The 72,089-nt window shown below is 38.9% G+C and overlaps 1 protein-coding gene and 2 long non-coding RNA genes across 4 annotated transcripts; 1 reads left to right on the top strand and 2 right to left on the bottom strand.

The window, feature by feature from the left end:
• Positions 1-9,654: 9,654 nt before the first annotated feature.
• On the bottom strand, positions 9,655-17,846 carry LOC131140977 (uncharacterized). Its single transcript, XR_009132484.1, has 3 exons — positions 17,705-17,846; positions 17,292-17,439; positions 9,655-12,221 (listed from the first exon to the last, which is right to left on the bottom strand). It is a non-coding gene; the product is annotated as an uncharacterized LOC131140977 (long non-coding RNA).
• An 8,316-nt stretch (positions 17,847-26,162) lies between these two features.
• On the bottom strand, positions 26,163-47,188 carry LOC131140988 (uncharacterized). Of its 2 annotated transcripts, none has more exons than XR_009132486.1 (3): positions 47,038-47,188; positions 37,436-37,616; positions 26,163-26,587 (listed from the first exon to the last, which is right to left on the bottom strand). It is a non-coding gene; the product is annotated as an uncharacterized LOC131140988 (long non-coding RNA). The 2 variants fall into 2 exon arrangements; XR_009132487.1 differs by lacking the exon at positions 26,163-26,587 and adding an exon at positions 37,044-37,178.
• Positions 47,189-52,864: 5,676 nt separating this feature from the next.
• pou4f2 (POU class 4 homeobox 2) lies at positions 52,865-57,481 on the top strand. The gene is made up of 2 exons (XM_058091012.1): positions 52,865-53,517; positions 53,776-57,481. Exons 1-2 carry the CDS (start codon positions 53,260-53,262, stop codon positions 54,721-54,723), a joined length of 1,206 nt encoding a protein of 401 aa, XP_057946995.1. The 5' UTR covers positions 52,865-53,259; the 3' UTR covers positions 54,724-57,481.
• The last annotated feature ends 14,608 nt before the right edge of the window (positions 57,482-72,089 follow it).

Genomic DNA, 72,089 nt, shown 5'->3' with positions numbered 1-72,089 from the left:
CTATGCTTTGTGGATTAGTATCAACTATTATCCTTACATTGTTTTTTTTACTCTTCTTACTCTTTTTTTTACTCTAGAGTTTGTATATTTTGAATGTACAGTGCCAATACAGTATAATACAATACTTAATACAGTAGAATCTCGACTTACGAAAAACTCATTTCACGAAAAATTCAGAGAAAATATCCATCCAATTTCACGAAAAAAACATTCCAAATATGATCGCCCATTATTTTTGTGCTGTGAATTTCGAGGGAAAATAAACCACTAAGTGAAGACAATAAAAAAAAGTAGAAAAATTAAGTTATGTTTATGTTATGCTTTGTGGATTAGTATCAAATATTATCCTTACGTATATTATGTTCTTTTACTCTTTTTTTTAGAGTTTGTATATTTTGAATGTACAGTGCCAATCAAAATGAGTCACGGACACCTCCCCAATTAAGGACAGACTTAATACAGTAGAACCTCGACTTACAAAAACCTCATTTCACGAAAAATTCAGAGAAAATTTCCGTCCAATTTCACGAAAAAAACATTCCAAATATACCAAATAATATTCCAAATAAACCACTAAGTGAAGACAATAAAAAAAGTAGAAAAGCTATGTAAACTTACGTATGATTTTTTATGTATGAGTAAAATGTGTTTTTTCATTCATATTAATTTTTCATTGATTATTTTCTCACTGTTTTTAAACATTTGTGTACATGTTAATGATTATGTTGTCATTAACGAGCATATTTACACTTTAGAGTATTGGACAGTTGGGCTGGAACAATGGGAAAAATTACGCCATCATTACGAAATTACGAATCCTTCTACTTTTGAAAACTTTTTAACCATTTCCTGTATAATAAATAAAGGTTTTATGATGGCAACAGATTCATTTTATTTCCATTATGTCTCAATTTCAGTGGTGATTGCTGTCATCTCTTACAATGCTAACAATGTTTACACACATGTAACTGTTTGCAAATTTTAAATACAAAAATATCACGCATCCTCCCTTTGGGGGATTCTCCAATGTGTCTGATTAGGATGGAGGCCCGCTCGCCACGCCGCCTTTGGCATTTCTTTTCAACTTGGGCAGCGTCCTGCGGTCGCGCTTGGATCCACAACAGAAAGCCATCTGCCCACTGTGATCACGCGCATAAGTGTCTTAATTAAGCCTCATTGGCTTTGTCTTGCCTTAACACTTTGGTATGGGGGCCAAAAAACACGTAGCCAAAAGGAGGGGTCCGACATCTAGGGGCATTTTTAACTGAAAACTGATACAAATTATGTGTTGGGACCACTGGATTCTGGACCCTTTGGGTGGAATGGTGAAGGTTTTTGGAAAAACAACATTCATTCATTCATTTTCTATCGCTTATCTTAACGAGGGTCTCCAGGTTTGCTGGAGCCTATCCCAGCTGTCTTTGGGCGAGGTACACCCTGGACTGGTGGCCAGCCAATCACAGGGCACATATAGACAAACAACCATTCACACTCACATTCATACCTATGGACAATTTGGAGTGGCTAATTAACCTAGCATGTTTTTGGAATGTGGGAGGAAACCGGAGTACCCGGAGAAAACCCATGCATGCACGGGGAGAACATGCAAACTCCACAGAGACATGGCAGAGGGTGGAATCGAGGCCTGTGGCCTGCGCGCTAACCACTCGACCACCGTGCAGCCTGGAAAAACAACATATTTTTAGCATTAAAGCGCTACAAAATTCTGCCGTTTTTTCAAGACTTGTGAAATTTTCATGAGGTTTTTTTTTTTGTTAAATGATATTTCTTTACAAAAATAGCCACAAACTGCAAATGGCCCTGGGGACAGTCTTTGGAGACCCCTGGCTTAAATATTATGACTTGACCTGTGACAAAAACTTGACATCTACATGTTTTTTCTACACAAAAATTCATTCATTCACTCACGAGGATCGCGGGGGGTGCTGGAGCCTATCCCAGCTGTCTTGTACAACCTGGACTGGTGGCCAGCCAATCACAGGGCACATATAGACAAACAACCATTCACACTCACATTCATACCTATGGACAATTTGGAGTCGCTAATTAACCTAGCATGGTTTTTGGAATGTGGGAGGAAAACCCACGCATGCATGGGGAGAACATGCAAACGCATACAGAGCTGGTCGAGGGTCGGGTCTCCTAGCTCTGTGGCCTGCACGCTAACCACTCTACCAATGTGCAGCCTGGAAAAAACACATATTTTTAGCATTAAAGTGCGACAAAATTTTGCAGTTTTTTTCAAGACCTGTGAAATTCTCATGTAAAATTATATTTTTAACAAAATAGCCACAGACCGCAAATGGCCCTGGGGGCACTCTTTGGAGAACCTCGGCTTAAATATTATGACTTGACCTGTGACAAAAACTTCACATCTACATGACAAAAACTTAATGCTTGACATGTTTTTCCTACACAAATATCATAATGTCATTTTATTAAATGTTTCTTTGCAATACTAAACATATATATAGTAACAACACTAATTACTAACCACTACTATCTTACAATGACTGCTGTATGATTGATACTCGAAGGCCAAGTAGTGCCATTTCCTGCCTGATAATCATTCCAATCCCAGGGTGTTGTGTCAATCCCGGGGCTGGCTGGGCTCCAGCGAGCGGCGCATGGATCAGAGGATTATGTAAACTGGAGAGGGGGGGGCAGGAGTTATTCAAAGGTGTGATTTGACAATGTACGTGTCAAAGCTTCACCATGGCCCCGGCCTGCGCTACAAGCAATAGAGGCGGGCGGAGAGAGAGAGCAAACTGATATTTTTGTTGTGTTTACTTCTCTAGCTTGCGCTTGTCTATGCTTCCACTGCTGAGGGAAGACAAGGAATGGATAGAGACAGAAAAAAGAAGGATTTTCTTCAAGGAGTATTGGAATAAAAATAGAGCAGTGCCTTACTTTTTTGGAGGAAAAACATTGTTAAGGCACCAAGTCATTCCTTAGGCAACATACAATATTATGTTATGGTAATGGTAATGTTTTTATTTCATTTGAACATGCATCAGATTACAATTGAATACATCCCATGATCAATTCACAGTTCCACATGTCCAAAAGGAGTAGGAAGAAGCAAAGCTTATTAAATCCTACCCCTCCATCTGGTACTTTTACAATCAGTAACTGTTACATTTGTTCACTTCCTGCTTTCCATAATACAGTTTAAGGTTTTTTTTTTTTTATTTTTTTTTATTTTTTAATTTAGTAATTTTTTGTCCCGTACCAAAGTATGAGGTGATATGACCATACAATGGTTGCTAAAAGAAACATTGTCTAATATGTTTTATGATGAGACAGTTTGATCCTGGAGTGGATTACTTTTATTTCTATTGATTCACAATTGGACTAAATTGGCATATGGGACAGTGATTGGGAATCATTTATACAAAAACATAGTTGACTTTCTTTTTGAAGAGAACATACGTCATTAGGACTATTTTATGGGGGTTTCAGTCCCCCTAAAATGTTCTTAAGCCCCCCTAAATAATTTGATATTTTTTTATAAATTCATTCATTTCCTACTGCTTATCCTCACGAGGGTCGCGGGGGGTGTTGGAGCCTATTCCAGCTGTCTTCGGGCAAGAGACGGGGTACACCCCGGACTGGTCGCCAGCCAATCACAGGGCGATAAAAAAAAATTTTTTGTATTTGATTTTTTTTATTACAAAAAAAATCTCTGAGGCTGCACGGCGGTTGAGTGGTTAGCGCGCAGACCTCACAGCTAGAAGACCGAGCGTCAAGTTTTTGTCACAGGTCAAAAACGTAATATTTAAGCCAGGGGTCTCCAAAGACTGCCCCAAGGGCCATTTGCGGTCTGTGGCTATTTTGTTAAAAATATAAATTTACATGAGAATTTCACAAGTCTTGAAAAAAACGGCAGAATTTTGTAGCACTTTAATGCTAAAAATATGTTGTGAACAATCAGTCAAAATCATCGAAACTTTCCGGTTGAAATATAGCTGGGATTGAATAATTAAAAATATAGAATTTGTAATCCCTATGCAAAAATGAAACCACAGAAAAAGAATTACAATCAACAAGCAACTGCTCATTGCCATGCGGTTATACTACCTGTACTACATGTACTGTATATAGCGCATACTAAAGCAGCTCGTTTGAAGTTATTATATAATGAGCATAGAGCATAAGGGCATAGATCGGCGCCCCCTGTGAGCGTGGTGGCATCCATTCCATTTCCTTTGAAAAGAAAAGGCAAACAAACAAAAAAAAAAAGCAAAGGTAAGCGTATGCGGCAGGCTATTTTCATCGCCGCTTAGCTGTCAGGCTAAATCCGCCTCACCAGCTGGTCATTTTTATCAGTTGCCAACGCTGCCAACTGGTGATAAACTTTGGCGCTAGCTTTAAATTTCATCTCCCTGTAGTCCGAACCAGCAGACAGAATTTGCAATGAAATGCCCAAGGGCCAAATTGTTTTGTTCACCCCCGCTCATACACAGAAGTAACAAATAAACGCTAAAAAAAAATAAAAAAAATCATGCTGCAGTTTTTTCGTCTTTTTTATTGAATTTATCCGTCTGTCTTGGGGGAGTGGTAATGGCAAGGCAGCACTTGTTAGAGAGAGAGAGAGAGAGAGAGGTAATATCAGGGTATAAATAAATCCTCTGTATCACAGATGTGGGAAGGTGGTGGCAATGCGGGGGGGGGGGGGGGGGGAGCATAAAGAGAGCCATCCATCAGTCTCCCAGGGGAGCGGGACAAATTAAAGCCCATAAAAGGGCCTCATTACTGGGGGCAGCTCTCCTGTCTCAGCCTCCCCTCATCCTTCCACATCACCTCTCTCTCTCTCTCTCTCTCTCTCTCTCTCTCTCTCTCTTTCTTTACGTCCATTTCTCTCCATCACACACACACTAAACATCCTACTATCAGGAGGAAATGATCCACATAAAACAAGCCCAGGAATCCAAAGGTGGCGCTAATACGTCCTGATGACAATGTCCACAGGCGCACACTGATTCATTCCACATTAGCGCACACACACACACTCACACACACACTTATATACAGTATGTGCTTTGCATATTGGAGTTTAATTGATTGTTATAGCAGGCCATGAAAACCGCTTTACGACTGTTTTTCCTTCAGTTTTAACCTTGGGCTCAGTTGGACCAAAAGCCTTTTAGTCATTTCCACTCTTGCAAAGACACAAAACACCGCAGCTTTTGCACAACAACAATGCGCAACAGAGGTTATGCATTGAAGTGAAATGCACACACACACACACACACACACACACACACACACACACACACACAGTTGAGTTGCAAATGTGAAATTGTAAGTAGTTCATATGTAAAAAAAATAATAATAATAATTTTTGTGTTGTGGCACCGTTGTTTAGACATCTGGTCTAAAAATGCAAATTTCTTTTTTCTTCTTTTCTATCCCCTCCTGCTCTGATCTGACCGCTTCAAATTTGCATAACAACAAAACATCAAATAAAGCCAAATAATAACCCATATCACATGTAAAGATGTAAATTTAGATCAATAATACTATCTGCCCCAATGGCTAGACAGGACAAAAAATATATTAAAAATATAAAAATATAAATAATAATTTATATAAATATAAAAATATAAATATTGGCAGCTTTCGTGACTTCCTGGTTGAATTCAAGCCATTTAACATTTTTACAGTAAATGTGTTAGAGTTAGGTCAGGGGTCGGCAACCTTTACTATCAAAAGAGTAATTTTACCCTCTCACTCACAAAAGAAAAATAAGACTGGAGCTGCAAAATATAATTTAAAAACAATATCTTATAAACTTTCAAAAGTTTCTTAATTTAAAATAAGTTTTAACAGCATAATACAACAAATCGAAGTACCTGACTCCTGAAGAAATATGCAGGGATGTGCTCACATTCAGAATGAATTGCGATTCTCGCCAGATTTGGAGGGAATTTTGGGGTATCAAAGTAGTTCGGAGGGAATTTTGGGGTATAAAAGTAGTTCAGAGGAGAAAAAGCGGAGTTGATCGAGTACTTTTGCTAGTATAGGGTCTGGTAGGAAGTCAGATTTTTAAAAAAAAACTTATTACAAAGATGCGTATTTTCCCCCATTCGGGTGGTACTTGAGCATTGCAAAGGGAACCACAACAAATGGGCTTAAGAGCTACATGCGGCTCTGGAGCCGTGGGTTGCTGACACCTGGGTTATGTTATGCATTGAAGTGAAATGAACACACACACACTCACACACGCAGTTGAGTTGCAAATGTGAAACTGTAAGTAGTTCATTTGTACAAAAATTTATTTTTCATTTTTGTGTATCTTGTGGCATCATTGTTTAGAAATTTTGTCTAAAAATGCACTCCCCCCTCTGTTTTCTTTTTTCTTCTTTTCTATCCCCTCCTGCTCCGATCTGACCGCTTAAAATTTGCATAACAACAAAACATCAAATAAAGCCAAATAATACTCCATATCACATGGAAGATGTAAATTTAGATCAATAATACTATCTACCCCAATGGCTGGACAGGACAAAAAAATAAAAATAAATAACTGCCACCTTTCACAATAGAAATATTGGTCAGATTTTTTTCAAAACTCATTACAAAGATGCGTATTTTCCCCCATTCGGGTGATACTTGAGCATTGCAAAGTGTGCCAAAACAAAGGGGCTGAAGAGCCACATGCGGCTCTGGAGCTGTGGGTTGCTGACCCCTTGGTTAGGTGGCCCTAACATTGCCCGATATTTGTGTAGACCTTGTCAAATGTAATGTTATGACCTCATCTTACACAAGTGTGACTTGAGGAAGGATGCTAGTATCTAAACCAGAACTGAATTGATGAGACGTTGCAGCTCTTCGGAGGATTCAAACCAGCGTCGGGCCCCGTGGAGACGCTGGAAAAGAGGCCCCGCGTCCTAACATCTCACATTATTTTCCTCGACGCCAACCATGCCTGGCCCTACTTTCTACTTTTGTCTTTTTTTTTTTTTGTAGCTCCAATTCGCGCACAAACTGCATAGGCAATGATTATTTGCATTAAATTATTAATATGCACATGGTAACCGAGCTGGGCTTTGGAGTCATTCTTTTCATGATGAACATGGTGAGAAAGGAGGAACTTCAGAGCTGGTAGCCCTCATTTAAATCAAGTAAGAAGAAGACGGTATTGATTCCACCATGCGCACCCACACATGTTTCAGCTTCCAAAACAACTTTTTTTTTTTTTTAATTCAAGGGAGGGTACGGGGGGTCCCCACAGAGCTCAAAACAAAGAGGACAGACTTGTTTGAGGCTAATACTCTTGTGCACAGAGTGAGGCAAGCACTAACAAGAATGAACAGACTGCGAAATGCTGCAAACTTCATCCATAGTTGTTAAGACTCTACTGTACCTCCATGGACGACTGACGCATTCACCTCCACGTATGACAAAAAACTGTTTATCTTCATGCTAAAGCAATATCCCAAGTACAAAAATTACAACCAATCATACAGCCTGATTTTCAGGTTTTCATGGATCACCACTAGAAACAAAGTACCATATTTTCCAGACCGTTTTGGCAGGAAGCACAAATCAAAGGAATAGGTGCAGATTCTGGAAAATCCCCCCAAATATTCTGTGCGGGTTATTGTGCGTAGCTGCTCTATAGGAGTCCACAACTCAATACAAAGGGTCAAAGAATGAGCATAATAGGTCCCCCTTTAGAAAACAGCAGTGCAGTCCTGTCATGTAGAGGATCTTTGATTTTGCGTAGCACTGATGCAGAATAGAGGATCTTTGAGGCATCATTTAAGTGGTTTTATTATAATACTGTATTTTCTAGACTATTAGTCACTCCGGAGTATAAGTCGCACAAGGCTAAAAATGCATAATTAGGTAGAAAAAAACATACATAAGTCACACTGGAGTATAAGTTGCACAAGATCAAAAATGCATAATTGGGTAGAAAAAAACATATATAAGTTGCACTGGAGTATAAGTCGCACAAGGCCAAAATGTATAATTAGGTAGAAAAAAACATACATAAGTCACACTGGAGTATAAGTTGCACAAGATCAAAAATGCATATTTAGGTAGAAAAAAACATACATAAGTTGCACTGGAGTATAAGTCGCACAAGGCCAAAAATGCATAATTAGGTTGAAAAAAACATACATAAGTCACACTGGAGTATAAGTTGCACAAGGCCAAAAATGCACAATTAGGTAGAAAAAAACATACACAAGTCGCACTTCACACTGGAGTGTTAAGTCGCACAAGGCCAAAAATGCATAATTAGGTAGAAAAAAAACATACGTAAGTTGCACAAGGCCAAAAATGCACAATTAGGTAGAAAAAAACATACATAAGTCGCACTGGAGTATAAGTCAAACAAGGCCAAAAATGCATAATTAGGTAGAAAAAAACATACATAAGTCGCACTGGAATATAAGTTGCATTTTTTGCTGTTACAGTCTGCTTGCATTGGGCTCAGTTGGGAGCATTGATCCACCAGATCCAACACACGGAGTCGAAAGCTTGCTTTCTTGAAGTGCATCATCACATCATGATTTGTGAAAAGTATTGCCTCTCGTTTCAATCCAATCTAACAATGCGGCTTATGAATGTTGTTTCAAACATCACCTAAAAAAAACCGACGGCAACAATCTGCCATTCAACCAGTGACAACGAGCCTTCGTTACCAACCTGTATGGCAAGCGCTGATGATTTAAAAGTCATGTCGGCATCATCTAGGAGTAAACAAGTTAAGTTTGGCAACATGCAACAAGGCATCCGTGTGTCTGATGGCTGGTCTTTGCCACGAGCGCAGACAGAAACAGAGAAAAAGTATGGCGTCTAATTGATGGCGCTGTTGTGAGTGCCAGCCTTCAGAGAAGCAGAGCTTATTATTGATGATTTGACACAGTTTGATGTGCGCATGGAGCCCACTGAAGGGGCTTCTTCTTCTTCTTTGTTTGCGGATCACTTGATCAAAGTGCTCCGTGTGTCTTGTTGTTTGTTTCATGTACTGTACGTGCACGCAGACGCTGTTGTTATTAACACAGCATGGGGGGAAAATTTACTTTTGGGGGGCATTTAGTCAGTACTAAGGACACTGACCTTGGCTTGGGAAATGTATTCAAAGGTAGACTTAAGTTGGTCGAACCTGTTTCCTCAAATAGTGTCGAGGGCCGCTTATTTACTCAACCATAAATGGGATTTGACAATGTTAATAGTAATATCATAATAATGGTAATGGTTTTATTTCATTTGAACATGCATCAGATTACAATTGAGTGCATCCCATAATCAGTTCACAGTTCCACATGTCCAAAAGGAGTAGGAAGAAGCAAAGCTTATTAAATCCTACCCCTCCATCTGGTACTTTTACAATCAGTAACTGTTACATTTGTTCACTTCCTGCTTTCCTAATATAGTTTAAGGGTTTTTTTTGTTGTTTTAACTTTATTGTTATATTTATATGTAACATATTTATTATTTTTATCTTTATTTTTATATTTGCATTATTTTTTAATTTTAATTTTAATTTTAATTTTAAGTAACGTACTGAAGTACGAGGTGATATGAGCATCCAATGACATAATGGGTACCATAGTAAGTGTCAATATCATGATATATATAGCACATCATGACTGATGACTATTTTTAGCCTTATGCATTATTTTAGCTGTTTGAAGATGAACTATATCAGCAAGTTGAAGTATTTGTGATTTTTGAAATTTTAGAAATAAGGAGTTAGTATGTATTCTCTGTAGGCGGCATTATGAATTATCCTTAACATTTAGCCAGTGAAGATTGCTTTTATAGTTATTACTAGAAAAGAAGAAGAACTTTAGTGAAGTCAACGCTGAACTGTTGCCATCATAAAATTTTGAAATAATCCACAATAATAGTAAATCGAATGTTTTCAGCGACCAGTCAAAGGTGTACCTCGCCTCTTGCTCAATGGATGGATGTATTTTTTGAAATTATTAGGGACCCCTGGTTATGATATAACACCCCTATTGTCACTTTTACACTCCTTTTAACTAAAACAGTGGACATAAGTGAAAATAAGCCTGTTGTTTCGGTAATCAAGTCTGGTGTGTGTTTCATCGAACATTACAGCACCTAGTGGCCAGTGTAGCGTACTACATAAGTATTCATATTTTTGACTAATAATAGGCCATGTTCAACCATGAAACAGCATGATTTAGTCAAAACATATAGTTTTGAAAAATATAAATATTGAAATATAGTTTTGAAAAATATAAAATTCAATGCGCAAAGTGGCGAGGGATTACTGTACACTTCCTTTGAAACATATTTTATTTCACATTTCAAAACTCACCCTGACTTGCTTCAGCACGGCAAAAAAAAAAAAAATGGAGATTATACTGTGGTGTCAAATGCCAGGCCATGTATTAATCCCACGCTGGGCTCTCATGCTGTGACTGCACAAATAAGAGCACAGCAAGTTGCCTCTAATGACCTGCAAATGCAGGAACCACAAATACACACGCTACCTGCGCATGAAGTATCGCGCTTACTATCATCATCCATGAAATGTTGTGAATTCTTCATGAGTACATTCTGCCAGCAGGAAGTGTGTCTTAGCTTGTAAACGCTGTTGCTTCTAAACATCTTCACAGTTCAATATTTATTTATGACAGGAGAGTTTGTCAAAGTAAACATGTAATTCATACTGTCCTCAAACTCAAAAAGGCGGTCACTCCACAATGTTGTGTGCATTGACGTTTATTGTAAATAAACACCTCCTCACCAGCGGCATTAAAGATAGAATGACAGGTACTTATGTGGCCACTCCACAATGTTGTGTGCATTGAAGTTTATTGTCAATAAACACCTCCGCATCAGTGGCATTGGAGATAGAATGACAGGTACTTATGTGGCCACGCCACAATGTTGTGTGCATTAACGTTTATTGTAAATAAACACTTCCTCACCAGCGGCATTAAGGATAGAATGACCGTTAGGTGGCCACTCCACAATGTTATGCATTAAAGATAGAATGACAGGTACTTATGTGGCCACTCCACAATGTTGTGTGCATTTACGTTTAGTGTAAATAAACACCTCCTCCCCAGCGGTATTAAAGATAGAATGACCGGTAGGTGGCCACTCCACAATGTTGTGTGCATTGACATTTATTGAAAATAAACACCTCCTACACCATCGGCATTAAGGATAGAATGACCGGTAGGTGGCCACTCCATAATGTTGTGTGCATTAACGTTTATTGTAAATAAACACCTCCTCAACAATGGCATTAAAGATAGAATGAATGGTACTTATGTGGCCACTCCACAATGTTGTGTGCATTGACATTTATTGCAAATAAAGACCTCTTCAATATTGACACTTACTATGGTACCCATTATGTCGTTGGATGGCATATCACCTCGTACTTTGGTACGTAATTAAAATTAAAATTAAAATTAAAATTAAAATTAAAATTAAAATTAAAATTAAAATTAAAATTAAAATTAAAATTAAAATTAAAATTAAAATTAAAATTAAAATATATTAGGAAAGCAGGAAGTGAACAAATGTAACAGTTACTGATTGTAAAAGTACCAGATGGAGGGGTAGGATTTAATAAGCTTTGCTTCTTCCTACTCCTTTTGGACATGTGGAACTCTGAACTGATTATGGGATGTACTCAATTGTAATCTGATGCATGTTCAATTGAAATTAAACCATTACCATTCTTTGGGCTTTTCCCTTCTGGGGTCGCCACGGCAAATCAATCTCCTCCATCCAACCCTGTCTTCTGCATCCGTCTCTCTCACACCAACTACCCTTATGTCCTCCTTCACTGCATCCATAAACCTCCTCTGTGGTCTTCCTCTACGCCTCCTACCTGGCAGCATCCTTCTATCACTATATCTCCTCTGGACATGTCCCAACCATCTCAGTCTGGCCTGTAATGTAGTCCTTCCTGATCCTATCCATCCTGGTCACTCTCAATGAGAACCCCAGCATCCTCATATCTGCTACATCCAGTTCCTGTCTTTTTCCTCAGTGGCACTGTCACTAGACCAAACAACATGGCTGGTCTGACCACAGTTTTATATACCTTGACGTCATAAACGACAACTTCAGCACCTAAAGAGTAAAACATGGGCTCAACTTGCATCGGGGACCAATTCCCAATCGGACAACAAGGTGTGTCGCACGATCCGGCGAAGACTGAAAAGTTGAAATCAGCAGCCAGCGCCCTAAAAATCAGAAGAAAAAGTGTCAGAAAAGAGACAAGAAGAAACGGAGCATGTCTTTTAATGAAGCAACCGTGGTCCTTGGTCGTAATTTTCAAAGAAGCTCAAGCTGAAGATTAAAGTCAAAGGAGTCTCCCAATGGCTTCGAGTCGGCGCCGCTTTGAAAAATACCCCCAGTGTACAAAAAAAAAATCCCCCCCCCACCCCAACCTCTTCACCCACCCATCATCATCATCATCATCACCATGCTTTCTTTCTTTTCGGCACTTGAGCCACCAATTCTCGCCCCCTGATCCCATCATTAAAAAAGCTCAGGCAGGAACAAGGGAGGTTTTTTTTCAAGTGCACGTGTATGTATGTGTGTGTGTGTGTGTGTGTGAGTGTGTGTGTGTGTGTGTGTGTGTGTGTGTGCACGGCCTGGGCCTGCCAAGCGAGGAGGTGGCGCCGACTCTTTAAGTGCAATAGACACCTCCAACCTCAGCGACTGTGGAGAACTAACACGGTGCCACGTGCGCGCACAATAGCATGAATAATGGATGGGCCCGGGGCTTCACGTGTTAAGAACAGAGGAGGCGTGCCAGTAGCGTTTCACTTCAAATTTGTATTGTCTTTAGTCTCCGCCAGCCATCTACATTTCTAACACCTGCCTCAGTCAGATGTGTGCCGGTGCACTAGCCCCGGAACTACCTTTCATCTCACACAGCGAGGTATAAAAAAAAAAAAAAAAAAACACACTTTCAAGTGATCATTATCTAGTAGGGAAACCAGGACACAAGTTGGATAGCTTGCCTCTTTCCTCCACCAACACTAACCTTTGTTACTGCTACAGGAAAAAGACACTTCTTTGCACCTTGACTCGGAAAAAACGTTATTCTCAGCTGGCGCTACAATTTACGCTACGTTTACATGAGTTTTTCTCTTTCCGAATGACCTTTCCGAAAGCAATGGTATACATGGAAAGGAATATTCCAATGGCGTGTCTACATACGCCGCTATAATCAACCAGAATAGTCAATGGGGCATGCGCAGTAAAACGTAAACATCAACATCACGTGATACCGACTTCCTCGAGTTTTTCTTTCACTTGTCGGAATAACTCCGTATTGCCAGTTTTTCTTTCGTTCCAGTCTTGAAATTTAGTCAAAAACAAACTTTCCTTAGCAGTCCAGTGCCGATTGCTCGCCTCCATTTTTAAAACTGAAGAACGTCTGGAGCTGCGTGTTACGTCATATCTCATATCTCAAAGAACGCACCCGGGAACAGGAAAAGATAAAGTTCAATCTTGCTAATATTTTATAATTAAACTCAGCACATGTTTTATATAGATATGTATTTTCTTTTTTAATAAAACTGGACTTAAAATGAATGGCGTATAGAAGGGTTTAGATTCTGTTCCACAGATGGCGCTAATGCACACGAAAGCTGCTTGCCAACCGCCAATAAACAACAGAAGAAGAAAAACACCACGAAGAAGAACGCAGTCTGACAACTTTCCGATTGAGCGGATACAAGATACCTCAATCGGATTGGGGAAAGGAATATTCCACCCCTTGGAATCCGATTATATATTCATTCGGATTGGCACTTTTCTTTCGGAAGCGGAAGAAAATGAATGATTTTGGTTGTTTGTTGTGCTTTGGATGTTTTTTGATGTAATTATTATAATAAAACCACTTAAATGATGGCACAAACACCAGTCAAAGATCTGCTATTCTGCATAAAATCAAAGATCCTCTACATGACGGGACTGTACTGCTGTTTTTAAAGCGGACCTATTATGCTCATTCTTCAACACTTTGTATTGAGTTGTGGACTCCAATAGAGCAGCTACACACAATAACCCACACAGAATTTTTTTTTAGATTTTCCAGAATCTGCACCTATTCCTTTGAGTTGTGCTTCCTGCCAAAACGGTCTGTTTTAATGTATTCCACCCACGGCCTGCCTCCGGGCATGCCCATTCCGCTCTGGTTGGTCACATGCCCAAAGTGCTTCCTAACTATGAACCATATAAAGAAGTCCGCCCCTCTGTGACATCACAAAGTGACAGTTTTACCACGCCCTTTGAAACTGAGCGTTTAGAGCCATCCCAAAATTCTTTCAAGGCTCACTTCCAAAAACACAAACCTCATTATCTGAAACGTTGGCATCGTTTAACACGAGAATACAACATTCTTACTACATTTATAGGTCGAAAAATTGAAAAAGCATAATGAAAAAATGGTCGTCAAAGATCTTCTGTTGAACAAGGAACAAGAGGGCTTCGCTCTATCTGAAAAAATGCTCTGAAAAGATCCTCTATATGACAGCAACTCTTAAAAAGATGGCTAACTAGCAAAGCCCCCCCCCCCACTGAAAAAAAGAGCAACTTTCCTTTTAAAGGTGCACGAAGCAGCAAGTTCTTTCCAGAAAGTTCCTTCCTGACTACGATAGAGCAGCTACACACAATAACCCGCACAGAAATATTTTTAGATTTTCCAGAATCTGCACCTATAAATAAATATAAACCATATAAGGAAGTCCGCCCATCTGTGACATCACAAAGTGACAGTTTTACCACGCCCTTTGAAACAGAGCGTTTAGAGCCATCCCAAATTTCTTTCAAGGCTCACTTCCAAAAACACAAACCTCATTATCTGAAACATTGGCATCGTTTAACATGAGAATACAACATTCTTACTATATTTATATGTCAGAAAATTGGAAAAAGCGTCATGAAAAAATTGTCAAAAATCTTCTGTTAAACAAGGAACAATAGGGCTCTGCTCTTTCTGATAAAAATGCGCTGAAAAGATCCTCTATATGACAGAAACTCTTAAAAAGATGGCTAACTAGCAAAGCCCCCCCCTGAAAAACAGAGCAACTTTCCTTTTAAAGGTGCACGAAGCAGCAGGGAAGTTCTTTCCAGAAAGTTCCTTCCTGGCTGCCGAGCGCTTCATAAGTACGTAATGTCTTCATTACATACTTATGAGCCTTGGCCACGAATGAAAACGGCAGTCAAAACAACAAGTGATCAAATATCCCAACTTAACTAACTTGACAGACGCCGCGGCTTGACCATAAACATACTCGCTCTCCCTGGGCGGAGCGCACAACCCAGCTTCCACCTCGGTAAACACGGCTGTAATATTTAACACAGGCGATGCCAAAAGGCCTCCCAAAGTTTGCTCCTCCGCCGCTGCGGTTTGGGATGTTTTGCCTGGGGTCGGCGTTTCACCATTATGACATCGCCCAGGACCCACGCCGGAGACTATCAAAAGGCGTTGCGGCGTTCATCAATGAGGAATATTCATACGCGGATACGCCCTCGCCACCCGAGAAGGGAAGCGTCTCCTTTGCAGCGGCCGCCAATCCACTGGCAACACATGAAAAGTTACAAAACATCAAATGAAGCGCTGGGAAAAGGACGATTAAAAATACAAAAACGGCGGGCTTAAAAGGAAGACGGGTTGAAAGTGGTGGAAATTCTTCTTCACCAAAAAAAAAAGAAAAAGAAAAAGCGGTGATTGAGCAGCAGCTGATTAATCAGCCATGGCTTTCCCGACTAACCGTCTTGCATTACTTTTGAGTTAACGCGGTAGCGATCAATGGAAAGAGCTGCAGGTGATGTTTTTAATTAAGGTAATTCATGGCGGCGCTGGGAAGGCTAAATTACAAACGACTTTGCACGCGGAGATAGAACATTATGTGCAATGCTGAAGAAAAACAGAACACATGACTGAAGATCTCTGTGTGGAGTTTGCATGTTCTCCCCATGCATGCGTGGGTTTTCTCCGGGTACTCCGTTTTCCTCCCACACTCCAAAAACATGCTAGGTTAATTAGCGACTCCAAATTGTTTATAGGTATGAATGTGAGTGTGAATGGTTGTTTGTCTATATGTGCCCTGTGATTGGCTGGCCACCAGTCCAGGGTGTAGCCCGCCTCTCGCCCGAAGACAGCTGCGATAGGCTCCAGCACCCCCTGCGACCCTTGTGAGGATAAGCGGTAGAAAATGAATGAATGAATGAATGATGTTTTGTTGTTTCGCAAATTTGGAGTGGTCAGACCGGAGCAGGAGGGGATAGAAAAGAAGAAAAAAGAAAACAGACGGGGGCGTGCATTTTTAGACAAAATGTCTAAACAACAATGCCACAACGACGCTACTCCAGTTTCCTCCCACATTCCAAAAACATGCTAGGTTAATTAGCCACTCCAAATTGTCCATAGGTATAAATGTGAGCGTGAATGGTTGTTTGTCTATATGTGCCCAGTGATTGGCTGGCCACCAGTCCAGGGTGTACCCCGCCTCTCGCCCGGTGACAGCTGGGATAGGCTCCAGCACCCCCGTGAGGAAAAAGTAGAAAATGAATGAATGAATGAATGTTGTTTACAAAGTGCTCAATTTTGTTAAATCAATGCGACCTGCCAGACAAAAAGTTTGCCCACCCCTGCCTTAACGGCTTTATTGTTGCTATCAGTATCTCCCAGCTACAACATGAGTAGAGCGCCCGCATCAGCGCTCTACCACAAAGTCTCGGCACGTGCTAAACTCGCCGCCACCCAGTAAAGACAACTGCATGTCACGCTGTTTAGCCCGTCACGGCAAGGGCCAGGCAGGCCCGTCATTAAACCCTTCCCCACGACACGCTCTGCATCAAAAGCATATAAAGGAAAGAGAAGATGCCATGTTCTGAAACAAGAACAAAAAAAAGGTAGGTTAAGTGGCAAAAGAGTGACAGCCGAGCCGGTGCTAGCATGCTTATGCCAGCAGAAATGGCTTAAATACACCCCGCCATGAATATACAATGACGCTGTGAAGAGTTTGACTACAAAGCTGGAGCCACCACGTTGTTTTTGATGAGGCTGGATTGTCTATGTGTGTGTGTGTGTGTGTGTGTGTGTGTGTGTGTGTGTGTGTGTGTGTGTGTGTGGCAGCTTTCTACCTTTCTAACCTACTTACATGCGCCATCGTGTCCAATTAAGAGAGGGAGGGGATGCTAATATGAATCAACCAGTGAACAATTGTCTGATTACCCAAGTCAAACATTGGGTCACTGCAAGATGAAAGAGTTAGTTAAATACTGAACAGTACCTACTCAACTCCATCTGTCCGTCTTCTATGCAGGCTGGAGCCTATCCCGGCTGTCTCTGGGTGGTGTAACTCCCTCGGATGTGTCCAACGATCAGACAGCAAGTTCTTGTGTTTTACTGATGGATTTATCACAAAACCAACGTGAGAACTAAAAGGGGTTCAAACAGATACAAAATACAAAAAAATACTGGTCACATAATACACAAATATACAATAACATTATGTCTACAAATTCGTGTTCTTATTATTAAACCCTTTTTCTTTACAATTGTGCAAATTAACTTACCACATTACATACATTTCCATCAACAAATGTGCAACACACTCATGATTAACATTAGCTGGTAAAGCAAACTGTAAACTAAAACACAAAGAGACTGAAACGAAAATAATACAAAATACATATACTGTACCTTAATGACCGCACACATGTCTTAGAAGGAAATTATAGAGATTATTTTGAACTTTTAGCACCTATTAGCCTTTGAGCTCTAAATAGTGTAACTCTGAATAGTGTAACAGGAAACGGCGCTGACTTTCTATTGGTGTAACGACAAAACGTGCACGTGAGGAAACGACGATTTTACAAAAAAATTGTTCCGCCTCTTTCACTTATATGCACTTAGGTAGGAACCAAAAACGAAAATAGGTAGGAGCTTAAAACTGACAGCATACACTGACTGAGAGGCAGTTACAGCTTTCTTGTTAGCCTGCTTTTGCCCTATTATATGAAATTTGTCAGAGTTTTTTCATTCATACATTTTCTACCACTTATCCTCACCGGGGTCGCGGGGGAGCCTATCCCAGCTGTCTTCGGGCGAGAGGCAGGGTACACCCTGGACTGGTGGCCAGCCAATCACAGGGCACATATAGACAAACAACCATTCACACTCACATTCATACCTATGGACAATTTGGAGCCAATTAGCCAATTAACCAAGCATGTTTTTGGAATGTGGGAGGAAACCGGAGCAAACTCCACACAGAGATGGCCGAGGGTGGGATAGAACACGGGTCTCCTAGCTGTGAGGTCTGTGCGCTAAAAAAATTATATTGGGGCTAAATGTTCTAATATTATGGAAATTAAGTCACATTTAAAGAATTTTTAAGTTGAATTTTTAAAAAAAAAAATTAAATGAGGGGAAAAAGCAAACTATGAAGTGTTTTTCTAATTATAGGCTAATTATAGTTTCATTCATTCATTTTCTACCACTTATCCTCACTAGGGTTGCGGGAGTCCTGGAGCCTATCCCAGCTGTCATCGGGCGAGAGGCGGGGTACACCCTGGACTGGTGGCCAGCCAATCACAGGGCACATATAGACAAACAACCATTCACACTCACATTCATACCTATGAACAATTTGGAGTCGCTAATTAACCTAGCATGTTTTTGGAATGTGGAAGGAAACCGGAGTAGCATCGTTGTGGCATCGCACTCCCCCTTTTCTTTTTTCTTCTTTTCTATCCCCTCCTGCTCCAGTCTGACCACTCCAAATTTGCAAAACAACAAAACATCATTCATTCATTCATTTTCTACCGCTTATCCTCACAAGGGTTGCGGGGTTGCTGGAGCCTATCCCAGCTGTCTTCGGACGAGAGGCAGGGTACACCCTGGACTAGTCTTCAATCACAGGTCACTTCAATCTGGTCAGCCAATCACAGGGCACATATAGACAACCATTCTTACTCACATTCATACCTATGGACAATTTGGAGTCGCTAATTAAGCTAGCATGTTTTTGGAATGGGAGAGGAAACGGGAGTACCCGGAGAAAACCCACACATACACGGGGAGAACACGGGGATTGAACTCGGGTCTCCTAGCTGTGAGGTCTGCGCTAACCACTCGACCTCCGTGCAGCCTATGTGACAGTATAGCGGCTATAAAATTAGCTACACTTAAATCAACTTCAATCCAATCAAATTAGAACTTCCTTGACCCTTTCCCTACCAGTTCCCTTACTGTTGTCTAAATTGGTTAGTTGATCCTCCCTCCAGGACGAAAGCCCCCCCCTGTGATCTAACAATTAGCCTGCCGTCTGCGTCCCTGATGGTCGAGTCCAAGAAGACACGGAAAACCATCAATGCTTTTCTTTGCTCCCCTCCCGCCTGAGATTGGCTGCTGTAATTGGTTCCCACTCTGAAACATTCCATCACACTTTATTAACGGCCGTCATCCAGTCGGCGGCTAATCTTTTATTCTGTTTTGCAATTATTGCAAGGTGGCGAGGCATTAAACGAAGACGAGGAGGAGGAGGAGATAATGAAATTAACTTCCCTAACTTACAGCAATTCTCCGTGGCACAATGATCACATATTCTCTTGGTCTGGAGAGGGGGGGCGGGGGGCGGAGGGGGGGAATATATGCTAATTTTATGCATCTATCGTGTGTTATTACCATTGCGGCAACATAAAACACTGTTTTCTGCAACAATTAGACTTAAAATGGTGCATGTTAATCAGTCGGGGGGAGAATTGCGCGTTGTAATTGAAAAAAGTGTGAACCGTTGACATGTCTCGCTGCAAATGTTTGACAGCAGCGACGCTTTGTTTACACCCCCGCCGTGTTTGTGTTGTTTCAAAAAAGGTTGCTTGGTAATACCTGAGAGCTACCGTGGGGAATACTCCAGGGCATTTTCTCTATTCCGTCTATTGTTGGTATAACAGCAGCGCTTTTTTTTTTATAACTGCAGCTTTCACTGGGAAAAATATCATACAACAAAAAAAAACATGTTTAGTTGTTTTGCTTGTTTGGGAAGGACTCAATAGCTTATTATGTTGGACATGAATGTCACACCTGAGGCCCTCAAGGTCCTTTAAAAACAGTCACTCATTTGTCCTCAATGACAAAAAATATCAAGTTCCTCGGAAATTTGATGTAAAAATTCATTCATTCATTAATTAATTCATTCATTCATTCATTTTCTACCGCTTATCCTCATGAGGGTCGCAGGGGTTGCTGGAGCCTATCCCAGTTGTTTTCGGTACACCCTGTACTGGTGGCCAGCCAATCACAGGGCACATATAGACAAACAACCATTCACACTCACATTCATACCTATGGACAATTTGGAGTCGCTAATTAATCTAGCATGTTTTTGGAATGTGGGAGGAAACCGGAGTAGCATCGTTGTGGCATCGTTGTTTAGACATTTTGTCTAAAAATGCACTCCCTGTTTGTTTTCGTTTTCTTCCTTTCTATCCCCTCCTGCTCTGGTCTGACCACTCCAAAATTGCAAAACAACAAAACATCATTAATTCATTCATTTTCTACCGCTTATCCTCCAGAGGGTTGCAGGGGTGCCTATCCCAGCTGTCTTCAAGCGAGAGGCGTAATAACAATAATAATAATAACAACAACAACAACAACAACAATAATAATATTAATTATAATAATGATAATAATAGGGCCACACAGTGGCAGACAACAACAACAATAATAATAATAATAATAGGGCCACACAGTGGCAGACAACAACAACAATAATAATAATAAATAATGATGATGATGATTTTAATAATAGTACACATAGCACACATTGGCAGACAATAATAATAATAATAATAATAATCATGATTTTAATAATAGTACACATTGGCAGACAATAATAATAATAATAATAATAATAATAATAATAATAATAATAATAATAATAATAATAATAATAATAATAATAATAATAATAATAATAATAATAATAGGGTCACACAGTGGCAGACAACAACAATAATAATAATAATAATAATAATGATGATAATAATAGGGTCACACTGTGGCAGACAACAAGAACAATAATAATAATAATAATTATAATAATAATGATGATGATTTTAATAATAGGGCCACACAGTGGCAGACAACAATAATAACAATAAAATAATAATGATGATAATGATAATAATAGGGCCACACAGTGGCAGAGTGGTTAGCATGTTAATTGGTGACTCCAAATCGTCCATAAATTGTCCAATTGTCCCTGCAATTGGACAATTAAATCTTAATGATTGCATCAGTTTATGTTGAGTTATATTAAAATATCATTTTCAACAAGACATTTTTATACATTAGAAACAAATATGTGACAAACAGAAAAAAGAGACATGGAAAAATGAGCATCCGCTGGCAAATTCATCTTCTATTCCTTCAACTGAGCCAAAATGGCTTAAAAAGGTCTCTATCCGATGTCTTAAGTGTTAAAATGACTGGTCTCGTACACGGCTTACTTGTGAAGTGGGGCACTCATGAAAATGGATGACGGAGGTGATACTGCATGACAGTCAGCCATTGACACACAGCACAACAAATGTAGCGTCCTCTTACACCATAATCTGATCAGAGTGCGATTCAATTATTTAATAGCAACACGACAGAGCATCATTAAAACAAATTGCGTGTCACGGATGCGAGGTCACAGGTGTAGCGCCCATTCCCGTTCTCTAACCCCTCCTTCCTTTTCTCTGTGAATCCTCCCAAATTGGTCCTCATACAAATTAGGTGTGTCCCGGAAGGGCGCCATCAATACATTGACTCCTTTTATGAGGGTCATCAAACAGCCATTAGCGGGGCGTCAGAGGCGGGGCCCCGTTTGGGGAGCGACTGCCCACGGTGACTGATGAGGCGGATGGGGATGGGAAGAAGCTTGGTTGTGAGCATGGAGCACAGAACAGAGGGGAGAGGTCGAGGGTGATGGGGCGGGGGGATTATTGAGTACTGAGGTCATTAGTTAAGCAAATCCAAACTCATTTGCAGAGCATCAGAGATGCTAATCTAAAAATTTTAATAAAAAAAAAAGAAAAAATATTTAAAAAAATATTTTAAAATATTTTAAAATATTTTAAAATATATTTAACAATAAATATATTATAAAAATATTTAAAATATTTAAAATTAAAATTAAAATGTGGAACTGTGAACTGATTATGGGATGCACTCAATTGTAATATGATGCATGTTCAAATGAAATAAAACCATTAATTAAAAAAAAAATAAAAACAAAAATATTTTTTATTAAATAAAAAAATATATAAATAAAAAACTTAAATTATATTAAGAAAGCAGGAAGTGAACAAATGTAACAGTTACTGATTGTAAAAGTACCAGATGGAGGGGTAGGATTTAATAAGCTTTGCTTCTTCCTACTCCTTTTGGACATGTGGAACTGTGAACTGATTATGGGATGCATTCAATTGTAATCTGATGCATGTTCAAATGAAATAAAACCATTACCATTACCATAATATTTTGACTTTATTCCTGTAAATACTTGTAATGTCTCAATTTTTTCTGCTGTTGTTTTCGTTTTCTTTAGTTTTCTGGTTAAATATTTTTACAATGTGATGCTGGCCAATAAAAAAAAAAAGAGGCCTGGCCTACGAGCCACACCTTGGACACCCCTTATATACAGTGTATCGTTTTGTCTTGTAAAACAAAGAAAAAGGCCCAGCAGGCCAAGAAAGGCTGAGGAGCAAAGAATAAATTGACATGCTTCCAAAAAAAAACGAAAAAAAAAAAAACATTATTCCAGAAAGCAGCGGTCAGCTTTAATCAGACGTGGAAGCTCAGGTTGATCCTCCAGATACTTCCTGGTAGAATAATCAGTGTCTGGATGAGAACTTGCAGCCGTGGCCTCTGCTTACCTAATGAGACCCCGTGACCACAACGCCTCCACCAGGGGAGGAGGAGAAGAAGAAACGAAAAGAAGGAGGAGCTAGGAATCCAAATGTAGCTCCCCATCATTTGCATGCCCGTGAAGGTTTACAGCTTCTCTTTTTTTCGCTTCTTTATCTCCAACTAAAGTGAAAGTAATAACAATAAATGAGTCTGGTCATCAAAGATTGTCCATCTTCTGAGAAGTCATGACAGGTGATGTAAGATCCACCAAGAATCCAGACGGGAGGTAAGAGTGGCGGGATTTTGTTGGAATGGGTTCCAGTGGCAGGTCCAGGTGGTTTTGGGAGCGCCCCACCAGTGTCTGCAGCTCCAAAAGACGATGTGATGAGACTGCATGGCTAATGAGGCGACGCTCCACTCTGACTCCACAGAGAGAGCCCTGCCTTTTCTTATTCCCATTCATCATTAATTCAGCAACGTTGATCATTTCATTAGCCGCCGCCTTCTTTTTTTTTTTTTTTTTTTTCCTTGCCCGCACATTTTTCCAAAGGCCCTCATCAATAAATGATAGCCAACGGACCGCGGGCCGCCGCCGCCCCCCTGCTTCGCTAAACACACACTTGGCTCTCTCTAAATTCTTTTCTTTACTGCTTAATGTGTTCTTAATTAAAGACATGAGAGGTAACGATGCTTATAGCATCACGCTATTCTAAATCATCGACATCAATGGCGCCCCCTGTGGTTGGTACCCAAACTCTCAAATAGACAATTAGCTGCTAAGTCTCGTTTTACTTGATGGCGGCCATTTTTTTTTCAACCAATCTTGCTAGAATTTTTACACGCATGCGCTCGGCGGTCCGCTAAAAGGTGTGCAACAAATTTCGCTAGCATCACGCTATTCTAAATGACATCGATGGCGCCCCCTGTGGTTGAGCTCAGACATGCTAGCAGACAATTAGTTGCTAAGTCTCGTTTTACTTAATGGCGGCCATTTTTTTTCAACCAATCTTGCTAGAATTTTACACGCATGCGCTCCGCGGCCCGCTAAAAGGCGTGCAACAAATTTCGCTAGCATCACACTATTCCAAATGACGCCCCCTGTGTTTGGGCTCAGACATGCTAGCATGTATGTAATACGGATATACTCAAAGTTTTATAATCATTACCCAAAATCTCAAATTGACAATTAGCTAACTTAATGGCGGCCATGTTTTTCAACCATTCTTGCTAGATTTTATTACACGCATGCGCTCGGCGGTCCGCTAAAAGGTGTGCAACAAATTTCGCTAGCATCACGCTATTCCAAATGACATCGATGGCGCCCCCTAGCATGCATGTAATACGGATATACTCAAAGTTTTATAATCATTAGCCAAATTCTCAAATAGACAATTAGCTGTTAAGTCTCATTTTACTTAATGGCGGCCATTTTTTTTCAACCAATCTTGCTCGAATTTGGTGTGCAACAAATTTCGCTAGCATCACGCTATTCTAAATGACATCGATGGTTGGGCTCAGACATGCTAGCATGCATGTATTACGGGTATACTCAAAGTTTTATAATCATTACCCAAAGTTTTATAATCATTACCCAAATTCTCAAATAGACAATTAGCTGCTAAGTCTCGTTTTACTTAATGGTGGCCATTTTTTTTTCAACCAATCTTGCAAGAATTTTACACTCATGCGCTCGGCGGGCCGCTAAAATTTGTGCAACAAATTTCGCTAGGATCCGGCAAAACATCCTAAAATTAGAGTGGATGTTGTGAGCTCATCCTATTAGCTAAACGTCCCGACAAAGACAAAATGTCCTCTCAATAAAGTTGTGATGTCAACACACACACACACACACACAGGGACGGGATTGGATCATGGGATTACTTAAAGCATATTTATTTAACAACTCTCAATTAAGTGCGGGTGTCCCAGGGCGTTATGAGTGGCTTAAAGGGAACTCAAGCGCGTTTTGATGACAATCAAGCCCCCCCTCCCACTCCACTCCCACTTCCCTCCATTTTGCTGATTAAATAGAAGCGTTTCAAGTGCGGACACAATGCTATTAATTAAATCATTAGACGAGTGATTCGCTTATGAGCGTTGGGAGCGGCGAGAAGGCACATGAGAAGCCGACTGCAATAACTACTGAAATATTCATTAATATAAAAAAAAGATTGCCTAAATTCATGGACAAGGATTACATGTGTTGAGACACGCTCTCTTCTTTCATAGGGCCGCCCCTCCCTCCCGGTCCCTTTTTTTGATCGCCACATGAGGGGATCGAACGATTGCACAAAGAGTTGCAAGTGTACACTCACACTCACTCACACAGACAAAACCTACAATATTAAGATAGTTTGTTTAATGAAATATGAAGCAGTAATGATGAATTATATACCAACACAAAGTAACTCATAAAGCAGAGTTGGAAAAAGTTCGAGTCGGTGGTAAAGTGGATGACCGCAGGTTTGATTGCCGCTTCCAGCTAGCCTTTCGACCTGAGGAAACTGTCATTAAAAGTAAGAAATTAGAACAGATGGTTTTCCGAACCCGTCCTGTTGGACGTAAACTCAGGGTGGGCTTACAGAGGTGGGGGTACTGTCGTGACTTGAATTAGCCTTGTTGACTTTATGGGTTTTTTTGATACTTTGAGTATCACAAAAGCAGTACAACAAAAGCAGTAATGATGAATTATATACCAACACAAAGTAACTTATAAAGCAGAGTTGGAAAAAGTTTGAGTAGGTGGAAAAGTGGAACACCGCAGGTTTGATTGCCGCTTCCAGCTAGCCTTTCGACCTGAGGAAACTGTCATTAAAAGTAAGAAATTAGAACAGATGGTTTTCCGAACCCATCCTGTTGGATGTAAACTCAGGGTTGGCCTACAGATGTGGGGGTACTGTCGTGACTTGAATTAGCCTTGTTGACTTTATGGTTTTTTTTTTGCTACTGTGAGTATAACAAAAGCACAGGTGTCATGGCCGAAACCCAGCCAAGTACTGTCAGGAAGATCAGTGTAGTAACCGTACCTACAGGTTGTTTTGTTTTTTTTAACGCGGAGCCGTCAAAGAGTGGACCTCTAAGCTTGTTCCGCTGTTATGTTGTCACCGCAGTGTCAGGTATTTCCAAACAAGACTTGTCTCGTCTTTGAGGATCACACACACCTTAAGATGTTCTTTTATTGTCATTTACTTGACGTCCGGTCTCCACAGTTTACCTTTCAGCTTCACTTGTCAGTCCAGAGGCGGTTGCCGTTGGAGACGGTAGAGAGAAGCTCTCCATCCAAGATTGATTGCTTCCGGTACATGTAATTCAGTGGTTCCCGAAGTGGGGTACGTTAATTCCCATATGGGGTACATGAATAAAAATGTAAAACAATTAGCGTCTAAAACTCAAAAACGCAAGCTGTAAGTTGGATAGGTCATGAAATTTAGTGAAAAAAAACTCTTATGCATATTGAGTATATTAAGTAAAAAGCCATTAATAAAATAATTTATTATAATTTTTTATTACATTAATATATAATATATAATATAAAAAAATTGTCATTTTAGTAGTTGAAATATTAAAGAAAAAAAAGCCATCTATGGTTTAAGTTATAAGTTATACAGTAGCATCCACCCTACCCAGTTCAAGTCTTTACAACAGGGGTGTCCAAAGTGTGGCGCGGGGGCCTTTTATCACAATCTAAAAGAAAAGAAAAAAGAAAACAAAAAGTGAAAAATTAGCATAGAAATAAGCAAGAATATATTCAAAATATTGAGATAAAAATCCTCATAATATAAAAAAATATATTAAAAAAATATATAAAATATAAATATTTTATATGAATATATTTTATAAAATATATAAAATATAAATATATAATATAAAACATTTTCATTTTAGTAGTTGAAATATTAAAGAAAAAAAGCCATCTATGGTTAAAGTTATAAGTTATGCTGTAATTTTGGGAAAATTAGGCTGCGCAGTTATGAAAGGTCATGAAATTTAGTGAAAAAAATGCCTGCATTTGCTTTTTTTCCCCCAATGCATGTTGACTATTATTATTTTGGTAACTTGACAGCACATCTGCGTCAATCACACACAATAATGTGTCTTTCTGCTGCCTATTTTTCTTGTTATTTTCCCTCTTCATTTTTTTTTTTTTTTAGTATCCATCTGTTCTGCAGCGACGAGTGTGGAGGAGTGTCTTTCCCCCTCCTCATCCCCATCCCTCTCCAGGAGCATCAAAAGGAGGAGGACCCACACAGGGTGTTTGAAGAGCCCGCCGAGGCTCCCCGATGGGTGGTGAAGCGGCAGATGCTGGAAAGCGCAACGGCTCTATCTATCGAGGCGGGAAGAGCCGCCTTTTTTCGTCTGCGTTTGTCGGCCCGTCGCCGTCTTTTCTGGCACATCAACCCTCTCGTCGTCGCGTTATGGAATCTCCCGCTTTTTCCTGCATCATCGTCACTCATCATTATTGTTCTTTTTGTGTGCGATAGCGTCACACAGCTGCGCCCGCCGCCATGCTGACTTTGTGGCCTTTCGCTCCCAGGGTGCCGACTCACCACCTGCTCACTGCTCATTCCACACCAGCCCTGAAAAAAACAACCCCTTTCGCCACCTTTTTCTTTGCCTGAGACCCCCATGAGTCCTAATTCTTCACCCTAAATGCCTCTAACTATGTGGCAGAAAAGTCCCTTTTCTGCTCCAGCGGTGTATTAAGGCAATGTTCTCCAGACCTCATAGTAATCTAATGGAACTTTCATGTACCATGTACCATGTTGGTCGCCATAGCCTGTTTTTTCAATCCAAATCAACAGAACACTGACTTCGCACACTATAGGCTGCTGTTATAGCTGCAAAATTGAATTTGATGGTCAAGCGTCCCAATATTTTTGTCTGTTATGTTAGTTGGCATACTATTTCCTGGTTCATCGAGGGTGACGGACAGTGAATGGAATTATTCCGTTGGTGGACCATTGTCCACCAATCATGCCATAATTTCAGCTGACGGAAAGTTACGTTGAATCGGAAATATTCTCAAAACCCAAAAGGGTGTTGGTGGACCATTGTGTTTACACCATAATAACACAAAACCTGAAAATAAGTACAGTGCAACCTTGGTTAGCGTGTTTTTTTTTTTTGGTTAACATACAGAATTCATACCATAATTTCAGCTGACTGAAAGTTACTTTCAATCAGAAATATTCTCAAAACCCAAAAGGGTGTTGGTGGACCATTGTGTTTACACCATAATAACACAAAACCTGAAAATAAGTACAGTGCAACCTCGGTTAACGTGTTTTTTTTGGTTAACATACAGAATTCATGCCATAATTTCAACCGGGACTGATAGTTACGTTGAATCGGAAATATTCTCAAACCCAAAAGGGTGACGGACATTGAATGGAATTATTCCGTTGGTGGACCATTGTGTTTACAACATAATAACAGAAAACCTGAAAGTAAGTACAGTGCAACCTCGGTTAATGAATGTTAGTTAGCATACTATTTCCTGGTTCATCGAGAGTGACGGACAATGAATGGAATTATTCCATTGGTGGACCATTGTGTTTACACCATAATAACACAAAACCTGAAAATAAGTACAGTGCAACCTTGGTTAGCGTGGTTTTTTTTGGTTAACATCCAGAATTCATGCCATAATTTCAGCCGGGACTGAAAGTTACGTTGAATCGGAAATATTCTCAAACCCCAAAAAGGTTGAGGCCTTTTCATGACCCGGTGTGAACAGAAGCGCCATAAGAGCCGATGATACGAGACCCTCTAAGCGGAGGGCCACAGCTGATTGGACCGCCACGGCGCTGACGGCACGGTGAGCGATGGACGCCGTGAGCGAGACATGAATCATGTGTCTGGGAATTATGTCGGCAACATTTAATATAGCCGGAGTGCATCTCTGCTCCCGCGGCCAAGGCCCATGGAAGGGTCTAAACAAGTGTGTAATGGGCTGACAATTGAATCAGGTGTCTGGTCCTCTTAAGGAAATTAAGTTGCGGCTCCAGCGCCGCCGCTTAATGAGAGGCCGCCTCGCCGACAGTGACGAATGGCGGCTGACATAGGGTGGGAGTGCTGGACCGACACGATATCTGCATTTGGAACCTGTGATGATTTTTCATCGAGCGAGACCCTCACCCACCACCACGTTCAAACACTTTGTCCCGCCTCCCGACACACTTTGACTCGCTGGGGAGGCGTCGGGGGCCCGTGCGGGGGTCGGCCATTTATTTGCACATATATTCCCAGGAAGGGTGACAGCTAATAAAGAGGGGCTTCTTCTTTCCAAGTGTTTTCGCTCCTCATGCTAGCTATTATATGATTTTGATGGATGCCACACTCTATTGTCACAGCATGAGTGTGCACAGCAGCATCCAACCCCATCTAGTCCAAGTCAAAGGGTGTCCAAAGTGCGGCATGGGGGGCCTTTTTTTTTACAATTTAAAAATGTAACTGAACAAGAAAACTTGTATAAAGTATAAAGTGAAAAATTTGCAATAATTTAGCAAGAATATATTAAAAATATTGATAAAAATTTGAATCTGAGAAAAATTCCTCATTATATAAAAAATATATAAATAAATATATAATATAAATATATATATAATATAATAATTAGATAAAATATATAATGTATATAATATAATAACATATATTATAATATAATATATAATTATATATAATACTAACATATAATATAATATATATATTAAAAAGTATATAAAATATACATATTTTATATATATTATAAAATATACATACATAATATAAAAAAAATCATTTTAGTAGATGAAATATTAAAGAAAAAACGTAATTTTTTGGTTAAAATTATAATATTACAAAACAAACAAAATTAAGTTGTAATGTTGGGAAAATTAGGCTGCAGAGTTACGAAAAAATGACATACCGCGCTCTGGAGTATAAGTCACAGGACCGGCCAAACCATGAAAAAAGTGAGAGAGTTTCCGGTTAATGTAATTCAGTGGTTCCCGAAGTGGGGTACGAAGTGGGGTCAACTAATTTATTTCTCCTTTTCTGGTCCAAATTAGGATTCAACCCTGGTGGAGGTCTTTGCTCCATTCAATGTTCCTCTGTCTTGCAACTTTTTCCTGGATGACTTCCATATCAAACTAACATCACCAGGACTCATAGGACTCATCCTAACACCAGTTCCCACTCTAGTTTGAGTCACTTTCTGCCAGTGAACTTTCCTGTAGCTCAACTTCTGCTAGACACCCCCCCAACCCCCCACCCCAAAAAAAGCCTCCTTCAATCCACATGAGAATTCTTAAAGATCTCAGCAAGCGGAAGGTTCCTGCATGGAGAGACAGGACGTCCGATCACAGCGAGCGTAGGCCATTAAAGATGAAGAAGTGGGGTAGGGGTGGTGGGGGCGGGTGGAGCGTGTGGACACTTGGTCCAGTAATGAGCCAAGGCCTGGACTACAGGGTCAATTATTCATAGCCAGCCAGATCCAGCAAGGAGGGATGAGGTCTACTGACTGATGCCTCTCTAACAAACAGCGCCTCCAACTATAGGCCGCTTTAAAAGGCATAGTAGAGTGACCACTAACTCGAGTGGACATCCAGACGGAGTACTTCCTCATTCCACTCCGCCCCGAGTGGACAGCGACACGTCTAAGGTGGAATTTGTTGGAATTTTGCTGGAATTCCAAAGTCCCCATTTTTTAGTGCCATTATTATGAGCTGTTCCGGCAATGCGGTCGTGCAAGTGTAAAAAGAAGTTAACCTTTCCAACTAAAAACATGTGTGTTCCAGGGTCAGTCAAACTCTGGCCATAATTCATACTTTTGAAAAATATTATGAACGTAATATTATCATACAAGCATAAAAAGAAGTTAACCACTGTTTGTATTAAAATGTAATCATATGTGGCGCATACGATACAAGAATAAAAAAGTCAAAATATTAAGAAAATAAAGCTGTACTCAAACAAGAAACAGTCCTAATTTTATGAAAATAAAGGTACAATATTATGAGGAAAAATAAGGTAATTTTAACATAAAGTAAAAAAATTAAAGATTTTTCTTTCTTTTTTTTTTTTTTACAAGGAATAGCCAATACAAAATAAAGTTGTACTTTTTGGAAAATTTGATTGGAAAAAAGTTATATTATTATTATTATTTATTAAAAATATATATTTTATTTTTTTTTAAAAAGGTACAAGTTTTCAAATTACACCATATGCTTTTTTCCAAAGGAAAATTGCACCAAAAAAATTATTAAATTTAAATAATTTTTTTTCCCATCATCCACAACCCTCATGCGAAACATGCATTCTAGCGCGAGCGATCAAGTTAATATAAACTAGCTAGCAACGGATCATCAAATCATCAAAATACATTTTCCAAAAAATAATGATAGTTTATAACAGTAGCATAGTGTTGCAATATATTTTAAAAATATGTTTTCAAATTACACCATATGCTTTTTTTTTCAAAGGGGAAATGCACTAAAAAAATTAATTAAATTTTAATTTAAAAAAATTTGCCCATCATCCACAACCCTCATGTGAAACATGCATTCTAGTGCGAGAAATCGAGTTAATATAAGCTAGCTAGCAAAGGACGTCATTGAAAATACCTATTTTGAGAACCCCTCAAAAAACACATCAGTGTTCCATGTACATAACCAACTTGTATCTTAACCAAGCTACAGCAATATTATTATCGTAGCAGCTAACATGAAAAACTATCGCTAACACGATATCGCCAATCGATACCTAGCTGTTCATTTCGCTACAAAGACTCAACAGGAAGCTCGTTTAGCTGAGGAACGGAGCACATGTATTGTACTGTAAGATACAGCCATCCCAAGGAAAGCCGACATTGTAAGTGTTGTTGACGGAACTAGCGTAAGTACGTAGGGATACTTGGGTGTGGAGGAGGAGAACCCCCACTCTCCCCTCCTTAACCCCCCCCATTCCGTGTTTTGTTTGCCTTTTAATCAACTTCAATTTCATCTCCATCAATTGAGGCCCACTCGTCTTTTTTCACGTCTTCCCGGATTACAAGCAGGAGTCCCCCCCCCCCTTCTTTGTTATTGTTTGTTCCCTCTTTGAGTCGCTTCGAGGAGAGAAAGGGCCTCTTCACCGCTCTCCTGCCTGTAAAGATGGTAATTGGAGGGTAAATAGCACACTAAACGTCAGCGCTGCACCGCCTGGGCTGCTTTGGAGGTGAAGGCAAAGAATGAGAAAAAAAGAAAAGAAAAGAAATGAAAGCCTATTTAAACTGTTTTTAAACATTTTTTTTCTTTGACACTCCACCATCATCTTTACGCATCTTTAAACACCAGGAGTTGCAGCTTTTAACAATATTTACTCTAATTGGGAATAACTTCTGTGCTTTTTATCCTGCTCATTATTTTGGATCAATTGACTTTATTCTCATTTACATTTTCCTACTTCACCCTCAAAAACAAAACTCTATGTTTTTATAATAATAATAACCCTAACCCTAATAATAATAATAATAATAATGAATTAAAAAGTAAACAAATAATAATAAATATAATAATAATCTCATTTACATTTTCCTACTTCACCCTCAAACACAAAGCTGTATGTTTTTATAATAACAATAATAAGAATAAATAATAATAATAACAATAATAATAATAAATACGTCAGAAGAAATACATAACAATAATAATAACTTATTATTCATGAATTGATAATACTACTAATAATAATAATAATAAATGAATGAATGAATAAATAAAAAAATTAAAAATAAATAAATAAATTAACAGTAATAAATCAAATATCTGTTATTACTTATTATAACTACATTTTACTTAGTTCCTATTATTTATTTCATATATTTATTCCTCATGATTTATTTACTTAATACCCATTCTCATTCTAATTTATCTATGATATTAATATTATTGTCATATTATTATTTTTTCATCCGAAGTCACCCACAAGCTCAAACAGTTATTATATAATGTACTCAGGATATTGATTCAAATATATGTAAAACATTTACTCTAATTACATAATATAATATTATTATTACTATTATAGTTGTTTTATTTTGTATTTATAGTATTTATTTTGTTTTTTTCCAAGGGTATTATTATGATTTAATGTTGTGTAATATATTATTATTACTATTATTATTTTGCTTCAAGGGTTCCTTATTATTATTATTATTATTATTATACACCAGTGCTTCTCAAATAGTGTGGGGGGGGGGCGCCCTCCCAAATAGTGGGGGGGGGGGGGGGGGGCGCCCTCCCTCCCCCGTCAGGGTGGAGGCTTCCATTCCAATGTGGACCTACCAACATGTAAGAAATAATAGTACTCAGCATGCATTTTGACTCTTCAATACATTTGTATGCTCTCCATTTTGTCCCTTGGGACGTAAATAATGGAGAAGTACTGTTATATAGTTATAATATAGTAATCATAATGCATCAAACATATGTTAATCTTTCATAATTGTACTATTTTAGTTTGTATTTTTAAGTAAATATAAGGAATTATGTACTGTAATGTACTCATTATGATGATGATTATTATTTTTCTTATCCAATCATTATTATTGTTATAGTAGAACTAAGAAGGTATCAGTGATATCGAGCTTTTTGACTCCACGTAACGTCGACTAACTCCGATCGACTCGACTGGCATCCTCAGTGTTGGTATAAATGTCGTTTTTAATGAAATGTGGCAAAAAGCGAGCGGGGCTTCGTCCTCATTGCCGTGCGGCGTGCTCAGGGCCTCGCCATTTGGCAGCCATTGTCTTGATGAAATAATGTCTCTATTAAATGCATCCCCTGCTCAGCTAACGAGGCATGCAGTCAGATGATGCTGTCAAGTGGGTGACAGCCACCCCCCCCCTCGTTCCCCGCCTTCACCCACTCCGAATAAATATGCCAGCTCCACCTTTTTCCACAGCGCTTCTAGTCCCAGTTCAAACAATGGCTGTCGGAGATTCGCTGACAGCTCCGTAAAAAAATTCCCAACAAGATCTCCTGCAACGACCAGGAATATCTGTGATGAAGCAACATGATACGCAAACATCTGCTCTTCTTCTTCTTCTTCGAGGGAAGCTTGGGTATCTCTGAGGTTTTGTGGGTGAGCGGATTCACACATGAATACCATCCCAAACAATCCCAATTAAGTGATGAGCCGCACGGTGGACAAGTGTTTATCACAGCTAGGAGACCTGAGTTCGATTCCACCCACGGCCATGTCTGTGTGGAGTTTGAATGTGTGAGTTTTTTCTCCGGGTACTCCGGTTTCCTCCCACATTCCAAAAACATGCTAGGTTAATTAGCGACTCCAAATTGTCCATAGGTATGAATGTGAGTGTGAATGGTTGTTTGTCTATATATGTGCCCTGTGATTGGCTGGCCACCAGTCCAGGGTGGACCACGCCTCTTGCCTCAAGACAGCTGGGATAGGCTCCAGCACCCTTACGACCCTTGTGATGATAAGCGGTAGAAAATGAATGAATGAATGAATCTATAATTAGCCTATAATTAGAAAGCACTTCACTGTTTTTTCCTTTTCCCCCCATTTTGTCCTCATTTCATTTTCTTTTAATTTTCAACTTAAAAATTCTTTCAAAATTTTCTTTCCGTAATGTGACTTAATTTCTATAATATTAAAACGTTTAGCCCCAATATAATTTTCCAAAAAATGCAACTTTATTTTGTTTTGTTTGTTCCATACAACTTTATGACGTTTTAAAAAATATTTTTTCATTAATTATATATTTTTAATAAATAGAATTACTGATCCCTGACAAGTTTTTTTTTAGATGTGTATTATTTCCATAATATTAGAACGTTGAGCCCCAATATAATTTTCCAAAAATTGCTAATTTATTTTGTTTTGTTTGTTTCTTACAACTTCATGACCTTTTAAAAAATGTTATTAAATATTTTTTTAAATAAATAAAATAACTGATCCTGGACAAGTTGTTTTTTGTTTTGTTTTTTTAGATGTGTTTTTTATGTGTATTATTTTAATAATATTAGACCGTTTAGCCTCAATATATTTTTCCAAAAATTGCAACTTTGTTTTGTTTGTTTCTTACCATGTTATAACCTTTAAAAAAATATTGTTTTTATTTTTAGAATTTAATCTTTTCTGTTCATATTTTATTCTCTATTTTCAAGAAAAAAAGTATAAAAACATGTTTTATGTTAACATTTTTGAGAGTCAGCTGCTGATGACATCACTTCTGGTCCAGATACCATTTTGTTTAGCTAGCTAGTAAAAGTATGTTGACAAAGAAGGACGCTATGGGATAAAAATAGATCGACTCAACCGGTGTATTGATAACATGCGCACTATTGCATGCTAACAAACCAAATGCACACAAATCGAGGCAAAATTGTGGCGTAAATTTTCGACGCTAACCAAGGTTCCACCGTCGACGTCCATTGTCCTCCTTATGCTATTGCTAACAAACAAACACATGATGGAGTACTTTTTAATGTCAGATTCTTTGTGCTATTTTTGCCGAGTTCCTGAGTTCATCGCAATCCGATGAAAAACCCACATTACCATTTTTGCTTGTGAGTTAGCGATGTTGTTTAAAAGCTAACGGACTCTTAGCATGAAATAGATGTCAGTGTTTCGGTTTACCATAAACGTCCATCCACTGCATCGTTATTGCTGCCGATTGTAGAAAATGCGTTCCTTGAGTAAACACAAACAGGTTAGCCTTGCATGCTATGCTAATGTTTTCATTTTGGACTTCCCAAACATCAAAAATGACATGAAACCAATTCTTCCCAGTCGTAATATTTACAGGTAGACGGCGGAGGGCACGTAAAAAAAGTCGAATAAAACGACACGGCTAGCTAGCGCGATAACGCTATGGGCAATTAGACGGAACTCCACAAAAGCCGTCATACATATTCATTATGGAATCTATAGGAATTGCTAAGTCATGTCTCAGAGGCATTCACATACAATGGCACTTTTATCATATGCTTATCAGTGCAGACCCCCCCCCCCCACTCTTTCTTATGGAGCTCGATCTTTTGGCCCCTCAATCACGGAGCATATTACTCCTCTGTCAGAGCAAAGCACTTCCTAACGACAGCCAGGCCAGCTGGGACTGAGCAGAGGGCAGGAGGCACATGCATTAACATAATAATCCAAGCACGCTCCCCACAGGCCCTGCGGCCAGACAGCATATTAGGTAGAACCCCCACACACCACCACCACTACCACCACCGGCGCTACTTTCACTCCCACGCCACCACCAGCCCTCACGGAAGGTCATTGGAGAGAAATAAAGCTGCTCCGCAGTCAGACTGTCAACCTGTGGCGAAGCTCCACTGACATCCGCCCTAATTGTTGACTAAAGATGACATCGCCGGAATAAATAAACATCTTCATGGATGATGCACGGCCTGGAAAAGTGTGGCTGGGATTGGGAAAATTAATACTTAATGGTGACGACCACTAATGTGGGGAAAATTTAAAAAATAATAATAATAATAATAAAAATAATGGATGGCTAAATGTGATTTTATCAAAAATAATATTAATAATAATAATGTAGATGATGAAAGTGTTACACATTTTAAGAATATAAAACTACAAATAAAATTAAAGAGTTGATGAAAAGTTGGTTAAATACAAAAATAAACTAAATTAATTTGAAAAAATGAAGGAGTAAATGTGGGAAAAAATGTAAAAAGAAAAAGTAGCAGCATAATAAACAAATTCAACAAACTAATAAATCATCAAAATAAATGTGAGAAAAAAGTAAAAAATAATAATAATAAGGTAGAGGATGAAAAAATGTGATTTTATCATAATAATAATAATAATGTAGATGATGGAAAGTGTTACACATTTTAAGAAAATAAAATTACAAATAAAATAAAAAAAATACTTGATGAAATGTTGGTTAAATAAAAATAATAACTAAATTAATTTGAAAACATGCAGGAGTAAATATGGGAAAAAATGTAAAAGAAAAAGTAGCAGCAGCATAAACAAATTCAACAAACAAACTAATACATAATAAAATAAATGAGAAAAAAGTACAAAATAATAATAATAATGTAGAGGATGGCCAAGTTTTGATAAAATTGCAAAACCACATTTTAAGAAATTTAAATAAAAACAAAATGAAAAAAGATGATAAAGTGTGGGTTACATTTAAAAAATGCAGAAAATTACTAAATGTAGGCCAGTCCAGGGTGTACCCCACCCCACCTCTTGCCCACAGTCAGCTGGGATAGGCTTCAGCACACCCCCACGACCCAAGATGGATGGACTAAATGTGGGTAAAATTGTAAAAAAATAAATAAATAAAAAAGTATTTGGATGATGACAGTATTGATACAATTGTACCAACAAATTAAAAATATTTATTTAAATATTTAAAAGAAAAAAAAAGTTAAAACGAAAATACAAAAAAAAACCATAAAAATTTAAATGTAAAATGTGTCAGTAAAAAAAAAAAACAAAAAAAAAACATGACAGCATCTTTTCGCCCTGCCGTCCTCACTGAAGTAAAACGCACACACTCACCAGCTTTGAGAACCAGAAGAGATGGTGGAGGGGGGTTCGGGTGAATGATGCCATTTTTTTTTTTTAGGGGGGGTTTCTTCCCCGTGGCATGAAGTGTTCTGTGATCTCTTGCACCAGGGTACCTCCAGTGGCCTTCCTAACCACATGAGGCATTGTGGTAATAAGAGGGGACTGCTCATGCCTGGAGACATAACAACAAAAAAGCCCAATGCAGCAGCAGCAGTAAGTAGCAGCAGCACCAGAAACAGAAGAGACTTTGTCTTCTGATCGGGGAAAGAAGGACAGTCAGGCTGTCATTCATCATGTCAGAAGGAGAAGACACGTCCACACATCCTTTTTGGCTATTCTGCCTGTGGACTTTCATGGACAGCCAAGACGACGTGCCAATTACTGCCAATTGCAGAGCGGCTGGCCTTGGCTGTGGACAATTGTCCATGTGGAATAAGAGTGACGGCACGGTGACAGCTACCGTATGTTTTTGACAACGTTCTTACAGTGAGAACCCAGGAAAATGACGGAATTCCTCTTTTAGACGCCTTCGAGCGGTGGACCCCAAAAGCTGGGTGGCGGGACTCCAACTGAAACCCACGTCAATACATGCCAGCTAAAACATTTTAAATACCGGAGAGTAGAAATTAGGGGTGATCTTTCAAGGTCTTGTGTGATTTATTGTTTGGAGAAAAGCTCAATCAAGGGGAACAAGGCAGGCAATCCAACCAACTTCAGTGTTTTTTTTCCCCAGCTGCTTGCTACGTGTTGATGCCCAAGCAGATTTGATGAAATTCTACATTTGATCAAATTTACTTCAGGATTTGTCAGATCAACCCATCTACTGGAGATGTGCGGACTTCATTCATTGCAATGGGCTCAGCACCAACGTTCAAGTGCTGAGTTACGTTGAAAACAGAATTAATTTCCAAAATGTAGGGATGACTAAATGTGAGTAAAATAATATAAAAAAAAAAAGTAAAAAAAAAAATATTTTTTTGAAATCCAACAGATGACAGGGTTGATGAAATTGTAATAAATAAACAATAAAATAATAGAAAATGACTTAATGTGACAAAAATTTAATTTATAATATTATATATTAAATATAATAATAAAATAAAAATAGTAATATTAAACAGAGGATGGCAATGTATTGTTATAATTGTAAATAAACTAATTGTAATTAATTTCCAAAATGTAGGGAAGACTAAATGTGAGTAAAATAGTAAAACAAAAATGTAAAAAAATAAATAAATTTTAATCCAACAGATGACAGGGTTGATAAAATTGTAAACAATAAAAAATAGAAAATGACTTAATGTGACAAAATATAATTTATAATATATTAAAAAATAATAATAATAATTAAGAATAATACATATATTAAATATAATAATTAAATAAAAATAATATTAAACAGAGGATGGCAGTGTATTAATAAAATTGTAAATAAAATAAAATTTTACAAACTAATTTAAAAAGTGTATATAAATGATAGACGGTTGGGTTACAGTAAAAAAAAAAAGTATATAAACATGTAGATGATGACAAATTGTGAGTAAAATTGTAAAAATTTAAATATACCAGGTGACAGTGTGTATGATACCATGTACAACAACATTTTAGGAACATAAAATAAAAACAAAAATTCAAATATATATTAGAAAGTGTGGTTTGAATTCAATATTTTTATTGTAAAATTGCCAAAGAAAATAAGAATAATGTAATAAATAGCAATGATGCAGTCGTACTGTACTCCATCCATGTCTTTAAAGGTCAGAGCCAAAAGTGTCCCCTCCGCCAATCAGAGAATATAACATATAACAGCCTCCATAACAAGGAAAACAGTTTCACTTCCATTAAAAAAAAAAATCACTATAATGCTCTTTAATTGTGTGTAGGCAAAAAAAAATCTTTTCAAAAGAGCAATGGTAATTTTACGCTGTTAAATAATTCAGCGCACATTAATAACAGTCTGGGCCAAGAGCAGCTGTTTGAGGAGTGATGAGCCACTGAGGAGCTGGAATCTCTGGATTTTTAAGAAAATTACTTTTGTGGTATTTTTTCATGTTTAAGTCAGACTTAAACATGTTGGGGGGGGGGGGGGGGGGGGGGCAGGACATTTAATAGACACAACATACTGTATGCAACCATATAGTCATACACAAATTGTACCCAATATTAGCAGTATTGGTCTGCATATTAACCAAGCAAAAGGGATACATGGACTTTGTATCGATACCATGGTGACTAACTGCACCATGGTATCGGCTGGCCTCAGGCTTCCTTTCCAGTTCATTTAGGGTCGGTGAAAAAAAGTTTTCTACCACTTGTGGAGCAGTGTCCACCTCAACCGATAAAGGAAACCTTTCCATTGACGGTTACACTTTATGCCATTTTCTGTCGGAGTAACGCTTGATTTTTGTCAACATGTCTTGGGAAGATCCATATTTCCATCAGCAAGTCAGGTCGGTCCTGACTCTCGGCCCCCATCTGCTCCGACGTTTCACCCTCTCATCTCCCTCTCTCAGCTTCTGAAAACCTGTAGTTCGTCCTCCGTATATTTACACTCAAAAATAAAAGATTCTGGATCCTCACTGGTACCAAAGTACCATAATTTCTGGTGTATAAGCCACTACTTTTACCTCACATTTTCAACCCTACTCATTTAGGGTAGGTGAAAAAAAGCTTTCTACCACTTGTGGAGCAGTGTCCACCTCGACCGATAAAGGAAACCTTTCCATTGACGGTTACACTTTATGCCATTTTCTGCCGGAGTAACACTTTGTCGACATGGCTTGGGAAGATCCATATTTACACCAGCAAGTCAGGTTGGCCCTGACTCTCGGCCCCCATCTGCTCTGACGTTTCACACTCTCTTTTCCCTCGCTCAGCTTCTGAACACCTGTAGGTCGTCCTCCGTATTTTTAATAATATTTATTATGATTGCTTAATACAAAGCGCCTCTAAATTTATTTAACAACTGTACACAAAAAACCAAAAAGGTACATTTCTGCAAAACGTTGAGATACTACATTCATTTTACTTACAAATGTATTATTATTATTATTATCAAAGGGAAAGAAAGTTACATAACAGTGTCAACCAGAAGTTACATTGATAATTGAAAAAAACATGTGGAGATTTTTTTTGGTTTATTAAATACATTAAAATTTAATTTTAATAATATTTATTATGATTGCTTAATACAAAGTGCTTCTAAATGTATTTAAAAATGTGTGCACAAAAAACAAAGGTACATTTCTGCAAAACATTGAGATACTACATGTTAATTTTCCTGACAAATGCATTATCATTATTATTATTATTATCAAAGTGAAAGAAAGTTACATAACCGGGTCAACCAGAAGTTACATTGATGATGGTGAAAAAACATGGAGAATTTTTTGGTTTATTAAATACGTTAAAATAAAATTTTAATTAATTAATTTTTTTAAATAATTATTTTTTTTTTAAATACAAAGCGCCTCTAAATTTATTTTTAAAATTGTATGCAAAAAACAAAAGGTAAATTTCTGCAAAACGTTGAGATACTACATGTTCATTTCCCTTACAAATGTATTATTATCAAAGTGAAAGAAAGTTACATAACAAGGTCAACCAGGGATTATATTGATGGTGAAAAAATAACGGAGAATATTTTGGTTCATTATGTTATTGATATTATACCAGAATCAAGATAATATAATCTGATACCGCAATTTCACTTTCCTTATTACTGTTGCTAATTCCTAGTTATTTTTCAAATTAATTGTCGTTTAAACTAATAATTAAAAGTGACTGTCTTATTTTTCAACCGATGACGACTTTTATTTTTTTCCATGTCGGAAAAAATCAGGTCAGCGCGTGGAAGCTTTCGAGGTGCACGCAGGGCCAAGCGTGGAGAAGGCATGATTAAACGGAAATGTGCTGACGCCTCCGCTGTTTGTTTGTTTATGGAGGGGAAAGTCAGGAGGTGTTGTGAGCCTCAGAAGCGCTTTTTAAAGCTGATCTGGCTCCTTCAAGACACCGCCGCATCCGACTTCCTGTTGTTGACTCGCAGCCGAAAAAAAAAAAAAAAAAGTACTGCTGCAGCAGCCTTAGACGTCCTAGAGCAAGCGAAAGAAAGCACTTAATTAGAAATACAAATTCTCCCAGATTGTTATTAATGGGAAGTGTAGAGTAAGCAACACATATTTTGTGCCCGTAAGTAAGTCTCAGGTATCTTTGATGTGTGGCCCACGGCGGATGCTGATGCCTGGCTTCTGGGACGCTGCCAGCGCCAGACATCTGGCTACTTTGTTATCATTGGCTGAGCAATTCCCGGGAGAACGCTCTGGTGACACCGAGGCTCACGGTGTCCTGGCAAGGGAAATGATCAGCACATTTGGAGTGGATTAGAGACGCCAAAGTGCTCCTCAAATCTCTACAGGGGGTCCAGAAGTGGGGTTCGTCATGGGAGTTCCTCAGGGCTCTGTTGTGACACCACTGTTGATTTTTTTTTTTTTTTTTTGAGAGGTGGTTCATCCCATCGGTTGGGTCAGTTGGGATTTGTCACATGCCGAAAAGGTAAATACGCAAAAAAAATTGCTCTGACCAATCCTGAGGTTTTGAGGAACGGCCCATGCTAAGTCCCGCTTATTTCTCATGAAAGCCATTTTAATCTAGTAAAAATTGAATGGTTAACATAATTTTTCCACAATACCACAAATACTTTAGCCGAGAGTACACTGAACGCAATGAGAAAATTGGTTACTGCAGCAAAGTTGAGATTGTGGACACACTGCAACAGGGCAACCTAACGTATGCATGACAATTTTAGTCATTACTAGCCGTATATTACAAGATAATTTTTATTCAAGGAGACTGAGGGCAGTGAGAAAAACCTCAGCAAAGTGGAGACTATGGTGTATAATACTGCACATGTAGAGGACTGAGGGCAGTACTACAGAAAAGTGGAGACTGGAGTATCACACTACACAAGGCACAGCAACAGGGCACAATAACATTAGCATGCATGTTTGTTTTTATTATTTTATAGTTGTGTATCAGAAGATACTGTACATTTTATCTAAGAGGAGAGTGAGGGCACTACTACAGCAAAGTGGAGACTATGGAGCATTATGCTGCACAAGGCACAGCTACAGGCCATGCTACCATTAGCATATGTGTTTGTTTTTGTCATATTCATCGTCGTGTATCAGAAGACACATTTTATCTAACAGGACAGTCAGAGTACTACTACAGCAAAGTGGAGACTATGGAGCATAATGATTAAAGTCACAGCAACAGGGCATGCTAACATTAGCATATGTTTGTTTTCGTCATATTCATAGTCGTGTATCAATATACATTTTATTTAACAGGAAAGTCAGTACTACTACAGCAAAGTGGAGACTATGGAGCATAATGCTGCACAAGTCACAGCAACAGGGCATGCTAACATTAGCATATGTGTTTGTTTTTGTTATTTTATGGCAGTTTATTAGAAGATGCATTTTATCCAAGTGGAGACTGAGGAGCATCATACGGCACAAGTCACATCAACATGTAGTACAGTATTTTATTCACTATTTGTGTAGCTTTTTCCGCATCTCATGTGTTGGGATTTAAAAGATTTTCCTGACTAATGCATTTTTTCCCGCCGCCTTGGAACGCTCCACCCCCATTCCTTAGCTTCCCAACTGCTGTGATGCCGCTAAATGCAGCCTGACAATCCCTCATACACAAAAACACTTGTTTAGAGGTCAAAGAGAAGAATGCTGCCTAAGCAGTGGTTGACTGAGGATGGCTGGGAGGATGGAATAAGGGATGGGGGGGGGGTGATGAAGTGACAGCGTGAAGCTTATTTATGGGATTGATTGAGGTATCCGTGTCTTTTCCCCCTTTTTTCTCCTGGCGTTTCCATTTGTGAATACAAAGCTGCGGTGACCCATAAATATTACATGGTGTGGAGATGCAAAGCAGGAATTAATGACTGGGGTGTGTGTGAGGGTGTGTGTGTGTGTGTGTGTGTGTGTGTGTGTGTGTGTGTGTGTGTGTGGCAGATCCCAGTGGGATTCTGCTTAGACAGGCGGGGATGGTGAGGGCGTGGTCTCTCTCACACATATTCCATAGACCCGTTTCTCTCTTTTTTTTTTTTTTTTTCTTTTTACCTGCTCGTCTAATGTTCACAACATTAGTCGCACTTTCTGCACACCAGGGGCAAAAACACCCCAAAATTATATTGGATTAAAAATATGTTTTTTTTATTTTATAAAAATGCAAAAAAATAATATAAGAATTAACAAATATATTATTGAAAATAAATTAATAAATAAAGGAAACCTGAATATATTTGTAACAATAGTAATACGATTTTTCATCATAATGAATTTTTCCTTTATTACTGCCCTTTAAACCTTACATTAAAATAAAATAAATTACATTAAAAAATACAAATAAACACTGAATATACATAAGGGAATATGTAATATATATATTTAGATTTAATTTTAACTAAGTATAACATTATACATTTGTGTATATATCTATATAGTTTTCTTATATAATAATATTTATATTAATATGCTAAATATTGTATGTGATAATACGTTAAAATGGAATTATTTAATAATATTAAAAAATGTACACAAAAACAAAGGTAAATTTCTGCAAAATGTGGATATACTACATGCTCATTTTCCATACAAATGTATTATTATTAAAGTGAAAGAAAGTATAAAATAAAATAAACAATTTTCAATTTGTGCTACATGTGTCAGGTTTTAAGATATAAAAACAATATTTTTGTGCTTATGAAAAACCTTTAGACAGAGTTTGGACTAGCATCATACACAACTCAAAAACAGTCATTTTAGCATTGATGCTAATGCTAACACCCAGCCACTGAATGCCTGTGCTAAATACAAACCGGACAGCTGGAAACGCACAACTCCAAACAGCAATGTTAGCATTGATGCTAATGCTAAAACAATAGCGGTGTTGTTCCCAGTCCACTAGCTAAGCTAGCATTAACATCTTTGTGACGCTGTTGCTACATTTTGTTTGGATGCAGACTTTCCTCAGAAAGTTTTGACCTTTTTGTGATCTTTAGCACGAGAACATAGCTAAGTTCTCAACAAACGAAAGTGTAAAAATGCAAATAATAATAATAATAATAATAATAATAATAATAATAAGGATAACTATAACATATCTGGTCATCATGCCGAGCTGATGCCTCATATCTGATACACAATGAACAAATGTAGGTAGGCCGACGATGACACACACACACACACACACACACCCACGGCAACAGGAAGAAGAAGGAAAATGATCATTATAGCTGATGAGGCCGCCATGACAGCATGACAGCCGAGCGCTTTTTAATTTGTCGGATCACATTGTGACACGCGCCATCACAGGGCGGCGGAGATCTTTTCATTTCTGCACAAGAAGAAGTACGGAAAGGAGGTCAATTAGCATCAAGCCGCTGACAAGCCTTGTATTACAGCGCGGGGACAGTCAAACTAATGAGGGAGGTGGCAGCGGCGGCGGGGACGCCTGAATTAATCACTTTTTACCTGCCGCTTGACATGTTTTATGTGTTGTCACACCAGGTCAGGTTTACTCAGAGGAGCGTCTTCTCATAAGCGTTAAATACACTTCACAGCATCGTGTGGAGAAACCGGGTCCCCCTGTCATGCAAAAGTCACTTTTTTTTAATGATGTTCTAACAGTAATACGTGTCCCCGGAGTCTGTTTATGAGCACCAAACGTGAGAAAATTCCATCATCCCTCGTTTCTTTGCTACACTTCTGAGAGGAGAGGTGCTCCGGTTTATGGGATTTTTATGACGTCATGAAGGAACGGACATGGTACCTCGTCTGACCCACCCTGCCCCAACTTCACGGACAGCTTTTAAAAAAAAAAAAAAATTAAAGCAGGCTTTGCTACACATCTTTAAATAAAAAAAAACTTGTCCAGGATCAGTTATTTTATTTATTCATTAAAAAAATATTTAATAAAAAAAAATTTGAAAGAATTTTTAAGTTGAAAATTTAAAAAAAAATTTAATGAGGAAAAATGGGGAAAAAGGACCCACCCTGCCCCCGACTTCATGGACAGCTTTTTTTTTTTAAACAGGCTTTGCTACACATCTAAAAAAAAATTGTCCTTGATCAGTTATTTTATTTATTTATATAAAAATATTATTCATTAATAAAAACATTTTTAAGTCATAAAGTTGTAAGAAACAACAAAAAACAATTTTTAATAATTTTTAAATAATTGCAATTTTTGGAAAATTATGTTGGGGCTAAACGTTTTAATATTATGGAAATGAAGCCACATTACTGAGACATTTTTTAAGTTTAAGTTTTAAAATTTTAAGTTGAAAATTAAAAAAAATTCAATTAAATGAGGACAAAATAAGGGAAAAGGAGCAAACAGTGAAGTGTTTTCTAATTATAAGCTAATTATAGATTCATTCATTCATTCATTCGCTACCTATTACCTATTCGCTATCCTCACTCGAGTCGCGGTGGTGCTGGAGCCTATCCCAGCTGTCTTGGGCGAGAGGCGGGACCCGTTGCAAAACGCTGGTCAAAGATCCTCTATATCACAGGCTGCTGTCTTGATAGGCCTTTTGCAAAACACTATCAAAGATCATCTACATGACTGCAGGCTGCTGTTTTTCAGCACATACTGCAAACACATTTTTCTCTTCACATGGAATTTGCAACTCCAACCACTTCTACCTGATGCTTGCCTCTTTAGGAAATTTAGCGGGGAGGTGTGTGTGTGTGTGTGTGTGTTGTGAGGGAGGGGGTCATACCTACAGATTATGGGTTGGAGCCATTGCCATCTCACCATAAAGTCACAGTGAGTCACTGTTAGAAAAATAATAATAATAATAATCATAAAACTCTCCGAAACACAGCGTTGAGAGCCATCCATCCCAAATTTCTTTCAGGGTTCACTTCCAAATGAGCAAAACCTCATTATCGGAAACATACCAGCAACATTTAGAGGTCGGAAAAGCAGAAAAAGTATAACATGCCACCTCTTTATCCCTTAGGCTCATCCAATCACTAGTTAGTACTCAACCAGGATGCATTCAAGGTCTCACAGAAAGTCAGATCTTTTAAAAATTTGTTAGAAAGATGCAGTTTCAGATGTTAAAATATGCAAAAAGAACCACAACAAAGAGGCCGGAACAGCTGATGTTGGAAAGAAGGTTAGCTAGCATGAACAAAGGAGTTGAACAGAGGCTTTTGTAGCCATTGGAGATACTCGGAAAATAATAAAAGCTGTTTTCATTGCTTGTTTAAAGCAGAGTTCATGACGATGGCAACCGTATGGTTCCACGCTTCACAAAAGGCAATATGATGGTGGCTAAAAGCACATTTTTTTTCCTTTCTTTTTTTGCCAGAGAGGTTTTTATTTGAGGTACAATCCGCCTCCTTGCCTCCATATTGATCTGCACTACCTAAAGGTATGTGACATTATTATGAGACTTGACCTTATCATCATGTGCCGCCCTGCAGCCTGTAGGCATACTGGACCCGAATCATTGGACACACAACACTAAGCCACACACACACCCACAACTCCAAAACGCTTACCAGCATGGTGCCGATTTGTGGAGTCACAAAACCTCCAATCAGGTTGTCTTGTCGGTGTTGTGTTGTGGCCCCAGGATGTAAAGAGCAGGACCCAAATGCAGGGAAACGTGTTTTAAAGACGACTAACATGAACACAAAACCACAATGACCCAACGACATAATGGGGGGGGGGGCGCACCTGAACTAAATACACTCAATCACTCAAATGGGAAACAGGTGCGAGGGATAAATGCAAAGCTACGGAAAACAGAATAGAGCAACACAGGAAGTGAATTCAAAATAAGGGCATCAACCAGGAACTAAGGCATGAAAGGAAACTAAATGAACTGTCACGGAGGCTAACTCCCACATCGTGACATCCTTCATTACAAATAATGAGTTGAGTTCACAATAATAGACCAAACAAAATTAAAATAAAGTAAAATAAACTAAGATTAAATTAAATTAAATTAAATTAAATTAAATTAAATTAAATTAAATTAAATTAAATTAAATTAAATTAAATTAAATTAAATTAAATTAAATTAAATTAAATTAAATTAAATTAAATTAAATTAAATTAAATTAAATTAAATTAAATTAAATTAAATTAAATTAAATTAAATTAGCCCTGTGATTGGCTGGCGACCAGTCCAGGGTGTACCCCGCCTCTTGCCCGAACACAGCTGGGATAGGCTCCAGCATCCCCGCGACCCTCGTGTGGAAAAGCGGTAGAAAATGAATGAATGAAATTAAATGACAGCCTTCGTTACAAATAATGAGTTGAGTTCATAATAATAGACCAAACAAAACTAAAATAAACTAAAATAAAGTAAGATAAGATGAGATGAGACTAATTAAATTCATTCATTCATTCATTCATTTTCTACCGCTTTTCCTCACGAGGGTCGCAGAGGGGTGCTGGAGCCTATCCCAGCTGTCTTCGGGCGAGAGAGGCAGGGTACACCCTGGACTGGTGGCCAGCCAATCACAGGGCACATATAGACAAACAACCATTCACACTCACATTCATACCTATGGACAATTTGGAGTCGCTAATTAACCTAGCATGTTTTTGGAATGTGGGAGGAAACCGGAGTAAAACCGGAGAAAACCCACGCAAACATGCAAACTCCACAGGCCTCACAGCTAGGAGACCGGAGTTCAATTCCACCCTCGGCATGTTTGCATGTTCTCCCCATGCATGCGTGGGTTTTCTCCGGGTACTCCAATTACCCCCACCCCCCATTCCGAAAACATGCTAGGTTAATTAGCGACTCCAAATGTGAGTGTGAATGGTTGTTTGTCTATATGTGCCCTGTGATTGGCTGGCCACCAGTCCAGGGTGTACCCCGCCTCTTGCTCGAAGACAGCTGGGATAGGCTCCAGCACCCCCCACGACCCTTGTGAGGAAAAGCGGTAGAAAATGAATGAATGAATGAATGAATTTAATTAGTCTCATCTCATCTTATCTTACTTTATTTTAGTTTATTTTAGTTCTGTTTTTTAGTTGGCAACTGATATTTTCCTGAAACTTACCTTTGTTCTACTGCAAATTTTTAACATTTTGCGTACTTTGAAATATCAGTCAAAATCATCTGGCGTATCGTTTGAAAAATATCTGAAATTGAATGAGTTAATAATGAATTAAGTACATTTTATGGCCCCCGGGCTGCACTTTGGACCACCGTGTCCTACATGGATAAAGACAACGGGTTCATTACGGCTAACAATATGATACAGTGGTGAGCCTGGGAGGCGCTTAGCAAGGCTCCTGAACTCCTTTCCACAACACATGAAATAAAAACCACGCACAGGCAGGGCGACGGGGGCCTATAGCGGGGGAGGGGGGGGGCGGCTATCGCGGCATCCATTGTATAGCTGTCACATTTCCCAGGCAGAGCAGTTGATAAAATATACATAAATTGCTACTCAAACGCCCTCTTTTCAATTTGCCGCCGCTGCCATCGCCGGCGTTGACCTCCTGCTCCCCGCTTGTAAAGGAAGTAAGGAGGGAGAGGATGAAATGTAAAGTGGGAGGGGTGGGCGGCCTCTTTGAAAGCAAAGCATCCACTTCCTCGTTTTTTCGACTTCGACTGCGAGCTCGGCGTCGAGGCAGAGCTCGGCGGCGATGGAGCTTCAGTAATAAAAACAGCTGTCTCTGGTGGTCTGTGTGTAATTGGGATTGTTAACATGGAGGGCTCCTGGGGGACGTGATGATGGTGGAGACGACGTCTTTGTGTAAAGCACACACACACTCACACACACACACACACACACATTAGCAGGAAGAGAGTCGAGAAGGAAGCAGAGGAAAAAAGCAAACACCTGACTTACTGCTACCGTGTGTGTGTGTGTGTGTTCTATCTCTTACTTTTATTTTCACACGCTGCACTTTTAGCTGCCAAAGTGCCTTGAAGTGAGCGCTCTGTTTTTTCCCTCGTTCTTCTTCTTCTTCTTGTGCAATTCCACAGAGGCTTTTCCTTTTTTTTTTTTTTTTTTTTTTACTTGTTTGTTGTTGTTTTTTAAGGCACAACAGCACCTTGCAGCAAATGTTTTTTTTTTATTCTAGCAAACATTACTGGCAATTACCGTACACGTGCGGTGGCGGCCGATGGGGATTTCAAGACATCAATGACACAACAAAAGTACACTGCAACAAGGTTAAAATGGATTTTTAAAAAAATTCATAAATGCATTACAGGAAATAATATAAATTTTTCAATGACAATTATTCTTGCTGGAATTAAATTTGTGTTAAATATTCTGTTTATATATTTTTAAAAAAAACAATAGAACATTTTTACATGAATATTTAAGTCATAAAAATATATGTATTTTGTATTATTTTATGATTTAACAAACACAGAAAAATATTATATACTAAAAAATATTTAACTTGATTCAATTTTGCTAAATATTATGTTTATGTGTCAAAAATAAATGCATGAAAGTAAAAACATATTTCAGTTTCTATTAAATGTTTTTTTTTGTATTTCTAAAGATTTTCTAAAGTATTTTTCTTAATTTTGCTAAATACCATGAATAAATATAATTAAGTCAGAATTTTTTTATATGCACAAAATAATTGTACTTTACATTTTTTTCACAAAATAATATTAAGTATAAAATACAGTATGACATATACAGTATATACATAGTAAAAACTTTGACATAAATAAAATAATGCAAATCAAAGGAATATATATTTTGTGAACAGAAAAAAGTATAATAAAAAGTATAATAAATCTATAAATGTATTATTATTTTTAAATCAACATGAAAAAAGTCAGTTTTACTTAGCAAATGCTACATTTTGTTATATTTTAAATAAATTTGCATTCCATGTGTTTTTAAAAAAAGTAAAAATAGCTGTCTCAAAGACACTTTTGATTGGTGCCAAATCCAAAATCTTTGGGGGAATATGTTCCATAATATTAACTATTATTCAAGACAAGTCGTGCGAAGGCATCACTAACATTGCAGGTGGTCGTCGTCCATCTTAGAATGGAGCAAATGTCCCCAAATTGGACTTGTAAGTCTTAAGCCTGGTCTAAATATAAGCAGTAACCACCATTGTGTCTAACTCTCGTCAACGTGTACTTGTGTATTTCATGGTGGATGAAAATTGGATGGAGGCGTGATTTAGAGCTGGTGAAATATGAATGTTTTCTTTGCAACTTTCATCACGCGTCAGTCTGTCAGCGTCAGATGGGAGCAGACGCTGATTTGTTAGCTCCTTCTCCTCCTGCAGCGCCCCCTGGCCTGCTGGGGTAGGCTTAACCATCGCCCACCCCTCCCCGTTCCCGTTGCTGTCCCATTTATTTTTATGGGCTTGCAGTGCAATTCCTATATTTGCATATTTAACGGAAACGTGTGTGGTGTGATTGTGTGTAGGAGAAATTACAAGTGTGTGTTATGATTGTGTGTCGCTAAATAAAAAAAATAAAAAAAATAAACAGCTAACAAAGATCATCTATAGAACAGGCTGCTGTCTTGATAGGCCTATTGGAAAAAAAACACTACCAAAGATCTTCTGCTGTTCTTCAGGGCCTACTACAAAAACGCTGACAAAGATCCTCTATATGACAGGCTGCTTTTTAAGGGCCTGATGCAAAAAGTGAGTCAAAGATCCTTTATATGACAGGCTGCTATTTTTAAGGGCCTACCCCAAAACGCCCGTCAAAGATCCTTACTGACAGGCTGTTTGTTTTCAAGGGCCTATTGCAAAAACGCTGGTCAAAGATCCTCTATAAGACAAGCTGCTGTCTTTATAGGCCTATTGCAAAACACCATCAAAGATTCAAAGATCCTCTATAAGAGAGGCCACTGTTGTTACGGGCCTACTGCAAAATGCGAGTGAAAGGTCTTCGTCAGGACAGTCTTTTTTTTTTAGGACCCGGTGCAAAACGCTGGTCAAAGATCCTCTATATGCCAGGCTGCTTTTTAAGGGCCTGATCCAAAAAGCGAGTCAAAGATCCTTTATATGACAGGTTTCTATTTTATAAGGGCCTACCCAAAAACACTTGTCAAAGATCCTTACTGACAGGCTGTTTGTTTTCAAGGGCCTTTTGCAAAAACACTAGTCAAAGATCCTCTATTGGACAGGCCGCTGTCTTTAAGGACCTACTGCAAAATGTGAGTCAAAGATCCTCTAGAGGACAGGCCGCCCTCTTTACGGACCTACTGCAAAGCGCTAGTCAAAGATCCTCTATAAGAGAGGCGGCTGTCGTTACGGGCCTTTTGCAAAACGCGAGTGAAAGATCTTCGACTTTTTTAAAATGCCCGGTGCAAAACGCTGGTCAAAGATCCTCTATAAGAGAGGTGGCTGTCGTTACGGGCCTACTGCAAAATGCGAGTGAAAGGTCTTCGTCAGGACAGTCTTTTTTTTTAGGACCCGGTGCAAAACGCTGGTCAAAGATCCTCTATACGCCAGGCTGCTTTTTAAGGGCCTGATCCAAAAAGCGAGTCAAAGATCCTTTATAAGACAGGTTACTATTTTATAAGGGCCTACCCGGAAACACCCATCAAAGATCCTTACTGACAGGCTGTTTGTTTTCAAGGGCCTATTGCAAAAATGCTAGTCAAAGATCCTCTATTGGACAGGCCGCTGTCTTTAAGGACCTACTGCAAAATGCAAGTCAAAGATCCTTGTGAGGACAGGCTGCTGTTTCTAAGACGTACCGCAAAACGCTCGTCAAAGATCCTCTATAGGACAGGTTTCTATTTTTAAGGGCCTATTGCAAAACACTCATCAAAGATCCTTACTGACAGGCTGTTTGTTTTCAAGGGCCTATTGCAAAAATTCTAGTCAAAGATCCTCTATAAGAGAGGCGGCTGTCGTTACGGGCCTTTTGCAAAACGCGAGTGAAAGATCTTCGACTTTTTTAAAAGACCCGGTGCAAAACGCTGGTCAAAGATCCTCTATATATCAGCCTGTTGTTATGAAGCGTGTACCGCAAAAACAGTATCAAAGATCTTCTATGTGACGAGAGTCCTGCAAAAAAAAAAGTCTAGTCGAAGACCACGATGTGGTTTTTAGGCACAGATCAGAACTTTGGGTGCAAGTCTTGAATCGCGGACCCTGGGAGGTCACTTGGTGCATGCCAGAGACCCCCCTGTGGTGCCATTAATGGTACGCCTAATGAAGAATAATAAATCATGAAAAAAGGGGGGCGGGGGGGGGGTTAGCTTCAGCAGGTGTGTGTGTGTGTGTGTGGAGAGAGAGTGAGTGAGAGAGAGAGAGAGAGAGAGAGAGAGAGAGAGAGAGAGAGAGAGAGAGAGAGAGAGAGAGAAAGGGGGCGGGGAGGAGAGTCAGTCTGCCCTCCGCCTCACAGCGTCGCCACTTGACGTCCCAGCAGCATTCAGCATCGCGGAGGAGAACCCACCCTGCATGCCGGACCACCGCTCGGAAAACTTTCTAGAAGACAAAAAAAAATCCTCAGAGAACTCATCTTGCGGTTTCTCCTTCGAGAATAATCTCTGGACTTTTTTATTTTAAAAACAAAGTGCTGTTTTGCATGGCTGGCAGATTTAACTTTTTATTTTTTTTAAAGAAGGGTCTTTTAAGACCGATCCGTTCCAAATCTGAGACATTCCTCCTCAATCGGAACCGACAGAGCTCCCAAAGCTGAGGAGCAACGACAAACAAGAAGGAGTCAGAAAAAGAAAAAAAGAGGAGGCGGAGTCATTATCTCAATTTTTTTTTAAAAGGAGCACTCCGGGGCTCGGACGCGCGCAAACATGATGATGATGTCTCTGAGCAGCAAGCAGCCCTTCGCCGCCATGGCCCACGCCAGCCTGGCTGAAGCAAAGTACTCACTGCACTCTTCGGCCTCCTCGTCGTCCTCGTCCACGCTCACTTCCTCGGCCTCCTCGTCTTCGTCCACGCCGTCCTCAGCATCCTCGTCTTCCTGTTCGTCCTCCCGTCACAGCGGCAGCAGCATCATCAGCACCAGCGGATCGGAAGCGATGAGGCGAGCATGTCTGCCCACACCGCCGGTATGTATGCATATCGTGGATGGATGCGTGCGCGGATTTTGACTCTTTTTTTTTTTTCTTCCAAAATAATTTTTTTGCAGCTTACTCCACTTATGAATTCAGTCGGCTTTGCCTCTTGTATTAATTTTTATGACCCATGCTTCTCCCTCCCTCTCCTTATTCCTCTTTTTTTCCCGGAAATGTTCTAAACCAGAGTATGGAGCGGAGGGGTTCAATTCCCAACTGAGAGTAATGTGTGCATTCTATTTGCAATTGCAGAGCAATATATTCGGCGGCTTGGATGAGAGTCTGCTGGCCCGGGCTGAAGCTCTCGCCGCGGTGGATATCGTCTCCCAGACCAAGAGCCACCACCACCACCACCCGCCGCACCACAGCCCCTTCAAGCCGGACGCCACCTACCACACCATGAACACGCTGCCGTGCACCTCCTCGTCGTCGTCCTCTTCCTCCGTGCCCATCTCGCACCCCTCGGCACTGGGCGGCCACGGCCACCACCACCACCACCACCATCACCACCACCACCACCAGCCACACCAGGCGTTAGAGGGCGACCTGCTGGAGCACATCACTCCGGGTTTGGCGTTGGGAGCCATGGCCGGGCCGGACGGCTCCGTGGTGTCCACGCCCGCGCACCCGGCGCACATGGCGGGTATGAATCACATGCACCAGGCTGCAATCAACATGGCACACGCCCACGGCTTGCCCCCGCATATCGGTATGAGCGACGTGGACGCGGATCCCAGGGACTTGGAGGCCTTCGCGGAGCGTTTCAAGCAGCGGCGCATTAAACTCGGAGTGACCCAAGCGGATGTGGGTTCCGCGCTTGCCAGCCTCAAGATCCCCGGCGTGGGTTCCCTGAGCCAGAGCACCATCTGCCGCTTCGAGTCCCTCACGCTGTCCCACAACAACATGATCGCCCTGAAGCCGATTCTTCAGGCGTGGCTGGAGGAGGCCGAGAAGTCCCACCGGGAGAAGCTCAACAAACCCGAGCTCTTTAACGGCGCCGAGAAGAAACGCAAACGCACCTCCATCGCCGCGCCGGAGAAGCGCTCGCTGGAGGCCTACTTCGCCATTCAGCCTCGGCCCTCATCGGAGAAGATCGCCGCCATCGCCGAAAAACTGGACCTGAAAAAGAACGTCGTCCGGGTCTGGTTTTGCAACCAGCGACAGAAACAGAAACGGATGAAGTACTCCGCGTGTGTTTGAACGCACCACAGCGATTCTGGCTCGGACTTTGGACGCTTTGTATCATAAATTTCTTACTTAAATATTTCAACAACGAAAAAAAAAAACACAAAATCTTTTTTTCCATTTGCCATCTTCGATGACTTTGTGAATAATAAGAAGAAAAAAACGGAGCCGTGGAATCTACCTGGCAACAAGTAAGGCCGAATGCTTTCAAATATTTGTTTAAAAACAACAACAACAAAAAAAAGACTAAAAATGACATTTCCACAATTCCACCCACGATGAATCATTTCACGGGACTGCGGCTAAAATAGAGCAGGAAGGCGTGGAAAATAGCAACTGAGAGCACTTGGTTTATTTATGAGGGACGTTTCATTCAAGCAGGGTCCACTTGTGAGAGATGTAATAATAATAATAATAATAACGATGATAGATGACTGCCAAATATCTGTCTGTAAATGCATCATTTAACACTTCATTTTGTGCAATTTTGTTATGATATTTATGTGAGGGGGGAGGATTTAAAAAAAATTAACCAGAATGTTGTTAGGCCTTTTTTTATTTATTTTTTATTTTTTTAAACAAATTTAATTAAAATGTTATTCTATATTGCAATAAGTTTACAGTCCAACATGGGCCTGCAGCATCTTATGAACTATTTATCAAGTGAGGTCATGTTTACTTCATTACATATTTATTGGGATTCCCCCATCACCACCCCCCCCCCCTTTTTTTTGCCTGAGAAAAAAAAATCTAATTGTGAATCGTACATTCGTACATTTTCACATGTTTTTTTATTAATTTTTTTAAACAATGGTATAATCATATATGAGATAATTTTCTGTCTCCACCCCCCCACACTTCAACCCCCCCACTGCTGTTTATTTGTATAAATATTTTTAAAAGTACAGTAAGTCGTTGCTTGTTCCAATCACTTTGTTTCATGTTATGATTTTATTTTTGTAAAATTCATTAGAATTCAATACAATGTAAATACGTCATCGCTGCACATAAATATATTCGTACAGGTTTTTGCTGTATTGCTGTTTTAGCTGAGGTATTTCTGTAATGTATGTTGCTTCTCTTTTTTTTAATTAATTTAAAATATATATATTAGTTAAATTATTTAAATCGTTTATCACACATCATGTGTTTTATTTATTTTATTTTTTTCATTTACAAAAAAATATTATTATTTATTTCCAATAATTGAACTGCAATGTGTTTCATTAAAGAGAAAATTTTACCATTTGATTTATTATGGTTTTTTTTATTTTTTTTGGGAAGCCCAGACATGCTAATATGCTGTGCTATTTTATTTATTCGTCTGTTTATTTATTGATGAAGGAGGAGGGAAACGCTTTAGCTGAGGGATGCACTGCTTTTTTTTTTTTAAAGCATTCCCTTTCACTCCCTTGTAAAATGCTGCCATTTTATTACTGGCATTATGATTATGATTATTATTATTATCATCATCGTGCACACAAATGCAATCCATGTGATTTGACTCCTTCTTTTGGATATTTTATGGCTATTTCCATCTTCCTCTTTGGCGCCATCAGCACCAGCACGTGACTCAGGGTTGCCAGCTTACTGCAGCTTACCTGAGAGCAAATGCTAATATTCTATTAGAGCCTTAATCAGGGGCTCTACGGAGGCCCGGATGGCTCCCTGGAGCGGAGACTTGCCAGATGTCAGCCCGCCAGAAAAACAGCTCGCTTGCCAATGCACCCCCCCCATTCACCCCCCCCCCTCCCTCAGCCCCCACCCCATCACTACACCCCTGCAACACCACCTTTATCCTCCTAAATACACACTTTGAAGAGGAAAGGATGATAGAAAATTATTTTTTGGTCATGGAGGTTTCTGATCTTTTTATCAACTCAGGACAAAAAAAAATGTTGTAATAAAAGTACTCAAATAATTCAAATATTGCAATAATATCATATGCATCATCCTGTTAAAGGATGAATAAAATATTTGCATACAGGATGACAGACTAGCAACTAAAAAATGACACATTTTACGCTCCCTAACCTCAGTTTTGGGAACCCCGCTTTAAATAGTATAGGACAGAGGTGTCTAAAGTGTGGCCCAGGGGCCATTTGTGGCCATTGGCGCATATAAAATCAAACAAAACAAAAAAAAAAATACACCCAAAATAAATAACTCATAACAATGAGAATCTTTTAAAATTATATTTAAAAAAGAAATTTGAGTGTGAATGGTTGTTTGTCTATATGTGCCCTGTCAGCTGGGATAGGCTCCCGCATCCCCTTACGGCTAAAGTGATGAGGACAAGCGGTTTAGTTTTATTTAGTATGCGGCCCTCAGTGGAAAAAGTTAGACGGCTCCAGGTATTCAAACATGTGGCCCCCGGGACAAAAAACTGGGGGCCCGTGGAATGGTATCACATTTCAATTCAAAATTTGGAAGCGGGTAATGCAGTGGTGTCCAAAGTGCGGCACAAGTACATTTAATTATACAAAATAACCCAAAGCAAAAGTACAAATTACGAATAAGACTTAAAATAAAAATATGCTTTTTCACTTAAAAAAGTGAAAATGAATGAAATTTTAGCCTGTTAAGAACCTTAAAATCCCGAGATTTTTTTTTAAATATATACGTGGCCTTCGGTGGTAAAAGTTTGGCCCCCAAAAAGCACGACAAAGGGTACAAAGGAACTTGGACTAGCATTTATTTGTCAGTAGGTTCTTTAACAACAACAACAACATAGGTCCTTTCATAGAGAGGATCTTTGACCTGAAACAGCATAGCGCTCCTGTATATATATATATATATATATATATATATATATATATATATATATATATATATATATATATATATATATATATAAACCAGTGATTCTCAACTGGTGGGTCGGGACCCATAAATGGCTCGTGGTTTGTTAAAAATTACCATTAAAATGTTTTACTATCCAAAAAAAATCTGTTAATATGTAATATAAATATATATAATATAAATATGTATGTATTTTTTATGTAAACCTGAGCTATATTTTAGTCATCCTTCTCCTTGGTGTATAATTACTGCACAGTTGGAAGTGAAATATCTGCTTTTGTGGTCTTATTTACTGCAATACTGCGATTAATTTATGCATTATTTGTATGCATGCAGTTTGTTCTCATTTGCTTATTAAAATGTCATAACATTGGGCATGTAATTATGTGTATTTATGATTGAAAAATGTGAAATAGTTGATTACTGATACATTTAATGATTGTAATAAAAAAAAACACATTAGAAACCGTGATATAGACCAAACTAAACATATGAGTTGTGTTTTAATTTACGACTACGATATCAATACGGTATTCGGTGAAGGTTAAAATCATAAAAGTATGTCGCCGTCTTCACAAAATCAGAATAAATAGTTTTGTAAATAATAAATAATGCCTCCTATATCCCCACAACAAATGAAGAACAGATTCAGCACCATGGACAGCCACCTGTATGGAACACCATATTAGTCCAACCTCACAATAAGCTACTTAAGGTATTAATTTAATAATAATTTAACAATATTACTTTATTATGATATTTGTCATGTCATCGTAGCGTACAGGTGTACCTAATGCTGTGACCTGTTGTACATCTGTCCCATGAGGAAACACGTGGCGTCTTAAATGACAGTAAAACTGTAAGTCAACTAAGTCAACTCGGTAATTAAAACATCTCGAGTCAGATCATATCGAGCCCCCTTTTGTTAACGAGACAGCCATGACGGTCCATCAATTAAAAGATGCTCCTGGTGAGCGCTTCAAATTACCGCCGTCTTCCCCTCCCTCCTCCACGTCTTTCCACTTAATACGCTAATAAGGGGGAATTATTAAATTACACATGGAATTATGAAAAGCAGATCATTATGAAGCCGCCACTTAAGGAATCATTAGCCATGGCTGTTAATTACTGCTGGTCAGGGAGTGTGTATGTGTGTGTGTGTGTGTGTGTGTGTGTGTGTGTGTGTGTGTGTGTGTGTGTGTGTGTGTGTGAGAGCGAGAAGGGGTCTCATCGGGATGTGAAATTAACAATGATGACAAGCTGCGCACGTTGCATGGTTTGGCGCCCACGTGATGGGAGGGATGGAGAAACATTGCACACACACACACACACACACACACACTCACCACACACACACACACACACACACACACACACACACACACACACACACACACACACACACACACACACACACACACACACACACACACACATCTCATTAACGGAAAAGACTACACATTCCACTCCACAACTATGGAAGAGAACATCGTAACGCCACAAATAGCTTTGATGCTCCCTTAAAAAGATGGAAAACTGCCGTTGGGGTTGTTCTGCATGAAAGGGAAAATGCCGCTTTCACGCAGACTTCCCCAAAGAACCAGCTTTTAACCTGCTCTCTGTTCTGTATAATCAGCATCCAATTAGAAAAAAAATGAAAGGAAGTCTATGGAGAAAATGTTCTGCCATTGAAAGTATAGTATAGCCAAGCTGGAACAGTATTTGTGTGAAAGCATTTCCTCTATTTAAAGTAAAGATTTGAATTGACCGAGCAAATAAGAACACTGTGTTGCTGCTTGAATATTATGACGCTGGGAACGCCGAGTGGAAGTAGAATTGCAAGGTTTATAGTGTGTCTTTCTGTATAAATATCCCAGTCACTTCCCATGGTGCGTCAAGTGCTGAAACAGCAAGGTTTATAGTGTTTACATTATTTTTGGTCATGGCGGTTTCTGATCTTTTTCAACTCAGGACAAAAATGTTGTGATAAAAGTACTCAAATATTCCAAGTATTGTCCCCTAAGAACAAAGCTTTTACCCTGCTCTCTGTTCTGTATAAACAGCACCCAATTGGAAAAAAAATGAATGGAAGTCTATGGAGAAAATGTTCTGTCATTGAAAGTATAGTATACCCAAGCCGGAACAGAGGCGGGACAGCATTTGTGTGAAAGCATTTCCTCATTTTAAATGAAAGATTTGAAGTTGTCACGAGCGGGCTTAACCCCCTCGTGACAGCTCTCTTAGTTTCCTTCTTTGCCTCTGTTCTGGTTTTCATGCCCTTATTTTGGTACTACTTCCTTTCTTGTTCCCTTCTGCTTTCTCTGACTCATTTCACACACCTGTCTCTAATTTCCACTCTCCCTATTTAGTTCAGGTGTGTGCTCTTTTGTTTGTGGCTTCATTGTCTTTGTTAGGTTTGCCTGTAGTTGCTGTCTTTGTTTTTGGTTTGCCTGTGGTTGCTGTCCACATTGCTTAAATGCCATTAAATCCATTGTTCCTACACTTTTGGTCCTGCTCTCTGCATCCTGGGGTCGAACTTTAAAGCTCGCAAGCCGGCTCGTGACAGAAGTGACGGAGCAAATAAGAACACCGTGTTGCTGCTTAATTATTGTGACGCTGGGAACGCCGAGTGGAAGTAGAATTGCAAGGTTTATAGTGTGTCTTTCTGTATAAATATCCCACATTATTTTTGGTCATGGCGGTTTCTGATCTTTTTCAACTCAGGACAAAAATATTGTGATAAAACGACTCAAATATTTCAAGTATTGTCCCCTAAGAACCAGCTTTTACCCTTCTCTCTGTTCTGTATATCAGCAACCAATTAGAAAAAAATGAGTGGAAGTCCACAGAGAAAATGTTCTGCCATTGAAAGTATAGTATAGCCAAGCTGGAACAGAGGCGGGAGAGCATTTGTGTGAAAGTATTTCCTCTATTTAAATTAAAGATTTGAAGTGACGGAGCAAGGCGGCACGGTGGTCGAGTGGTTAGCGCGCAGACCTCACAGCGAGGAGACCAGGGTTCAATTCCACCCTCGGCCATCTCTGTGTGGAGTTTGCATGTTCTCCCCGTGCATGCGTGGTTTTTCTCCGGGTACTCCGGTTTCCTCCCACATTCCAAAAACATGCTAGGTTAATTAGCCACTCCAAATTGTATGAATGTGAGTGTGAATGGTTGTTTGTCTATATGTGCCCTGTGATTGGTTGGCTCGTGTACCCCGCCTCTCGCCCAAAGACAGCTGGGATAGGCTCCAGCACCCCACGCGACCCTCGTGAGGAAAAGTGGTCGAAAATGAATGAATGAAAGTGTTTGGATTTTAAAGTTTAACTCCCGATATTTCACACCTGGAATCCGATTGCGGGGAATTTTGACGGTGTGTGGAAGTACTTATACACAGTCACGGCAATATCCCGCCTTTGCTGGGTTCTGTGTAAAAAGCACAGACATGTGCGTGGAGGATGTTCTGTGATGGCTTCAATGTGGCAGTTATGGCTGTATAACACCACCTCCACGGATTTAAAACACAACAACAATCTGTAGTTAATCAATTACCCAATTAATCAATAACTATTTTGGTAATGGATTAATCATTTTTTTGTTTTAATCAGTAAATATCCTCTGATTTCAGCCTCTGAAATGATTCTGAAACTGTCAGCGTTTGCATCATATTAATTTGGTCCATCTGTGGTATAACCGATTAATTAATTGAAACAAGCTTCACGATTAATCGACAAAGAAAATAATGATTTGAACATAATATCCAAGCAGTAACACGGTGTTCTTATTTGCTCCGTCACTTCAAATCTTTAATTTAAATATGTATGTTTTTTTTTAAATAAATCGATTCATAGATTAATTGGAAAAATAATCTGATTAATCAGAACTGTTATTTTGCCTCCTGAGTTGTATTGTCATTGTCCAAATACTTTTGAATATCACATCACAACATATGCATTACACACACACACTTTAGACTTACACACACACACACAGGTGAAAAGGCCTTATGAAGGAAATCGATTTCTCCCCCCCTTCCTACACAATAACAAACATTTAGCTTCAAGCGTGCACACACACATGCACAGGCAGTGTGTGTTTGTGTGTGTGTGTGTGTGTGTGTGCGTGTCCATGTGCGTCATACATAGAAACATCCACCATAGAAAGACAAGCGGGCAGCAATGTTTCCTTTTGTCATAATTAGACACCCTCTGTTTTATTTTTCTACTCTTTCTTTCCACGCTATAACCCCCTCCCTACCCTCCAACACACACACACACACACACACATTCAGAGGGCCTACTGATGAAATTTTAATGAAGCCAGGGACTGTCGGAGCTCCGCCCGGGGACCGACGAGTGGAATATTTTAACTGTACATTTACGCCAAGTGTCTGCCTTCAAAAAGACGCGCCGTTGTCGCAGGAATTAGACAAAGGCGCAGGAAATTAAATAGAATAAAATTTAAAAAAAAAAAAGCTTTATTGGTCAATGTGTGGCCGACATAGCTGCCATTCTGTCTTATTATTATCATGCAATATTAATAACATTATTAATATTTATCACACGCTGTGTTTTCTTTACATCGACAAAGAAGTCCATGAAAAATATTTCAGAAAAAATATTCGACTGAATACTTTTTTTGACCAATAATAAATAAAATAATATATTATTTTTATTTTTTCACTGAGCTGTGTTTGAGTGTTTTTCGAGAAGAAGTACGGACTATATTTTAGTTGTCAAACATTAATTGGATGTGACGTCCAGCCCAGACATGCGCATGCAACACCTGACTCTTCCACATGAAACATTTATAAGTGCAAGGCTTTTAAACCTCCATGTAAAAAAAAAAAAAAAAAAATCACACACAAGCTTTTAATTCGTATTATCACTACAGGGAAAAAAAGGCAGACGAGAATGTAGGGAAAAAAGTGTTATTTTGATAATGACTATGGAAGGGGACAATTTTAGAGGTGACACCAATGCTGTGATGTCACATTGTGAATACGGAAAATAACAAAATAGCAAAAAAATACATAACAGAGCAAATAAATGTAAAAAAAAATCGACATATCTCCATGGTTTCATTTAAACAGCATAAACTCCCACTAAATTCATCACACACCAACTTGACACCAATAGGAGTTTAAATTAATAAAATAACCCACACACAAGCTTTTAATTCGTATTATCACTACAGGGAAAAAAAGGCAGACGAGAATGTAGGAAATAAAAAATGTGTTATTTTGATAATGACTATGAAAGGGGACAATTTTAGAGGTGACACCGATGCTGTGACGTCACATTGCGAATACGGAAAATAACAAAATAGCAAAAAAATACATTACAGAGCAAATAAATGTAAAAAAAATTCGACATATCTCCTTGATTTCATTTAAATAGCATAAACTCCCGCTAAATTCATCACACACCAACTTGACACCAATAGGAGTTTAAATTAATAAAATAAGCCACACACAAGCTTTTAATTCGTATTATCACTACAGGGAAAAAAAGGCAGACGAGAATGTAAGAAATAAAAAATGTGTTATTTTTATAATGACTACGGAAGGGGACAATTTTAGAGGTGACACCGATGCTGCGAAGTCACATTGCGGATACAGAAAATAACAAAATAGCAAAAGATACATTACAGAGCAGATAAATGTAAAAAAAAATCAACATATCTCTATGGTTTCATTTAAATAGCATAAACTCCCGCTAAATTCATCACACACCAACTTGACACCAATAGGAGTTTAAATTAATAAAATAACCCACACACAAGCTTTTAATTCGTATTATCACTACAGGGAAAAAAGGCAGACGAGAATGTAGGAAATAAAAAATGTGTTATTTTTATAATGACTATGAAAGGGGACAATTTTAGAGGTGACACCGATGCTGTGACGTCACATTGTGGATACGGAAAATAACGAAATAGCAAAAAAGACATTACAGAGCAGATAAATGTAAAAACAAAATCGACATATCTCCATGGTTTCATTTAAATAGCATAAACTCCTGCTAAATTCATCACACATCAACTTGACACCAATAAGAGTTTAAATTAATAAAATAACTTATTAATTAATAAATAAAATAACTTTTTCCCCTATAATGCATTGCCTCTGAGCAAAGCATTTGATTGAAGGAAGCCCAGAGGGAGGCTGACATCATTGCAGCATCTTGAATATGGTTTATTATTAGCAAAAAAGTAAGCAACTTATACGTCTTTTTTGCCTAAATTAAGCCTTTTCAAAGCATAAAAATGGCAAAATTAATGAAAATTAAAATATAAGTGGTTCACATGTTGCGATATAAGTTATAAGATAATATCTGGGACTCAAACTTTTATTATCACGTTAGCATGTCAAACCGCCAACCAACATGGCCGCCCTTTCACGTGAATAATCACATAAGCTGTCAGCGCGGTAGGTGTTCATCCGGGTCACCTCGCCCACAAAAAAGATGGCTTCAAAAGCCCCCTCAGCCATCAAATATTTAACAGCAGATATATTTTTTTTCTTTTTTCTTAATGAAGTGAGGGGACTCGCCTCGTCAGCCAGGCGGACATGTTGCCGTGGTTCTGAGTTAGCTAGCGAGCGGCCCATGAGAGATTGGACCCTAATGAGAAGGTGCCGGAGCTGTCCAGTGGATGTGTGTGTTCAATGGGACTCGGACAGGCGGGCTCTGTTGACGAGCTATTCATCATAGACACACACACACACACACACACACACACACACACACACACACACACACACACACACACACCTACACACACACACACACACACACACAGTTTATACAGAAGGGGATCATTTACATAAAGTCCTTAAGGCAAATAACTGTTGGGGGCTCTAATTTATATCTGATGGAAAATTAGCCGTCATTATGCGCGCCATTAGCCGCGTCTTTAATGTGCTTCTAAAGCGCCATTTGTCAAGCGCCTTGTTAATATCCTTCAAGTCTTTAAAGTTGAGAGCTCATTAAAAGCCGCTGTGCTGCCAATTTCAAACAAAAAAAGAAGAAAAAAAATCACAGGGAGAGGACAATGCATTTGAAATTTGGGTTTTAAAAACATTTATATTGTCCCATGTTATATTCTAAAAATAGAATTTAACAAGAAAAGTAAAAATAAAAGGATTAAGTCAAAAATATTAACAGGAAATGTTGTATTTTTATGAGTAGAATGTTTAAAAAAATCATAATTTCATTAAAATAAAGTTGCACATTAAACAAAAAAACATGTTTCTTTTTCGGCGACACTTTTGGGGAAGGAAGGTTGCAAGAATAAAGTCAAAATATTCTGGGACTGAAGTCATAATTATGAGAAGAACATTTACATGAATAAAGTGGAAAATAGTTGGAAAAAAACAGCATAAATTGGGAAAAAAACTGCCATAATAAAAGTCTAAAAACTGAGACAAAAATATCTTATTTTAATGAGAAAAAAGTTGGAATTTGACAGGAGTAAACTCGTAATATTAAGAGGAAAAAGTATGTATTTTTTAGTAGTGTATAGATTAAATATATACATTTTTGTAAGATTATAATATTATGACAAACACGACAAAATAAAATTGCAATTTTTTTCGTATAAAAAAAAACACATTTGTTTTTCGGGGAAGTAGGGCTGCAGAAAAGATTATGTCACAAGAATAAAGTCAAAATATTCTGGGAATAAAGTCATGATTATGTACAACATAACATAATTATGAAAAAAGAACATTTGCATGAATAAAGTGGAAAATACTTGAAAAAAAAGGCCATAATTTTAAAAAGTCTAAATACCGACAGAAAAATATCTTATTTTAATGAGAAAAAAGTTGCAATTTGAAAGGAGTAAACTCATAATACTAAGAGGAAAAAGTATGTCTTTTTTAGTAGTGTAAAGTTTAAATATATAAATTTTTTTAAGGTTGTAATATTATGACAAACAAAACAAAATAAAGTTGAAATTTTTGCAGTATTAGGTTGGGAAAACATTATAATATCATGGGAATATTACTAAAAGAAAATTTACAAAGAAGGTTGAATATTTATGAATATGAATATTTTATATATGTATATATATTGATTTGACTTTTTGACCACAGTTAACTCAGTTAATTGTATTAAATTTTTTTTTCAACATTTTTAAGATGTAAATCTCTTGTGATGCAACTACAGTAACTACATAAAGTTTTATGCCAAAGGGAATATTATGGAAATATTATTTTATTATTTATTATTGTTTTCCCACAGTTTACAATAGATAGTAAATAATATGAATTCGATCGCTATGATGCATGTGTTACTGAGATTGTTGAAAATTCTTTCCGGTGACAAGCTAACTACACGGTAGCTGCTAATGCTAGCACTGCCAATGCTACTTCTAGCATATTTTTCTACATTGACAGCTCATAAATCGCAGCTCGTAACCCAAAATTTTAGTTCCCATCCCAAAATAAATATAATATTTCATATTTGAAATGAACCCAAAGACAGGAGCCTATCCCAGCTGTCTTCGGTCAAGAGGCGGGGTACACCCTGGACTGGTGGCCAGCCAATCACAGGGCACATATAGACAAACAACCATTCACACTCACATTCATACCTATGGACAATTTGGAGTCGCTAATTAACCTAGCATGTTTTTGGAATGTGGGAGGAAACCGGGGAGAACATGCAAACTCCACACAGAGATGGCCGAGGATGGAATTGAACTTGGGTCTCCTAGGTGTGAGGTCTGTGCGCTAACCACTAGACCACCGTGCAGCCTGCAAAATCCAAATGATGTATAAGTTAAATGCTAACAGCTTAAATGCTTTAAAAAATATACGTATAATTTATGAGTCGAATAAAGTTTGTAGAAGCCCTAAATAGAATGTTCTGCGTATTATATATTATTATATTAATATTACGTGCAGTGGTTTTAAATGTTTGAACCCATTGGGGCTCTTTTGGACCCCCTGCAACTCCTGTGACGTGAGTCCTTATGTCGTAGAGGACTAGCTAACGCTAGTTGCACTTGTTTTGTTATTGGTTCAAACTCCAGTGTCCTTAGCCCCACCCCCAACCCACCACCCATCTCCCCCCCCCCCCCCCCCCCCCCACCCGCCGCCTCGATGTAGCAGATTCCTCCAGGCTAAAGCAATAAAGGGAGTAATTAGAATGCTAAAGACAGATGTAAATAAAGGGAATGAGACAGTGGTGAGGGATGAGGCGTTCGAGGTCACACACTCTCATCAAAAAAAAAGCCAGTTGGTAGCAAATGACACGACGCTCCGTGCCAGAGGGGCCCCCGGGCGACGACTGCAAAACCAGTAAAGCCACTAAATTATGTCCGCCGTGGATGAACACCTCCCTGCACATACCTCTAAATGCTTGGATGAAATATTTACAGAGAATTACATAACGCCTGGATATGTTAAGAAGCCGCCATATTGAAATTTGACTTAAAATACAACCAAAACTCAAGAGATGTGTAATCCAGTGTTATTATTATTATTATTTGTTATTATTTATTATTTATTATTATTATTTGTAATTAACATATCTCTTAAATCATTCGTTCATTAGCACAAATCAAAGGAATAGGTGCAGATTCTGGAAAATCTAAAAAAAAAATTATGTGTGGGTTATTGTGTGTAGCTGCTCTATCGGAGTCCACAACTCAATACAAAGTATTGAAGAACAAGCATAATCGGTCCCCTTTAAAAACAGCAGTGCAGTCCTGTCATGTAAGAGGATCTTTGATTTTGCATAGCGCTGATGCAGAATACTAGAGGATCTTTGACTGGTGTGGTTTTATTATAATAATTACATAAAAAAACATCCAAAGCACAACGAACCAACCAAAATCATTCATTCATTAATTTTCTACCTCTTATCCTCACAAAGGTCGCGGGGGTGCTGGAGCCTATCCCAGCTGTCTTCGAGCGAGAGGCAGAGTACATCCTGGACTGGTGGCCAGCCAATCACAGGGCACATATAGACAAACAACCATTCACACTCACATTCATACCTATGGACAATTTGGAGTTGCTAATTAACTTAGCATGTTTTTGGAATGTGGGTTTTCCCAAAAAAAAAAAAACCCACACATTTATTAAAAACAGAAAAATGAATAAACTTTGCTTTGGTTTCGATTTTCTACAAGAAAAGCTGTGATAAAACATTCCACTGTTCTCAAATATCTTACTTTTTATTTTTCTACACAAAATAAGATGAAAAATAAATAAACAAATCAAGAATAAAGAAAATCAATCAATCAGTAATAAATATAATAATAATAATAAAACGGCAAATAATAAAAACTGAAGAAACCACATATAGTTGGTGGGTAGACAAATTATTTTTTTCAGATTAAAATTACCAAAGCATTATTAGAGCCCTGTAGACATGACAAAACACGACTATAGTCACATTTATACTCTTTTTTTATTTACAACATATTGCGCAACTGCAGGGTCTTGAGACACATGCTAACTCGCAAACTAGAGAGCTAGCGACCTAAACGGTAGCCTCCAAGTTATTTCCTTTGAACTTAAAAAGCCCAAAACTTACCACTTCCACACGGATCGGGAGGATAACTATTAACAGTTATTTAACCTTTAACATGAACATTAATTAAACGTGATATTTTTTTCTGGGTACATGATACCATACAGCATCCATATCAAACTTGCGCGGGCCGCACTAACATTAAACTTTCATATCAAGGCGGGGGCCTCAAACTAGCGGCCTGCGGACCACATTTGGCCCGCGGGCCGCGTGTTTGAGACCCCTGCCATACAGCATCCGTATCAAACTTGCTCGGGCCGCACTAACATTAAACTTTCATATCAAGGCGGGGGCCTCAAACTAGCGTCCTGCGGGCCGCATTTGGCCCGCGGGGCCGCGTGTTTGAGACCCCTGCCATACAGCATCCGTATCAAACTTGCGCGGGCCGCACTAACATTAAACTTTCATATCAAGGCGGGGGCCTCAAACTAGCGTCCCGCGGGCCAAATGTGGCCCGCAGGACGCGTGTTTGAGACCCCTGCACTAAAGAAACATCTATGGTGTTGGGGTGAATTTTGACCCATATATATTAATGTCAAGAAAAGGTCAAAAAAAGTTATTGTTTACTCTAGTATAAACTGAAATCAAAAAGCAGAACAGGACAGAAACGTCTGAACTAAAGTGTGTGTGTGCGTGTGTGTGTGTGTGTGTGTGTAAACGTTAAATATCATACACTTGAGATTACATGCACACAGAGAGAGAGAGAGAGGGGGAGTTGAGGAGGTGGGGGTTGGTCTAATTAAAATATTTGCATGATTAAAAATGCATCAAGTACCAGCGTGCCATCATATTTAACAACACGGGACATTAATAAATTAGCTAACTTTTCCTAATGAAATAAATACCGGGGTAATAAGGCTATCAAAGTCAGCACACAATGCAGATGAAGACATGCGCTGATCATGTGACAATGGCGCCGCCCGCTTCACTGAACGGAATCTTTGTCAGATACATTTTAGAGTGTGAATGGTTGCTATCACAGCATGAAGTCAGCTGGGATAGGCTCCAGCATACCTGCAACCCGAGAGGGGATAAGCAGCATAGAAAATGGATGGATGTTTATCGTATTCATTCATTCATTTTCTACCGCTTATTCTCACGAGGGTCACGGGGGGTGCTGGAGCCTATCCTAGCTGTCTTTTGGGTGAGAAAATGTGTATTAAAAAAAAAAATTAATTAAAAAAAAATTGTAATTACATTTTGATGTAATTATCAAAATTACACACACACATTTTGACATCAAAATGTGTATTTTATTTTTTTTAATTGAAAAAAAAATGTTTTAATTAAAAACATTTTAAAATGTGTATTTGAAAAAAAAATGTATTAAAATTTTTGGGTAAATTACGTTTTGACGTCAAAATGTGTAATTTTGAAATTTTTGATTAAAATGTAATTTGACAAAATGTAATTATTTTTTTTTAATTATTAAATTTCACACCGAGATGGCCGAGGGTGGAATTGAACTCTTGTCTTCTAGCTGTGAGGCATGTGTGCTAACCACTCTTCCGCCGTGCAGCTTATCGTATACAATTAAAAAAAATGTAATTACATTTTTTTTTCATTAAAACATTTTTTTCATTAAAACAATTTTTAAAATACACATTTTGATTTCAAAATGTGTATGTGTAATTTTGTAATGTTTATGTGTACATTTTTTCCCTTTGTGATATTTTTGCCGATTATTATTCATTCATTCATTAATTTTCTACCGCTTATCCTCACGAGGGTCGCGGGGGTGCTGGAGCCTATCCCACCAGAGGCAGGGTACACCCTGGACTGGTGGCCAGCCAATCACAGGGCACATATAACAAACAATGTGAATGGGACAAACAACCATTCACACTCACATTCATACCTATGGACAATTTGGAGTCGCTAATTAAGCTAGCATGTTTTTGGAATGTGGGAGGAAACCGGAGAAAACCCACGCATGCATGGGGAATTGAACCCTGCTCTCCTAGCTGTGAGGTGTACGCGCTAACCACTCACCCACCGTGCAGCGTCTAATTTACTTCCTGTATTCTAAACTTTAGGGTTTAAAACACAGCAGGAAGAAGCCAACAGCCACGCCCATTCGGAAGCCTGCCCTCTGTGACATCACAAAGGCCCAGTTTTGCAACACCCTCTGAAACTGGCTGGAGAATTGTCGTCATTCAGCCATATTGAAGGATTTCCCAGCATGAGCGTCATGCATGCAACGGTATCGTACACGTCGTCGGCCTGCATTCAAGTGTTTTTTCCAGCGCCGCGCCGAGCGAGCAAACAGTTTGTGCAGCGAGTAAACTCCTTCAGAAGACGCGCGTTGCTGCAGGCGCCTTGGCTGGCTCCTGTGATATTAGCGTTTACCCGCTGTTTTGAATTTTATTTGAGTTGGGATGAAAAGATCAGGTAAAGATAGCAGAGATGTCTTAACCCGCTCTTTCTCTCTCTCTCGCTCTTTCTTTCCTCATTCCCATTCCAGAGATGCCTTAACGACGTGACGCTGACATGTTGGCCTTCTGGGAATGGAGCTGCTTTGGGGGGGAAGAAGAAGAAGAAGAAGAAGAATAAAAAGAGGCGCTGGTTCCCCCAAGGGTGCATGCAGCGCCCTCTGATGCCTCCCACAGCGTTAAGGTAGGTGTCGGAGATGAAGGTGACTGGCAGCGAATTAACGTGGCTGCTTTACGCTAAGATGCGACACTACTTTCACGTACTAAAAGTCAATGCTGGATGGAGCTCGTTGGATAAAATATGACTTTCTCTCCGAAATTTAAAGGAGAGTTTTTTTCAGGACAAAACAAGAACCCGATTGACTAGGGATGCTCCGATCGACCAGTCCATTTTTGTACAATACCCAAAGTCAGTTGGGATAAGCTCCAGCATACCTGCAACCCTAGAAGGGATAAGCGGCATAGAAAATGGATGGATGTTTATCATATTCATTCATTCATTTTCTACCGCTTATCCTCACGAGGGTCGCGGCGGGTGCTGGAGCCTATCCCAGCTGACTTTTGGGCGAGGAAATGTGTATTAAAAATTTTTTTTAATTTAAAAAAATGTTTAAATTACATTTTGATGTAATTATCAAAAACAGAAACAGTTGGGATAGGCTCCAGCATACCCCCACGATCCAGAGAATGGAATGCCCCGATTGATCGGCCAACGGAAAATCAAACAACAAACCAACAAAATGACGCTACACCCATCGATGTCAGCGTGTCTGATCACTCCGGGGGCGTCACTAGGTTCTGAGGACGGGGGGGGCTTAGCCCCCTGGAGATGCACAGGATATGAATGAATGTAGTAGACAATCAAAAAATTCAAAAATATCCAAAAAACAAATAAGGAACAAGATAACTTTCCCACTTTTGGACAGATTTAGTGGAGATACTCAATTATATAATAGTCATTATTATATTATTAATTAGCCTATTATTATTACTATCATCATTCTTCTTCTGATTACTACTAGTAGTAGTAGTAGTAGTAGTAGTAGTAGTAGTAGGCTAGTATTAGCCTGCTTATTGGCTTGCTTATTAGCCTGCTTTTGCCCTATTCTATGAAATTTGTCCAAAATTTTTTTGTAAAAAAAAAAAAGAAAAAATGTTTTTTAATCAATAAAAAATATCAAATTATTTAGAGGGGGCTTAAGAACATTTAAGGGGTCTGAAGCCCCCCTAAAATAGGCGTAATGACGCCCCTGGATCACTCCCTTACCAAGCCTACTACTGTTCAAATACACTTGCATCTTTGTTTACATAATTGTGCTAGTCAGTGTTATGTGACTCTTTACCACAGTGACATTTTGTTTTTGAAACAAACAAGCGATGCAGTTAGTTTGGAGCTCGTTTTTGTCCCATGTGGAAGCCGCACATTTTCAAGTGTCACTGAACTGTCCTTTACTCTGTTGTTATCATTATACTAATTATCCATTTGTGTTCGTCCATCCATATATTTTCTAGCCTGGAGCCTAGGCGAGCCAATCACAGGGCACATAGAGACAAACAACCATTCACACTCACATTCATACCTATATTGGAGTTGCCAATTAAC

Source organism: Doryrhamphus excisus, chromosome 1 (assembly GCF_030265055.1).
Source record: "Doryrhamphus excisus isolate RoL2022-K1 chromosome 1, RoL_Dexc_1.0, whole genome shotgun sequence".
In the NCBI taxonomy this organism is placed as follows: domain Eukaryota; kingdom Metazoa; phylum Chordata; class Actinopteri; order Syngnathiformes; family Syngnathidae; genus Doryrhamphus; species Doryrhamphus excisus.
The sequence above is the reverse complement of the archived record's forward strand: the minus strand, read 5'-3'. Positions and strand labels throughout refer to the sequence as shown.

Bases quoted from the DNA above. Each gene is read 5' to 3' on its own strand.
- pou4f2 (XM_058091012.1), top strand. From the start codon at position 53,260: ATGATGATGATGTCTCTGAGCAGCAAGCAGCCCTTCGCCGCCATGGCC. The intron at 53,518-53,775 runs GTATGTATGCAT...TTGCAATTGCAG, and splicing joins CATGTCTGCCCACACCGCCG to AGCAATATATTCGGCGGCTT.